The sequence below is a fragment of the Bos grunniens genome, chromosome 2 (assembly GCF_055505025.1).
Source record: "Bos grunniens cultivar Pamir isolate PY7600 chromosome 2, Bosgru_T2T1.0, whole genome shotgun sequence".
Taxonomy (NCBI): Eukaryota; Metazoa; Chordata; class Mammalia; order Artiodactyla; family Bovidae; genus Bos; species Bos grunniens.
In genome coordinates this window covers 7,984,993-8,056,864 of record NC_141166.1, presented here as the reverse complement: position 1 = coordinate 8,056,864, position 71,872 = coordinate 7,984,993, and the positions used below count along the sequence as shown (strand labels likewise).

General features: G+C 45.6%; 1 protein-coding gene, 1 long non-coding RNA gene and 1 other non-coding gene across 3 annotated transcripts; 1 reads left to right on the top strand and 2 right to left on the bottom strand.

Moving 5' to 3' along the window:
- Window positions 1–23,232: 23,232 nt before the first annotated feature.
- On the top strand, window positions 23,233–60,093 carry CNR2 (cannabinoid receptor 2). Its single transcript, XM_086328391.1, has 2 exons — window positions 23,233–23,369; window positions 57,769–60,093. Exon 2 carries the CDS (start codon window positions 57,814–57,816, stop codon window positions 58,897–58,899), a length of 1,086 nt encoding a protein of 361 aa, XP_086184517.1. The 5' UTR covers window positions 23,233–23,369; window positions 57,769–57,813; the 3' UTR covers window positions 58,900–60,093.
- Window positions 44,239–49,557, bottom strand: LOC147377387 (uncharacterized). The gene is made up of 2 exons (XR_015137484.1): window positions 47,891–49,557; window positions 44,239–47,298 (listed from the first exon to the last, which is right to left on the bottom strand). It is a non-coding gene; the product is annotated as an uncharacterized LOC147377387 (long non-coding RNA).
- On the bottom strand, window positions 51,267–51,373 carry LOC147377386 (U6 spliceosomal RNA). The gene has a single exon (XR_015154004.1). It is a non-coding gene; the product is annotated as a U6 spliceosomal RNA (small nuclear RNA).
- Window positions 60,094–71,872: the final 11,779 nt, after the last annotated feature.

The window sequence follows — 71,872 nt, the reverse complement described above, 5'->3', positions numbered from 1 at the left end:
GTCCAACTCTTTGCGACCCCATAAATCGCAGCACGCCAGGCCTCCCTGTCCATCACCAACTCCCGGAGTTCACTCAGACTCACGTCCATCGAGTCAGTGATGCCATCCAGCCATCTCATCCTCTGTCGTCCCCTTCTCCTCCTGCCCCCAATCCCTCCCAGCATCAGGGTCTTTTCCAATGAGTCAACTCTTCGCATGAGGTGGCCAAAGTACTGGAGTTTCAGCTTCAGCATCATTCCCTCCAAAGAAATCCCAGGGCTGATGTCCTTCAGAATGGACTGGTTGGATCTCCTTGCAGTCCAAGGGACTCTCAAGAGTCTTCTCCAACACCACAGTTCAAAAGCATCAATTCTTCGGCGTTCAGCTTTCTTCACAGTCCAACTCTCACATCCATCCATGACCACTGGAAAAACCATATCCTTGACTAGACAGACCTTTGTTAGCAAAGTAATGTGTCTGCTTTTGAATATACTATCTAGGTTGGTCTAGATACTTCCTTCCAAGGAGTAAGGATCTTTTAATTTCATGGCTGCAGTCACCATCTGCAGTGATTAAAATCCCTTACGATTAAAGAGTGGAAGTGACAAATCAATTCAAGGGATTAGATCTGATAGACAGAGTGCCTGAAGAACTACGGGCAGAGGTTCATGACATTATACAGAAGGCTATGATAAAAACCATCCCCAAGAAAAAGAAATGCAGGAAGGCAAAATGGTTTTCTGAGGAAGCCTTACAAATAGCTGAGAAAAGAAGAAAAGCAAAAGGCAAAGGAGAAAAGGAAAGATGTATCCATCTGAATGCAGAGTTCAAAAAATAGCAAGGAGATATAAGAAAGCCTTCCTCAGTGATCAATGCAAAGAAATAGAGGAAAACAATAGATTGGGAAAGACTAGAGATCTCTTCAAGAAAATTAGAGATACCCAGGGAACATTTCATGCAAAGATGGGCACAATAAAGGACAGAAATGATATTGATCTAAAAGAAGCAGAAGATATTAAGAAGAGGTGGCAAGAATATACAGAAGAACTGTACAAAAAAGATCTTAATGACCCAGATAACCACAATGGCATGATCACTCACCTAGAGCCAGACACCCTTGAGTGTGATATCAAGTGGGCCTTGGCAGCATCAACAAATAAAGCTAGTGGAGGTGATGGAATTCCAACTGAGCTATTTCAAATCCTAAAAGATGATGCTGTGAAAGTGTTGCAAATTTGGAAAACTCAGCAGTGGCCATAGGACTGGAAAAGGTCCGTTTTCATTCCAATCCCAAAGAAGGGCAGTGCCAAAGAACGTTCAAATTACTGAACAATTGTGCTCATTTCACGACTGAGCAACTGAACTGAACTGAACTGAGAGTCAAACCTGGCCTGTTCCATCCCAAAACTGTTGTTTTTAGCCATTGTACTTTTTATGCCCACTTGGCTGTTTCAACAGCTCAGATGAATCTGAAATGTTAGTGGTTATAATTTAGAGCTTAAATTCACCACTGGCTAAAGTCTTAGATGACTGTTCGTGAGTAGGAGAATGAGCTCTTTGAGTTGCATTTAGCTCTAGTCAAATGAATCCTATTTTGGGTCAGCGTCAGCTTGTTAGGGAAGTTTGCTACTCACTGTGGAAACGGAATGACAAAGCCACGAACACAAACATGTTGAAGAATCTCCCTTCTTGCTCCACTGGGGACGGTTTAGGGTTTCCAGGCTTCTATAAGAAGAACCTCAGACTGAGGAAAGCTTGTGGACGTGATCTCGGGTGGCTTGGGTTCCCAACCAGAGATGGAGGCTGGGTCGCGGCAGTGGAAGCAGCAGATCCTAGCCCTTAGACCAATGGTCAGTGACAAGGGCCCTGGCCCTTTGGCTTTGCAGAGAACTTCCACAGAGATGGAAAGTAGTGAAGCAAGTAAAGTATTCATCAGGAGGAAAAAGAGTATAGTATGTGTGGATAGACACACGGCCAGGCTTGGGAGAGAGTCCCTGAGTTGCTGAGTCATGCCCTCACGGCAGTTTGAATTACTTTGATGGGGCATTTCTTCCAGGTTTCCTTTGGTCAATCATTATGATTTGCCTGGTTCACAGTCCACATTTGGTGCATCTCAGGATGTGTACACATGTATAGGCCTTTGTGATAGAATCCATCTTGGCTAAGAGATACGCCTTTTCTGCGAACATTTGGTTGGGGGCTCTCTAGCCTTTGGAACGAGAAATACTGGCCTGTGCAGGGTTCAGCCTCCTCCCTTAATTGCCCTGCTATTCTTGTCTTGGAGTTTCTGTCAATAGAGAATGAATCTCCAATTGCTTTGCCCTGGGGGGCCCATCTGCCTCCTGCCTCAAACCTAACTTCCTGGGCAGCTGCCTCATAATATCAAATCTCTCTCGAACTTCCACAGAATTTCTCGGTGAGGTCACACACTAGATAACTTTGAAAAGACAGGTTTCCACAGAACCTCTGGCCTGAGAGGATTCTGCTTTCAAATAACTACCCCCAACTCCCACCTCCCCCCAAGTCAGATTTCTGCTACTTGTGAATGGAAGACTCTCTTTCTTCCCTGAGAAATGTGTCCCTAAGATCCTCTGCTTCTCTTTATTCCCCTTCTTCTGAGACCACATTTGCAAACTCTCAGAAAGAAAAGGATAAGTGGAGTTTTAAAGCCTAGAATAGCAAGTGTGATTTCAAAGTGTTTCAGGAACACTGAGTTGTTTTTTTTTTTTTTAAATGTGTTTTGAAAGGTGTTCTTGTTTTCATTACATTTTAATGAGCAAATATCATTACCTGAGTGCCTCAGCTTATACAAGGCACCCACACCCTCTATGTTTATTCCTGAGCTCCAGTTCAGTTTTTAGAACTGGACTGAATGTTGGGTGGGTGCAGAGATGAATAAGACATGGTTCTTGCCTTTAGGGAGTTTTGACAGCAGGAGTCAGAAACGAGAGCAACTGTGTACACTACACAATGCAGAACATGAAAAAGCGCTCCGAGGGAGCTACAGCTATAAAAAAGTTTCCGCACCTTTGCACACAGCACAGCTTTCACTTACAGAAGCCCTTTCACTGACTTTCACAAGGGCTCCGTGAGTTCCACCCCACCCCACTGGGTCAACACAGTGTTCAGAGCTCAGACTCTGGAGCTCCATGGCCTGGTTTTGAATCTCAGCCCTGTTACTCAGGCAATGCACAAAGCTGGGCAGGTTGCTTAATGTCTTTGAGTCAGGTATCCTTGGTAAAATGGAGATGATTATCGCTATCTCACTGTGGGGTATGAGGGTTAAGGGCAGTGGTGTGTTTAAAGGGCTCAGAGGGGGACTTCCCTGGCAGCCCAGCGGTTAAGACTTGGCCCTTCCAATGTAAGGTCCATGGATTTGATACCTGGTCGGGGTATGCTGTGAAGCGTGACCAAAAATATTAATAATAATAATAAAATAAAGGGCTCAGAGCCCAGGAGGTACAGAATACTTAATAATTTTGCAGTTTTCTTAATAATATTAGCAGTTACAGCATTTCCATTCTATAAGGAAGGAACTAAGGTTTAGCTGACTTGGGCAAACTGACTTACCCAATCACTCAGCTACTGGTCGTGGGACAGGGCTTGAACCCGAAAGTTGTGACTGCAAGCCCCGTGCTCTTCCTGTTGTTCAGCAGCCCGAAAGTTATGGGGATTTAGAACCTGACCTGGGGTCTGGGAAAAGGAGTTGGGGAACGGGGCTGGTGGTCCACTTTCCCTGCTAGAACACAAAGGCATTCACTCACTCAGGCAGTCATCCGCTCACCAAACGTTTGCTGAGCAACACCTATGTGCCGAGCACAGCTGATCCCTATTCACCTAATCAGCGTGTCAACCCTTTAACATGAAAGTGAACGTTACTCACTCATGTCCGACTCTTTGCAACCCCATGCACTATACAGTCCATGGAATTCTCCAGGCCAGAATACTGGAGTGGGGAGCCTTTCGCTTCTCCAGGAGACCTTCCCAGCCCAGGGATCGAACCCAGGTCTCCTGCATTGCAGGCGGATTCTTTACCAGCTGAGCCACCAGGGAACCCTTCAAAGCCAATTATTCCACTTAACAAGTGAGGTAACTAAGACTCAGAATGGTGCAGTGATTTGCCTGGGGTCACACAAATGAATAGAGAAGTAGAGATTTGAACCATGAACTGCCCATCCCAGAGCCTGTGCCCATTGCTTACACCAGGCTCCATTCCCAGCTTCAACACAACCTGGTCACCTCTAGGGCCTTTCCATCCGATCTGCACCTAGGTGAGCCTCCTCGCCCTCCACTCCCCAGGATAGGTCAGCGGCTGGGGAAAGGAAAATGGGAGACACTGGGGCCAGTGGGAAGGTACTCCGAGTCCTGGGCCAGCCAGAGGTTCTGACTGCACAGCACTTGATTGGGATTCCTGCCTTTATTGCCTCACCTGTTCTTGCACAGCAAATAGGGTTTATTTCGGCCAACTCCGGTCGACAGTGGCAGCCTGGAGTGCTGCAGTCCAGAGGATTGTGAGCGGCATCGGGCTCAGCAGAATAAGAACCTGGATCGGTCTCTTTTCTTATGGGAGGATACTAGGAAGTAAGCAGCCTGAGGCCAAAGGTTTTGTTTCGTTCACTGCTGTAACCCCAGCATCTGGAACGGGGCCCAACAGGAATTAGGATCTGGATAAACATTCCCTGAGGGGCTTCCCTGGCAGTCCAGTGGTTCAGATTTTGCGTCCCAGTGCCGTGTGTGAGTTCCATCCCTGGCTGGGCAGCTAAGATTCCACAAATGCCTTATGGTCAAAAACACAAAACAGAAACAGTATTCTAACACATTCCATAAAGGCTTTAAAAATGATCTACACCAGGGCTTCCCATGGTAGCTCCATGGTAAAGAATCTGCCTGCTAATGCAGGAGACATGGATTCAATCCCTGATCCGGGAGGATCTCACATGCAGCTAAGCCCCTGAGCCACAACTACTGAGCCCAGGAGCCACAACTCCTACTGAAGCCCATGAGCCCTAGAGCCCATGGTCCACAGCAAGAGAAGTGGCTGCCATGAGAAGCCTGTACAGCGCAAGTGGAGAGTAGCCCCTACTCGCCACAGCTAGAGAAAAAGTCACCCCGCAACAAAGACCCAGCACAGCCAAACACCATTCCAGGCACAGAGGAGGTTGTTGTTGTTATTCAGTCGCCAGGTCACATCTGACTCTGTGACCCCGTGGACTGCAACACACCAAGCTCCCCTCCCTCACCATCTCCCAAGGTGTGTCCAAGTTCATGTTCCTTGAATCATTGATGCCATCCAACTGTCTCATCCTCTGTCATCTCCTTCTCCTCCTGCCCTCAATCTTTCCCAGCATCAGAGTCTTTTCCATTGAGTCAGCTCTTTGAATCAGGTGGCCAAAGTATTGGAGCTTCAGCTTCAGCATCAGTTCAGTTCAGTTTAGTTGCTCAGTCATGTCCGACTCTTTGCAACCCCATGGACTGCAGCACACCAGGCCTCCCTGTTTCTCACCAACTCCCAGAATTTACTCAAACTCACGTCCATTGAGTCAGTGATGCCATCCAACCATCTCATCCTCTTCGTCCTCTTCGTCCCCTTCTCAGCATCAGTTCTTTTAAAGAGTATTCAGTGTTGATTTCCTTTTTGATGGCCTGTTTTGATCTCCTTGCTGTCCAAGAGACTCTCAAGCGTCTTCTCCGGCACCACAGCTCAAAAGCATCGATTCTTCTGTGCTCTGCCTTCTTTATTGTCTAGTTCTCACATCCATACTTGACTACTGGAAAGACCATAGCCTTGACTATACGGACCTTTGTTGGAAAAGTGATGTCTTTGCTTTTTAACACACTGTCTAGTTTTATAGAAGGGACCAAAATAGACATAGATCCTTGCCTTGTGGAGTTTACATTTTAGGGAAGAGAAACAGACAAATGAAAAACTAAGTCAAATACTCAGTGGATGTCAGATGATGAGTGCTTTGAAGAAACAGATCAAAGGAAGGAGAAAGGAAATCCTGAAATAAAGAGATTTGCCTCCTGGCCTATAAGACCTTTGAAGATTTGAGTCCAGGGCACAAAGGATGGTAGACCTGATCTCAGCCAAATCATAGATTGCCTTCTCCCTCCTTCCTAGAGAAGACTATGCTATATTTTCACACACAATGTCATATGGATATATGATCCTTATTGCTAAGTGTTGTGAGATTTTCTCACAAATGAGAATGTATTTATTGAAAAGTTTGGTTCTATGCCTCGACTCCTTCTAGGTCTAACCAAATCCCTTCTCCTATAGATCTTCCCTGCTATGTCACAGGTCCCACTTCTCAATCTGTTTTAATTTTTTTCTTAGATGGTTATATCTGTCAGTTCAGTTAAGTTCAGTTGCTCAGTTGTGTCTGACTCTTTGCGACCCCGCAGACTGCAGCACGCCAGGCTTCCCTGTCCATCATCAACTCCCTGAGCTTACTCAAACTTGTGTCCTTTAAGTCGGTAATTTCATCCAACCATCTCATCCTCTGTCGTCCCCTTCTCCTCCTGCCTTCGATCTTTCCTAGCATCAGGGTCTTTTCAAATGAGTCAGTTCTTCACATCAGGGGGCCAAAGTATCGAAGTTTCAGCTTCAGCATCAGCATCTGTCCGTTAGCTGGTAGGTATTTATTTGTCTGCTTATGTGTCTAGAACTGTGTACAGTGAGGCTTCAATACTTGAAGGTTGTTTTTATTTTCTTTTCATTTATTCAATGAGCGCTTACTAAGTACCTACAGAAAGTCAGAGCTGGGGGGTCCACCCCATCCTCTAATGTTATAGGAGAAGCACCTAAGGCTCCAACTTGCCCTAGGTCACACAGCCAGGATGAGGCAGGACTAGAACTTGAACCCGATCCAGTCTTGCCTCCACTGTTGCTTCTTCAACCATCCAGGTGTTCCCCACAAACTTTTGCTTGTGGACTGCTTTCCGTATTTTCTCATGTGTCCTGAAAGCTACTGGAAAATTATTTATGACACACGTTAGAGATGGTAAGAGACTTTATTTGTGGTGGGGGGTGGGCATCATGGTAAGTGTAGGGACCACTGCAATGGATTGGTTGTTGTTTTTCTGGCTGCATTAGGTCTTCATTGCTGTGTGTGGGTTTTCTCTAGTTGCAGTGGTTGAGGCTACTCTGGTTGCAGCGTGTGGGCTTCTTCTTGTGGTGGTTTTTCCTGTTGTGGAGCCCGGAGTCCAGGCTCTAGAGCTCGGCTTCAGTGGTTGCGGTGCACGGGCTCAGTTGCCCCAAGGCACGTGGAATCTTCTTGGAACAGGGATAGAACCAGTGTCTCCGGCATTGACAGGCAGATTCTTAACCACTGAACTGCCAGGGAAGTCTTTGCAATGGGTTTTTGCTGCAGGGGAGAGACTGGATGCAACTCTGAATACCGTATGGGTGATAGGGTCCACATGGGGTCTCATTGATAAGATGGCTCGTTATGTCGACCTCAAAAAACAAAGACTAAATCACAGTGATCTGTGAGACTGACCAAATTGCCCAAATGGCATCCTGTTATCTCTCAAAGCTGCGAGACCACCAGACTCCAGACCTCCGGCTACGTGACCATCCCTTCAGAGAATTTTTCATTGGTGGGGTATAAGAAGGACTCCGTCAGAAAGGGAGAATGCTGGCTCTCCTTAAAAGCAGTTACCCTGTTTCCCCTCTAGTAAATTTCCTTTTCTTACCTGACTGTCCGGCTCGCTCTCTTTTTCTCTGCACTCACCTTACAATGAGCAAGAGGGGATTTATCACCAAGGGGTAGGGTGGGTGTGAGTGGATGGAGAATTACTAAGAGGAAACATCAGGAGTAAGGGGGATGGGGGTTCTGGCTAAACTGATCCAACAGGATTCCTGCTGAAGTCCAGTCAGGGTGACCAATTATCACCTGGGGGTGGTGGAGGATGAGAAATCCAATTAGAAATGGAGGGAGATGGGACACAGAGGATGAGGGATTCTAACTAAACCAACCTAGCAGGATTCTTTCTAGAACCAGACAGCAGAGATGAACATGAAAATCCAAAAGTTGAAGCCTAATTGAAAAGTCCCGGGAGCCTGAGCAGAGTTTGGTCAAGGAGAGAATCTTCATTGCTACTCAGCTTCCAATTTAAAACCATGAAGTGTGTGTGTGTGTGCGTGTTAGTTGCTCAGTCCTGTCCGACTGTTTGAAACCCAATGGACGGTAGCCCACCAGGCTCCTCTGTCCGTGGAATTCTCCAGGTATACTGGAGAATTGAAGAATACTGGAGTGGGTAGCCATTTCCTTTTCCAGGGCATCTCCCAACCCAGGGATTAAACCTGCATCTCCTGCATTGCAGGTGGATTCTTTACCATCTGAGCCACCAGAGAATCCCAAAACCGTGAAATAGTCTAGTCAACTTTCTTTTCTTCAAAGGTTCAAGGTAAATGTATCGACAGCTTCTTGAGTCAACCCTGAGTCAGAAGTGTCCAGCCAGTCAGACCCTTCGGCATCTGCCCAGAGTGGAAAATGCCTTTGCTGACCCTAAGGTTGCTTCATCACCAAGCCCAGCCAGTCAGGCGGCAGGAAGCGCTTCCCTCTGACCCACTTCCCTGGACCCCTGCACAGAGGTCCCGGTGCCGCTTCCTGTTTGTTCAAGGAGGGGTTCTTTCTGCTCCTCCCCTGCCTTTGGGCTCATTCTGTCCTCAGCCTTAACTCTCCTCGCCCATCCTCCACTTCTCTGAACGGGGAAGTGAAAAGCGGGTTCTCTCCCCTCCCCACTTCTGCAGGATATTACCCTCACCCCACCCCCTCCAGGCTGCCTTCTCACATCCCCTGTTCCTCGTGTCTTGCTGATCCCTCCATGTCAGCACCTGGACCCTGAATGAGTCTTCTGCCTTTTTGACTCCTCCATAGACCCAAGCACAGTTCTAGACACATAGGCATAACTACTAGCTAATTGCCAGATAAAAATATAACCATTTATGAAAAAAACAAAAGCAGGTTGAGAAGCGGGACTCCTGGCCTAGCAGGGAAGATCTACAGGGGAAAGGATTTGGTTAGACCTGGAAGAAGGTGGTGGTGCTCTGCTCAGCCGCATCTGACTCTTGTGACCCCATGGACTGTAGCCCATCAGGCTCCTCTGTCCATGGGATTTCCCAGCAAAAATACTGGAGCTGGTTGCCATTTCCTTCACCAGGCGATCTTCCTGACCCAGGGATCAAACCTGCGTCTCTTGTGTCTCCTGCATTGGCAGACAGGTTCTTTACCACCAGGCCATCTGGGAAGGAGTCCAGACCAAACAGAAAAGCAGAGGGAGAGGGCATTGCAGGCTGCTATGATAGCATAACCAAAGATGTGGAAGCTGTGGTATGCAGGCAGGTCAGAATTCCAGACCTGGATAGGAGGTTGTCTCACAAGGGTTGTTTTTTGTTGTTGTTGTTTTAAGTTTCATTGGAATATAATTGCTTTACAATGTTGTGTTACTTTTTACTGTACAGCAAATGAATCAGCTATACACACACACACACACACACACACATATATATCCTTTCTTTTTTGGATTTCCTTCCCCTTGAGGTCCCCACAGAGCCCTGAGTAGAGTCCTCTGAGCTATGCAGTCAGTTCTCATTAGTTATCTGTTATATGCATAGTATCAATAGTGTATATATGTCGATCCCAGTCTCCCAGTTCAGCCTGCCTCCCTTTCCCCGCTTGTTGTCCATACATTTGTTCTCTACATCTCTGTCTCCACCTATACCATTTTTTTAGATTCCAAGTGTTTATATGACATTTGTTTTTCTCTTTCTGACTTACTCACTTGGTATGACAGTCTCTAGGTCCATCCACATCTGCAAATGGCCCAATTTTGTTCCTTTTTATGACTGAGTAACATTCCATTGTACACCACATTTTCTTTATCCGCTCCTCTGTTGAGAGGCAAAAGTGCTCCCGTATTCTGGCGATTGTACCTAGTGCTGCAGTGACCACGGGTGCGTGTCTTTTTGAGTTATGGTTTTCTCTAGGTACATGCCCAGTGGTGGGGTTGCTGGGTCGTGTGGTGGTTCTGTTGTCAGTTTTTAAGGAACTTCCATACTGTTCTCCACAGTGGCTGTATCAATTTGCATTCCCACCAACAGTACAAGAGGTTTCCCCTTTCTCCACACCCTCTCCAGCATTTATTGTCTAAGAAGGGTTTGCAGATTTCAGTTTGTGACCTATTCGTGGATGATTTAAAAGTATGTTTTTGGCTACAAATAGCATTTTAAATGGAGAAGGCAATGGCACCCCACTCCAGTACTCTTGCCTGGAAAATCCCATGGACGGAGGAGCCTGGTGGGCTGCAGTCCACGGGGTCGCTAAGAGTCAGACACGACTGAGCGACTTCACTTTCACTTTTCACTTTCATGCATTGGAGAAGGAAATGGCAACCCACTCCAGTGTTCTTGCCTGGAGAATCCCAGGGACGGGGGAGCCTGGTGGGCTGCTGTCTATGGGGTCGCACAGAGTCGGATACGACTGAAGCGACTTAGCAGCAGCAGCACAGCATTTTAAAAGTAAAACAGAGTAGATTCAAAGAGAATAAAGGAGATTATTACTGTTACATGAAATTGATATTGTAATTTTATATACACCATGTAAATATTATTATTTTTTGGATAGTTGGTTATTTAAATAATTAAATTACTATTTAAGTACAGTTTTTCTCTTTTACTAATGCTTGCTACAAAAGCTAATGGAAAACTTGGAATATCTCAAAGACAAATATCAAGTATCAAATTATCCAATAAATGAAGTAATGATGTTTTGACCAGCAAACTCAATCGTGGGAAGGAAATATTAGGGATGGTGGTCACTTGGATCTGTGTATCACAAATTCAGAGAGAAGCACACTCTGCACATTCAACAACCTCACCTGATCTTGGCTTAGCCTCAGCTCCACGCAGCTCATAATTCACACGCTCTTCACCAGAGCAGGGCTCCTGGAAACAAAAGTCCTGAAGAGATGTCTGCCTCTGATTAGATCAGTTTAAGATGATCTTGAATCATTCACTTTATTTCCCTTGGAAAGACCCACAGAACTAAAGCATACTGGGGAGCAGGAGGAAGCTCAGCTGGGTCAATATGGTATTGTGTCCTGAATGCTAATCTTTGTTTGTTTTTAATTAATTTTCATCGCCCGTTGTTGTTGCTCAGCTGCCAAGTTGTGTCTGACTCTGCAACCCCATGGGCTGCAACATGGCAGGCTTCTCTGTCCTTCACTATCTCCTGGAGTTTGCTCACATTCATGTCCATTGAGTGGATGATGCCATCCAACCATTTCACCCTCCACTGCCCTCTTCTCTTTTTGCCTTCAATCTTTCCCAGCACCAGGGTCTTTTCAAAGGAGTCAGCTATTCACATCAGGTGGCCAAAGTACTGGAGCTTCAGCTTCAGCATCAGTCCTTCCAATGAATATTCAGGGTTGGTTTCTTTTAGGATTCACTGGTTTGATCTCCTTGCTGTCTAAGGGACTCTTAAGAGTCTTTTCCAGTACCACAATTTGAAAGCATCAATTCTTCAGCACTCAGCCTTCTTAATGGTCCAACTCTCACATCAGTACATGACTACTGGGAAAAACCACAGCTTTGAGTTTACAGATCTTTGTCGGCAAAGTGATGTCTTTGCTTTTTAATATGCTGTCTAGGTTTGTCATAGTTTTCCTTCCAAGGATCAAGCATCTTTTAATTTCAAGGCTGCAGTCACTGTCTGCAGTGATTTTGGAGCCCGAGAAAATTAAATCTGCTTCCATTTTTTCCCCTTCTATTTGCCATGAAGTGAAGGGACCATATGCCATAATCTTAAGTGTTCTAAATGTTGAGTTTTAAGCCAGCTTTTTTACTCCCCTCTTTCACCCTTATCAAGAGGCTCTTTAGTTCCTCTTCACTTTCTGCCATTAGAATGGTATCATCTGCATATCTGAAGTTGTTGACATTTCTCCCAGCAATCTTGATTCCAGCTTGTGATTCATCCAACCTGGCATTTCACATGATGTCCTCTGCATAGAAGTTAAATAAGCAGGATGACAATGTACGGTCTTGTAGTACTTCTTTCCCAGTTTTGAACCAGTCGGTTATTTCATGTAAGGTTCTAACTGGTGCTTCTTGACCGGCATACAGGTTTGTCAGGAGGCAGGTAAGGGGGTCTGGTATTCCCATCTCTAAGAATTTTTCACAGTTTCTTATGATCCACACAGTCAAAGGCTTTAGCTTTGTCAATGAAGCAGAAGTAGATGTTTTCTGGAATTCTCTTGCTTTCTCTATGATCCAACAAATGTTGGCAATTTGATCTCTGGTTCCTCTGCCTTTTCTAAACCCAACTTGTACATCTGGAAGTTCTCAGTTCATGTACTGTTGAAGCCTACCTTGAAGGATTTTGACCATAACATTACTAGCATGTGAAATGAGCACAATTGTTCAGTAGTTTGAACATGCTTTGGCACTGCTCTTCTTTGGGATTGAAATGAAAACTGACCTTTTCCATTCCTGTGGTCATTGCTGAGTTTCCCAAATTTGCTAGCATATTGAGTGCAGCACTTTAACAGCATCATCTTTTAGCACTAAATAGCTCAGTTGGAATTCCATCACTTTCACTAGCTTTGTTTGTAGTAATAATTCCTAAGGCCCACTTGCCTTCACACTCCAGGGTGTCTGGCTATAGGTGAGTGACCACACTATTATGGTTATCCCAGTCATTAAGACCTCTTTTGTATAGTTCTGTGTATCCTTGCCACCTCTTCTTAATCTCTTCTGCTTCTATTAAATCCTTAATATTTCTGTCCTTTATCGTGCCCGTCCTTACATAAAATGTTCCCTTGATGCCCTCAATTTTCTTGAAGAGATCTCTAGTCTATCCCATTCTGTTGTTTTCCTCTACTTCTTTACATTGTTCACTTAAGAAGACTTTTATTTTTAAAATCTCTTCTTACTATTCTCTGGAACTCTGCTTTAGTTCTTTATATCTTTCTGTTTCTCCCTTGTTTTTGTCTTCTCTCCACCCTTTTTTAGATTTCTTTTCCCATATAGGTCATTACAGAGCATTGACTAGAGTTCCCTGTGCTAAACAGTATGTCCTTATTAGCCATCTATTTTATATATAGCAGTGTGTATACGTTGATTCCAATCTCCCAATGTATCCTTCCACCCTGTCCCCACCTCCCATAAGCATAAGTTTCTTTTTTACATCTGTGACTCTATTTCCGTTCTGTAAATAGATTCATTTATAACCCTTTTTTTAGATCCCACATACAAATGATATCATATGACATTTGTTTTTCTCTGTCTTATTTCACTCAGTATGACAGTCTTTAGGACCATCCATGTTGCTGCAAATGACATTATTTCATTCTTTTTTATGGCTGAGTGAAAATGTTATAAGTGTACTGGGTCATAATGTAAACTGAATTTTTCATGGATTACAGTAAAAAAAAAAAAGTTAGCTAAAGAGCAGCCTGCTCATTTCACAGATGAGGGAACTGAGACTGCAACCCCAGGGACCAGACGCAAATTTCCCAACTCTCGGTGCTCCTTCTCCACAAACCACCCCACACCTGCGCTAAAGCAGCGGGTGGAACTCAGCTCTTAAACACTATGGCTCTCATTCTTTTCACCAGCCTGGGGACACTCCTTACTTATTCATTCAACACATACTTGAGGACTGGGCATTCATGCCAGGTACTGGGATAGTGTGAAGTTTATAATAAGAATGTAGGATTTACTACCCAACGCTGGTTTCTCTTGAGTTAACTTTTACATTTTCTGTTCTGGTTGGGGAAATTGGAGAACAATGATTCTTGTTAAAACAGTGAGGAAGATTTAGCTCAGGAATATTGTGAGAGGAATGTTGCAGCAGAGGAGAGAGATGGGACTCACCTTCAAATACACTAAGTTCCCTACTTACGAACAAGGTGCATTCTGAGAGTATGTTCGTTTAACACAAGCAGCTATATAGTGCTGTACAGTAATAGGTTTATAATACTTAGCACACAAATAGTGCATACATTAAAAAACACACAAAAATAAGGAAAACATTTTTAATCTTACAATACCTTGAAAGATTGAAGCTGAAAGTCCAATACTTTGGCCACCTGATGTGAAGAGCTGTCCTGATGCTGGGAAAGATTGAAGGCAGGAGGAGAAGGGGACGACAGAGGATGAGATGGTTGGATGGCATCACCGACGCGATGGACATGAGTTTGAGTAAACTCTGGGAATTGGTGATGGACTGGGAGGCCTGGCGTGCCATAGTCCCTGGGGTCGCAAAGAGTTGGACTCCACTGAGCAACTCAACTGAACTGATACTTGAAAGGTTCAGTAGCACAGTACCACAGCTGGTATACAGGGACTGGCAGTGAGTGGACAGGGAAGAAAAGTTACTGACTGGATAAGGGAGAGGAGGTAGGAGATGGTAGAGATGAAGGATCGTCAGCAATAGGAGATGGAGGGCAAGCTGCAATTTCACTCACACCTGACGCTGACGGCACCAAATTCTGGTTCCTTGCTGGAAACAGATGTGTGTTTGCATCTTTGAAAGTTCACAGCTTGAAGGTTCATACATAGGGGATTCACTGTACAGCAAAGGCAGCTGGGGATTTAAAGCCAAGGACCAGGGAGGGGGTGCCCATGGATGGAAAGTTACTAGGAAAAGTCTTTGAGGGCAGGGGGATTCTTGCTAAACTGATCTAATGGGATTCTTGCCAAAGGCCGGCCAAGGACTAAGACATCACAGTTGGGCGATGAGGAATTTGATTGGATATCAATGATGGGGATGATTTAGCCTGCTTGTTTGCTAGGACTGGGCTGGGCAGGCCTAAGGCAGGCTAGGGGCCAACATCAAGGCCAAGTTGAAAAGGGGACTCAGAGGAGACCATCTACAGTTTTGTGGGAGAGAGAGTCTTAGTGACAGCATCTGTATCTGCCTTATTTCTCTTGTGTTTGCACTTGTTCCTGATATGTATATATGGCTTTCCATTTTTTGCATACAGTTGGTAGGTGGTATGAGCACAAGGGGAGGGCTTCCCTGGTGGCTCAGACAGTAAATCATCTGCCTACAATGCAGGAGTCCCGTGTTCCATCCTTGTGCCAGGAAGATCCCCTGAAGAAGGGCATGGCAACCCTCTCTGGTATTTTTGCCTGGAGAATTCCATAGACAGAGGAGTCTGGTGGGCTACAGTCCGTGGGGTCACAAAGAGTCAGACACAACTGAGCGACTAACACACACACACACATTAGTGTGAGCGAAAACTGAAGTTCGGGGAAATTCAGTAACTTGATCAAGGTCACACAGCTGTTCAGTGGCAGAATCAGGAACAGGTCCATCTGCTTCCAAGTCCAGAAGCAGTGGACTGCTTAGCCACCCTGCTGCCCCTTGTTTCTCACCGCCAGAACCCAGCTGGAAAATGAAAATCCAGTCGTCTGCTACTGAAGACGCCAGCCACACACAGGTCCTGGTTGGGAGCCCAGATGTCATTTGCCTTTGTTTGCACTGCTGTCTGAGCCCAGTGGTGAGAGACAACCGAGACTATTATTAAACTCTTTCTGGTTCCTGAGCCTGGCCGGCTCACATCTGCCCTCAGGCCCTGTCGACACTGTTATTTATAGAGCCGATTGTTTCTGCTAGAGCTGGGCTGAGAGCCGGTGGAAATACCCTTGTGCTTCACCTGGGCACTGGAGCTCAAAGTCTGGCCCCAAACTCAGGTTCTATTGACCGACTCTCTAATTCATCTCTTCAGCCGCCCTCTATCTCTGTCCCCAAGGCCCCCCAGAGGCACACTGAGCCCCTAACACCTCTGGCCTGGATCTGTGGCGGGTGAGAGAAGAACACAAAAAAGCTAGCAAAACGGACTTCCCTGGTGGTCTGTGCTCTCAGTGCGGGGGCTGAGGTTCGATCCCTGATCGGGGAACTAGATCCCACATGCCACGCAGCTAAAGATCCTACATGCTGCAGCTCAGACCCAGTGCAGCCAAATAAATAAATAAACATAAATATTAAAAAAAAAAAAAAAGGAAAGTCTCCCTGGCTCCCTGCAGTGGGACCAGAAGGGGGCATTTTTGTCTTCTCCCTTATATATATTTTAAATTCCCAAAATGTCTGTGATGATCATTATTACTCTTTTAGGGAGGACTTTCGGGGAGTTGACTGTCTCAAGCAGCCCCTGGCAGTCTATGGCTCACCATTACCGCGCTCTCCTCCCAGGTAACTGATTGATTGACATATTGAATTTCTTTTATCCCCTTTCCTCCCACGCCTCCATCTGCACCAGCCCCCACCCCCCACCCCACCCATGACTACAGGTAACCTCTCTTATGTACCTCTTTATTTATATTCATTTATGGCTGTGCTGGGTCTTCGTTGCTGCGCTTAGGCTTTCTCTAGTTGCCGTGAGCAGGGGCTACTCTTGTGAGGGGAGAGTTTCCCCTTGCGGCGGCTTCTTCTATTGTGGAGCATGGGTTCTAGAGTGCACAGGTCAATAGTTGTGGTGCTGACACATTGCCCATTGGCACGTGGAATATTCCAGAACCAGGGATGCAACCCATGTCCCCTGCATTGGCAGGCGATTCTCAACCACTGGACCTGGGAAGTCCTCTAGGGTACCTCTTTGGTCACCAAGTACCCTTGACTTTAAATGTATCCTTATAAATATGTTGTTGTGTGTGTAGGTGTTTTTTAATTTACAAAAATAGTAGGCATGCCACACATCTTATTCGGCTTCTCTCTTTTTTAAACTTTCACATAGGTGAACCTTGTCTGTGACGTCTGTTCACTTTCATAATCAGAAAAAAAAAAAAGGCCCAATAAATAGCCATGGTGGGGTCTGATGGATTTCAGGGATAACTGTGACTGGATGTGGAGTCACATGCCCCCTTCTTTTGAAATACAAATCCCTCGGAAAAGGGAAGAATAGTTACCCTCGGCGAGGGGATGTGCATGTATTCATCTATGAGAAGTTACCAGCTATCCTCACTGGGACGGGCCAGAGAGGGAGAGGCTGGGACAACACGGAAATGCCAGAACCAGAAGGGTCCTCGGACAGAAGTTGTCAACTGGAGGCGCACAGGATAGATCCTGCCAAAGACATGTTGTTTGTTTAAACATGTTTGATTAAAAAAAAAAATGTAACAATTCCAGATTTGAGGGATCTCTCGAAAAATCCTATGATTTGGCCACCCAGCTGAACTCACTCCTTCAGGGAACAATCAGCAGGACTTCCATGGTGGTCCAGGGGTTAAGAGTCCGCTTGGCAATCCAGGGGACACAGGTTCGATTCCTAGTCCAGGAACCAAGGTCCCACCTGCCTCGGGACATCTAAGCCCATGAGCCACAACTACTGAAACCTGCGTGCCTAGAGCCTGTGCTCTACAACAAGAGAGGCCGCTGCAGCGGGGAGCCCGGGCCCCGTCCAAGAGAGAAGCCCTCGCTCACCGCAACTAGAGAAAGGCAGTATACAGCAAGAAGACCCAGCGCAGCCAAAAGACAAAATCGCCAAAAAAACCCAGCAGAGCCAAGAGCTATAGCCTCCTTTCCGCATGGCAAGGGCTCTCCAGCTGGCCACAGGCCTCCACTCTCTGACCTTACACCCAGTTCTCTGCCTGCCCCCATTGTGTTTTCACTACTTGCCTTGCATCCCATCAAATTCCTAAAGGGGCCATGACCCCCCCAAAGCTTAAGAACTATATTCCAAAGATGCCGACCAGCACTGCCCCTCTTACACCAGTGAAGCCTCACTAGTGGATCACGACACTTCTTTCTCCTGAGCTTAGATTCAGAATCCTTCTCAACATTATGCTCTAGGCAGCAATTACCAAAATACCGGACTTGGCCCTCAAGGTAAAATCTATTTGCCATTCCTGGAAACCCAATCCTCTCATCCTCCGGAGGTGGAGACTTAAGGTCCAGAGACAGGAAGTAACTTCCCCAAGGTCTGCACAGCTTGAGGACAACGTTGCCTAAGGATCCATATTAAGCACCACCCCACCCCACCCCCACCCCTGCACAAAGTCCATCCTAAAGGAGATCAGTCCTGGGTGTTCATTGGAAGGACTGATGCTGAAGCTGAAACTCCAATACTTTGGCCACCTGATGCAAAGAACTGACTCCTTGGAAAAGACCCTGATCCTGGGAAAGATTGAAGGTGGGAGGAGAAGGGGACGACAGAGGATGAGATGGTTGGATGACATCACCGACTCAATGGACATGAGTTTGAACAAGCTTCAGGAGTTGGTGATGGACAGGGAGGCCTGCTGTGCTGCAGTCCATGGGGTCGCAAAGAGTTGGACACGACTGAGCAACTGAACTGACTGACTGACTTCTTCATCCATTCATCTGTCAATGGACATTTAGTTTGCTTCCATATCTTGGCTATTGTAAACAGTGCTGTTATGAACATAGAGGTGCATGTATCTTTTTTAATTAGAGTTTTGTCTGGATATATGCCCAGGAATGGGATTACTGGATCATACGGTCACTCTAAGTTTTCTGAGGAACCTCCGTATTATTTTCCATAGTGGTTGTACCAACTTGCATTCCCACCAAGAGTGTAGGAAGGTTCCCTTTTCCTTATCCTCTCCAGCATTTGTCATTTGTAGACTTTTAAATGATGGCCACTTTGACTGGTGTGAGATGGTACCTCATTGTAGTTTTAATTTGCATTTCCCTAATAATTAATGATGATAAGTACCATTTCATGTGCCTATGGGCTATCTGTACAGTGTGTCTGTACTTTAATAAGCTCTCCTGGAGATGCTGATGAAGATAAATTTTGAGAAACGTTGACTGGAACCAAGTTCCTCATTCCTGGTTGAAGAAACTGAGACCAGAGAAAGTGCTTTGACCAAGCAACATAGATTTGCCCCAAACCAGAATCTAAATCCAGGTGTAGTCCAATTCCAGAGCCTGCATTCAAACCACCCCACTCTGTCAGAGAGTTTTACTTATTTTCAGCTTATACATGCTTATTAAGTGAGCTTATTAAGTGTACAAGAATATCTGTCTCACAGCAGGCTTGCCAACATTGCTATCAAATTTTTGCCCAGTTTAATTAAGTGAGCCACTGTGTCTTAAGCATGCCCTATGCAACCACCTGGGCTTCACAGGTGGCGCTAGTGGTAAAGAATCTGCCTGCCAATGAAGGAAGAGATGCAGGTTTGATCCCTGGGTTGGGAAGATCCCCTGGAGGTCGGCATGGTGACCCACTCCAGTATTCTTGCCTGGAGAATCCCATGGACAGAGGGACATGGCAGGCTACAGTCCATTGGGTCACAGAGAGTCGGACTTGACTGAAGCAACTTAGCACTAAAAGGGTGCTGATAGTAAAAATTTGTAAAGGTACATTAATCCTTTTCCATTTAATAAATGAAGATACTTGTATGTCAGGATTTTCATGGAGAAGGCAATGGCACCCCACTCCAGTACTCTTGCCTGGAAAATCCCATGGATGGAGCAGCCTGGTAGGCTGCAGTCCGTGGGGTCGCTAAGAGTCAGACACGACTGAGCGACTTCACTTTCACTTTTCACTTTCATGCATTGGAGAAGGAAATGGCAACCCACTCCAGTGTTCTTGCCTGGAGAATCCCAGGGACGGGGGAGCCTGGTGGGCTGCTGTCTATGGGGTCGCACAGAGTCGGACACGACTGAAGCGACTTAGTAGCAGCAGCAGCAGCAGCAGGATTTTCAAAGCAGAAAGCAGCAATGTTTGGAGATAGCATGTTATCCCACAGGCTTACCAGCGCATCTTGTCTTCATTTCCCAGGTTAACTCAGGTGTCCTGTGTATTGGGAACTGAGCCATCTAAAGGGGGCAGGCGGCCTAGACATTACCAAGGCTGCTTCTCTGATAGGAAGGAAAGACACCACCACCATCTGGTAGGAAAGACACCACCCAGGGAGGGTGCTGCGCTGTGCTAAGTCACCTCAGTCGTGTCCAACCCTTTGCAACTCCATGGACTGTAGCTCACCAGGCTCGTCTGTCTATGGGATTCTCCAGGCAAGAATACTGGAGGGAAGGTTCCTCTTTCAATCAGGCCCCAAACATGGCAGTGCTCTGGACCCGGCTATGGGCACATGCAACCAGTAGATGGCAGCGTCTCACAGAACAAGGGCTGGTGAAGCCGGCTGTTCACTGGGAATAGAAAACCAACTCTTGGAACCTCCCCGGCAGGTGCACTTTGCCCTCCCTGGGGAAAAGAGAATGGACTTCCTGTGTGGGCCCTCTCAGCTCTGCCCATGGTACCCAGAGGACTCGGAGATCCTGGACTGACTGAGCAGGAAGGGCCCTTACCCATGACACTGTTCGGTGCTGCCCAAGGTGTGGACAAGGACCAACATCCCAAGCATCCCCTGGGACCAAACTCCCCTGGGAGTTTGTCAGGAATTCAGATTCTCAGCCTTCAGCCCAGGATACATAGTCAGAAACTTGGGGTGGGGTGGGCCAGCAGTGTGTTTTAACAAGCCCTTTAGGTGACTCTGAAAATTGTACAAGCACCTATCTTTTTTCATTTAGAATATAGTTGATTAACAATGTTGTGTTAGTTTCAGGTATATAGCAAAGTGATTCCATTACACACATACATATATCTATTCTTTTTCAAATTTTCCCATTTAGGTTATAACAGAGTATTCAGCACAGTAATGAAGAAAAAGAAACAATTTAGAGAAGAGCTCTAAAAATCTGCACAGAAGTCCCCGTGACTATTTTACCAAGTCCTCAGCCAACATGTGTGTTTTAAAACTAGCACTACCATATGATCCAGCAATCCCACTCCTGGGCATATATGCAGAGAAAATCATGGTTCAAAAGGATACATGCACTCCAATGTTCATAGCAGCATTATTTACAATAGCCAAGACATGGAAGCCACCCAAATGTCCATTGACAGAAGGATGGATAGAGAAGATGTGGAATATACATACAAGAGAATATTATTCGGCATTAAAAAGAATGAAATAATGCCACTTGCAGCAACATGGACGGACCTGGGGGTTATCACCCCAAGTGAAGAAAGTCCGACAGAGAAGGACAGACACCGTATGATATCACTTACATGTGGAATCTAGAAAAAAATGGCACCTCTCATTTTAGAAGTGGGGAAATGGAGGCCAGGCAAAGGAAGTAACTTGTTAACAGCCAGGTAGCGGCAGAACCCGGATTCCCAGCATTGTTTCCACCTTAGCCTCAAAACTAGCTCCCTTCTTTTCTTCATTCACTATTCATTTCTCATAGACCTGCCTTCAGCGTGCCTTTCCACTCTCTGGGCTGCAATGGGGAGCCAGGCTTCGGGGGGGAGGGCAACCTCCCCCTTCTTCTTGATGGGGTCTCCTCAAAGCCAGGGGTCCAGGAGTCAGTGTCGTGACAGCATCTCCTGGATCTTTCCTAGCTCATCCCTGGTGTTCCCCAATTCCTATGCAGACAGAAGTCTGACGTAGGCTGCAAGTGGCCCCCACGCCCCAGCTACATCCTGTCTCTTTTTCCTTCTTTCTTAATACCCCAGTATTTCTTCTCATCCTTACTGACAATTACTTGCTCCTAGGACTGCCCCCCCACACACACACAAGGGATAAGTTATCAAATGAAAGGCCTTCCAGAGTGGGGTTTGCTCAGAAGGGACCTGGGCTGGATCTAGAGCCATTTCTCAACTTCAGTGCTATTGACATGTTGAGTATGGATGTGAGAGTTGGACTATAAAGAAAGTGCCGAAAAATTGATGCTTTTGAACTGTGGTGTTGGAGAAGACTCTTGAGAGTCCCTTGGACTGCAAGGAGATCCAACCAGTCCATCCTAAAGGAGATCAGTCCTGAGTGTTCATTGGAAGGACTGATGTTGAAGCTGAAACTCCAGTACATTGACCACCTGATGCAAACAACTGACTCATTTGAAAAGACCCTGATGCTGGGCAAGATTGAGGACAGGAGGAGAAGGGGATGACAGAGGATGAGATGGTTGGATGGCATCACCAACTCAATGGACATGAGTTTGGGTAAACTCCGGGAGTTGGTGATGGACAGGGAGGCCTGGCGTGCTACGGTTCATGGGGTCACAAAGAGCTGGACACAACTGAGTGACTGAACTGAACTGAGGTGGATAATCCATGTCCCAAGCATGGTAGGCTGTGTGTGGCATTCTTGGCCTCCACCCACTAGGTGTCAGTAGGATCCCTGCCAAGTGTGACATCTTCAGATAGTGCCAGATGTCCCCTCTGGGCAGAGTTGCCAGATAAAAGTATAGAATGGCCAGTCACATTTCAATTTCAGATAAGAAACAATAATTTTTCAGCACGTGCAGGTCTCAAATATCACCATCCTATAATTTTGCTCACTGAATCTATTAACTCCACCTCAGGGCCAAAATCTCCCTTCTTGAGAATTACTGGCCAAATCTAACCCTTCAGGCCTGGATTGTGAGGGGCAGTAGGTGAAAAGATCTAATGAGATCATCAAAGGCCATTACCCCAGAAAGGCAAGAACTGTATCATACTCATCTATGTATCCCTAGGGAGAAGTAGACTCTCATTAAATATTCTATCTGAGATAATAGGTATGAGGGACGTTTGAACTCTATCAGGTTCAGGACTGGGCGTTGAGTACACACTCCCTGCCCTCAGGGACCCATGGTCCAGCAGGCATAAACTGAAAATGGTGTTTGATCTGACCCACTTAGCACGTTCAGATTTGACTTTGTGGTCAACACTCTAAAAATGGAAGCCACTACATAAAAGTCACGATTTCTAGTGTCTCTTAAAAGATGTGGTACATCTTCCAAATGCTTGGAACATCTGGCAATTAGATTTGCACTCCCAGGTGGCAAGTCTTGCCTGGAGCTGAGAGATGGGTCCCCGTTTTCCCCACCGTCCCCACCACAGTCCCTCTTGCCCTGTTCCAGCACCCTGCACCCATTTATATCGGTTATCTGCCTGGTGCCTGAAGGCAGTTGGATTTCAAAGCTCTGGTCTGATGGGAAAGAAGTGTTAGCATAGAATGTCCTGTTAGGTGATCTGTGTAAGGCTGGTACTTGATCCCCATTTTACAGATGAAGAAACTAAGGTTTAGGGAGGTTAAGTGAATTGCTTGAGATCATGACAGCAAGGCTGGATTGGAACCCAAATCCCAGGACCCCTGGGCCTATGCCCTGGCCAGAGATCCCCCTGAGAAGCAATTCAACTGCAAGGGCAAGAACACCGTGGCACCGGGAACCCAGAGGGGAAGTGGTGACAGGCACGGAAGACCAGAGCTCCCCACACTCACTCATCTGTGAGAAACCAGATGAGCGAGGAAGCTGGTTTGAGGAGAGCAGCCCCAGGAGCTCTGCCTGGGACACAGGGCCGGACCTGAGACACGCGATCACCAGCACTCAAGGTCCAGCAAGGTCAGGGAGCTCAACCACCAGACAACCGTGAGTAGATTTTGTTGTTGTTTTATTTAGGGCTTCTTCCTCATTCTAGAAAACCTGTGTTCTCACCGTACCCCTTCCCTCCAGGGTGGTAAGAAGCTGGGCGGACCTGCCTGGGGCCAGGGGATTGATGTTTCTGAGGACTCCTGCAGTTTTTCAGGACTAGCCCCTGGAAGGCTCATGGCCTGTGTGGTCCTCACCCTCTCAGCTAGGACAAGAATCAGCTCTCAGCTCTGTGTCCACCAGGGTCAGGACGCACAGTGGTGCTCGCAGCCTCAGAGAGCCTCGCTGTGTGCCAGGGACCGCTCTAAGGACCTTTCGTGGTTTAATTTTATTTAATCCTCACAGCGGTCTCCCACAGGTGCTGTTGTCATTCCCCACTTTACAGACGGGGCTCAGTGACTCACCCGAAGTCACATGGGCATTCAATGAGAGCGCTGGGCTTGAACTTGGGCATTCTGGCTCCCCGCACACTTCAGCCACTAGGCTCTCCTGCCTTACAAGGTGCAGGCTTAAATAGGAGATCATGGGCCAGGGGAAAAAAAAAAACCAAAAGACTAGGGCCAGAAGAGATCTTGGAAATCATCTGGTGAGTCCTGGCCTCCATTGTACAGATGGGGAAACTGACAGAGAGACCCAGCTTGCCCAGTGGGCATCTCAGGAGTGTAGTGTGGTCTGGTCCACTCTAGACCCAGGAGGCCAGAGATCCACTTCGCTGGAGGGTCCACTCAGCAAACAGTAGGGCTAACAGTGTACCCCGGAGTCAATGCCTGAGTATGAACCCCAGCATTGCCTCTACTAACCCTGCTGCTGCTGCTGCTGCTAGGTCACTTCAGTTGTGTGGCCTCAGACAAATCATGCCACTTCTCCCCCACTCAGCTTCCTTTTCTGAGAAATTCAGACCCGAGACCATCACTCACAGGCTCGTGGGAGGGTTGATGAGATGATGCCAGCACTGCCGTGGGCACGTGTGCTGGGCTCAGGGAGTGGCTGAGGTGAAGATTCTGACCTTCACCGAATCCACCCTGGCCCTGGACTAGAGATGAGGACGAGTGAGGCTGTGGGGCTGCTTTCCCCTAGAATGGGTAGCATGTGGACACCTTCAGGGCATGAAGACCAGGACTGAGGTGGAGGAGGGGCTGCGGAGGAACTGGGAGAGACCCCGGGAGGTGGCACCCCAACAACACTGGCCCCAGGTCTGTAACTACCTTCTGGCTCGCCTAGAGATGGTCCCTGACCTGCCCTGAGCCCAAGCATCCGTTTCTATCAGTGACGCACGTCCTTTACCCTTTGGTAGGTTAAGGTCAGATTAAGGTGGGAAAGGGGCTTCCCTGGTGGCTCAGATGGTAAACAATCTGCCCTCAGTGCAGAAGACCCAGGTTCGACCCCTGGGTCAGGAAGATCCCCTGAGGAAGGGAATGGCAACCCACTCCAGCCTTCTTGCCTAGAAAGTTCCATGGACAGAGGAGTCAGACGTGACTGAGCACAGCACACACACAAGGTGGAAAATGACAGCCCGGTTCAGCTGAGCGAAGCCCTCGGGGCCAGTCTTTTCTCTTCCCTCCTCATCTTGTTGCGTCTCTTCACCTTTCTCCCTGATCTCAGATGTGCATAAAATGTTCTTTTATACATTCTTACTAAAGCGCATTCAATAGGACTCCAAGCCCCCATCCTACTGAGCAAGTCAGAAAGTGGATCTCAGTGTGAACTGAGCTATCCCCTCCCCTACTCCTCACTCTTAGGGTCACTTACAGAGCACAGTGAGAGAAGCCATCCGGGCTCCTCTTATGATGAATGCCCCCTTGTCCAAAGGGGTTTGATCCCCTGAAGTCCAGCCCTCCTCCCTTCCCCTGTATGCCTGGAGCCCAGATTCTCTGCCAAGGCTGGAGTGCCCTGTGTCTTGGGTTCACCCTCCAGGGTATGCCACCCGGCAACTTCCCCCAGAGGTCCTGCTATCTCCCCAAGGCACTTGTAGGCCCCCAGCACTCACAGAACTCGTGACCTCGGGTGCTTTCCCTGCGTGGGGCCATCGCCTCTCTCCCTGGCCTTCGATTACAGGTGCAGGCTCCTCTCTCTCCACCCATGGGACACCAGCTTAACCTTCTCACTGAGCTTAGGTATTTTTTTAACAAAGGACAGGAAGAAGGGCTGTCTTCAAACAGCTTCTGCTTTCTGCCCCTGCCCCTGCTAAAAGTCCCTGAGCTGGGAGACACCAAGGGCACTCTTTGAAGGGACACAGGCTGCCTTACCTTATAGAGAAGGAAAACCAAGCCTCAAGAGCAATGGGGAGTCACTCAGGCTCACATGGCCAAGGAGAAGAAGAGCCAGGGTCCAGTCCTGCGCTGTGGGCTCCAAAGCTTGTGCTGTCGATCACTGAACCTTGTGGAGGACCCAAGTCTCCCCGATTAGTCAGACGACCTTGGCTGAGTCACATCTCCTTTGCAAACCTCAATCTCTTCAACTCTAAAAATGAAGCTATGGTAGGATTACCTACCCATCTCAAAGGAGTGCTTGTGCGTTTTCTGAAGTCACCTGATGCGAAGAGCCAACTCATTGGAAAAGACCCTGATGCTGGGAAAGATTGAGGGCAGGAGAGGAAGGGGATGACAGAGGATGAGATGGTTGGATGGCATCACCGATTCAACAGACATGAGTCTGAGTAAACTCCAGGAGTTGGTGAAAGACAGGGAAGCCTGGTGTGCTGCAGTCCATAGGGTCACAAAGAGTCAGACAGGACTGAGCGACTGAACAACAACAGCAACATTTACTGAGCATTCTAGTACAACATGCTGGAGCTCTGCTAGACCTGTAGCCTTACCTTTTTCAATTCTCGCAGCAGCCTGTGGGGGAAATGCTACTGCTACCCACATTTGAGAGGTGAGAAACTGAAATTCACCCAGGCATAAAGCCTTGCCCAAGTTCACACGGCTGGTCACGTGGCAAAGCAAAGCCCTAAACCCAGGTCTATCCGAATCCAGAACTGTGGTTCATTGTGACGAGAATCAGACAGGAGAACAGACGTGGTAAGTGCCTCCTAAGCACTAAGGTGCAAGGCGGGCCCAGGGTCAGCCCTCCTCCAGCAGAAAAGGACAAGACCTTTATTCCGTTTTCCCATCATATTCTGGAGAGGTAGGGTCTGCAGGGTGTCCTGCCCCGCCCCCGCCCCCCCCCCCCGCCCTCAGGCAGCGAAGGCCCCCAAAGGAAAGAAAATGGCAGACCAGGGCAGATAGATGGGGTGGGTCAGGCGGGGAGAAGCCTCCCCAGCGTCATCACACCCAGCATGGGAGAGAAAACTGTGAGTATTACATTCAAGCGGGTGACCGCATGGGTAGGTCGGGCATCCTGTGGGTTTTCCTGCTTCTCTTCTCCTCCCCCACCTGCTGATGCCCCCAGAGAGGAGGCCCCGGATCCGCTCACCCAGCGAGTCAGAGGCAGCCTCTCCCACCAAAGTCCCCCCGCCTTCCTCTCCTGGGGGGTTGGGGCCACCCCAAAGTTCCTCTTTGAGAATCACAGCTGCGTTCAGTGTTACCTCTGTCAGAACGCAACGAGTCCATCCTTTATGGGTCTCCAGGGATCTGTCTGGATCCTGGGGAATCTGAAGAAGCCAAAAGCAGGGACTGGGGCTCCGTGGACTGTCTCTGAGTCGTTGTATACAACACCCACTGCGCAGGTGAGGCTGCCAAGGCTCAGACGCAGCAGGTAAATGGCAGAGACAAGAGTCAAGCCCAGATCTGTCTTTCCACTGTTTTCCACCAGCTCATCCCAACAAGGAAGAAGCTATTCCAGAAGGTTCACATTATTAGAACATTTCCATTAAAAAAAAAATTAGTGAATAATTGTTTTGCCATTTAAAAGACATTTTTCTCAGTGTGAGAACTTCTTAAGGTAAATGGAAGAATTGGGAATTCCAGTGGTTAGGACTCAGCACTCTCACTGCCAGGCACCTGGGTTTGATCCCTGGTTGGGGAACTAAGATCCCACAAGCCACATGGCACAGCCAAAAAAAATTTTTTTAATAAAATAAATGGAAGAATCAAAAGCAATAGTTAGTGGTGATCAAATAAATGATACTCTCATGACTTCCAACCAGGCGGTTCATCTTTTGACCACTGGCGTGGCTTTGGCTAATACACGGTTTTACACTGATCTTCATCTTATGTTGTTTAATTCATACCTCTAATGAACCAATGATTAAAGAAAGGAATCAGGGACTTCCCTGGTGGTCCAGTGCTGAAGAATCCACCTTGTAGTGCAGGGGACCTGGGGTTTGATCCCTAGTCGGTAAGCCAGCTTGCCACAGCTAGAGGGTCAGTGCACCTCAACAAAGACCCTGTGTACTGCAACTAAGACCCAATGCAGCCAAATAAATAAGTACATTAAAAACAAACAAACAAACAAACAAACAAAGGACGCAAAGGGAACTCTGAGGCTGAATAAACAAGGAAGTAGAAGAAGGAAGATAATGACCTCACAGATTTGCCTCCAGATTTATCATTTGTATTTATCTGATCAAATTCCTTACATGGCTTACCAGGAAAATTCTGTTACGAAATGTCAAAGATGGTTAAAAAGAAAAAATAACATGTAGTTTTTATTTTCCTGTGTTGCACAGAAAAGTGATCTATACCTGCAAGGCATATGCAGAGAGGTGCTTATACATACGGACCTGAGAGCTATTTTATCTTACCATACAACAAGCATAACATTCTTTTTAAAAGCTACAATTCAGCTTTTTAAGCAATCAGATGCAAGAATGCAAAACCTCAACTCACATAAATGATCCCTCGAGGCTTTTGGGATCTCAGTTCTCGGACTAGGGGTTGAACTGGGGCCCCTGGCAGTAAGAGCGCCAAGTCATAACCACTGGACCACCAAGGAATTCCCCATGTCAGTCTATTTTAAAGTCCATTTGGTGCCTCCATAAAACATCATTTTAAAATTTGTTCAGCCAGCATGCATTTTCTTCCGTCATGAATTTAAAGTAAATCAAGCACATGTGTCACTGTAAACCATGGAGAAGTAAACTTTGTTTTTACATATTAGGCATATAAGTTAAATAAATGTTAAGGAAATTTCAGAAATAAGACACATTACAAATAGTACATTTGACTTAAAACACTTCCTTTTTCATGGACCATAGAAAATTATGACACAGTCCATATAATTCTCATTGGGGTTTGTAAAATTATATATTACTGTGAAATAGTTCCTGAGTCAGAAAAGCTGAAAGATGGTGTAATCCAATCACCTCATTCTGTTTTATTTCTCTCTTTGAAATTTTGGATATGATCCTTAAGTAACCTGGCAGAGAAAATGCACACAAGAACGATAAACATTAATGGCTAATACTGAACTTCCCTGGTGGTCCAGTGGTTAGGAATCTGCCTGCCAGCGCAGGGGACATGGGTTCGATCCCTGGTCTGAGAAGATGCCACACACCGCAGGACGACTAAGCCCGTGCGCCACAACCACTGAGCCTGCACGCTGGAGCCTGTGCTCCGCAGCAAGAGAAGCCGCCGCAGCAAGAAGCCTTCCCACCGAAACTAGAGAAAGTCCGAATGCAGCAGTGAAGACCCAGCACAGCCAAAACAAAAGCTACCGTTTACGAGGATTTCTTAAGCGCCAGCCAGGCAACTTGCTATACATTTTGTATGTATACCACCACCCTGTTCAGTCTTCACCAGCAGCCCTGGGGGGAGATAATTTCATTATCCCCATCTTACAGATAAGGACACTGAGGCTCAGGATAGTGAGGTAATTTGCCCAGGAGACCACAGATTTCACAAAAGGCAGAATCAGAACTCACATCTGTGACTCAGGGCTGTCTCTTAAACCTCTATCTGAAGTGAAGTGAAATCGCTCAGTCGTGTCCGACTCTTTGCAACCCCACGGACTGTAGCCCACCAGGCTCCTCCGTCCATGGGATTCTCCAGGCAAGAATACTGGAGTGGGTTGCCATTTCCTTCTCCAGGGGAACCTTCCCGACCCAGGGATCGAACCCAGGTCTCCCGCATTGCAGGCAGACGCTTTAACCTCTGAGCCACTAGGGAAGCTTTTGAGTGGATTCTTACCTGCTTATCACCTCTCTTCACAGAAGCAGGAGATAGAAATTCAGGTTAACACTCAAGTTACTGAAGGAATCAGTCTTGTTGGATCCGATCCCAGATCCCAGGCCAGAAATGCTAACGTGCTTTCCTCTTCACGGCCACAGAGGCCAGAAGCCAGACAGATTCCCCAAAGCACATGAACACACGGTATCGTAGAGGGCTATCTTGGAGCGCCCGTAAGGGTTAACTCCCAGATCGCTGGCCTCTCCTCATCTCTCCGTGGCTTTGAGTACCCACACTGAGTTTAATTTATCACCAGCCCCTGTCCAGCCGCCCTGGTGACACTCTAGCCACTCTGTCACCACTCACAGATCTTGGTGGCCTGAAGTCCTACGGACAACAGAGCCTCTTTGCTGGTGCCAGTTCCCTTAATTATAGGATGGAAGTCGTACCAGTTCCCTCACTGGCTTGTCCTGTAGAATGTATGTGTTAAGTGTAAAGTGTGTAGCTTGGGGTCTGGCCCACAGTATACAGTAAGCACTCACTCAGTGTTACTTTCTATCTTTGTCATGATCACTGGTATGTTTCAAGGGCTGAGCCTCCAGGGCTCTCCGCATCATCACCCCACCACTGCTGCCTCTGATCCAGGACCAGCCTCCCCTCCCGGGCTGCTGCAACCCTAGAAACAATCAGAATCAAGATTAGGGAGGGACCCCACCCTTTGGGATCTGAGCAAGCCAGAAAGAGGCAGAACAGCCTGCAAAGAAACCACAGGGGGATTCAGAATACTTACCACACGTGGTTAACCTTTTCCCACTCTCTGCTGTGCAGAGAAGCCACTGTAAAAACCCCTCAGCTTATTTTAATGGCCTTTCTGCACCCCGGGGTTACAACACCTTGCTTGTCCTACAGAGAATACTTCACAGGTGGAAGGGGTAACCACCCTCTTCCAGGTGTAATTAACAGTTTTAAAATGCTCCCGGAGAAGGCAATGGCACCCCACTCCAGTACTCTTGCCTGGAAAATCCCATGGACGAAGGAGCCTGGTGGGCTGCAGTCCATGGGGTCGCAAAGAGTCAGGCACAACTGAGCGACTTCACTTTCACTTTTCACTTTCATGCATTGGAGGAGGAAATGGCAACTCACTCCAGTGTTCTTGCCTGGAGAGTCCCAGGGACGGGGGAGCCTGGTGGGCTGCCGTCTCTGGGGTCGCAGAGTCGGACACGACTGAAGCGACTTAGCAGCAGCAGCAGCAGCAACAATGCTCCCAAACCCATCCACTCACCTCACCAGGCTTCCCAGTGACTCCTGACCAAGCTTTCACCAGCAGCAAGTACCCCCAAGGGTAAGGGGAGCCATAGACTCTTACCAGGCATTTACACTGTAATGATTGGTGGTGGTGGTTTAGTCTCTAGGTCGTGTCTGACTCTTTGCAACCCCATGGACTATAGCCCACCAGGCTCCTCTGTCCGTGGGATTCTCCAGGAAAGAAAACTGGAGTGGGTTGCCATTCCTTTCTCCAGGGGATCTTCCCAACCCAGGGATTGAACCTGGGTTTGATTGAACCTGAGTCTCCTGCAGTGCGAGTGGATTCCTTACCACCTGAGCCACCAGGGAAGCCCTAATGATTGAATTCCTAAAATTTTCTGTAGCGGGTTTTCTTTGAAAGAGAACAATAGAACTTTAGTCCTACTATAAAGATGAGGATAGAGACTTTCCTGGTGGTCCAGTGGTTAAGAATCTGCCTGTCATTGCAGGGGACACGGGTTCAATCCCTGGTCAGGGAAGATTCCACACGCCTTGGGGCAACTAAGCCTGTGCACCACAACTGTTGAGCCTATGCACAACCAGAGAGAGCCCGTGTACTGCGGTGAAGACCCAACGCAGCCACAGATAAATGAATAAATGAATATAAAGACAAAAAGCACAGAATCAAAGTGATGCCCTGAATCACAGAGGTGCTCCCTGTAGGCCAGAACTAAGACACGTTTCAGACAGCCTGCCAAGGCGCCCTTCTTGAGTCTCCTGGGATCTGCTAAAGCAGGAAACAGGGAAGGCTATGTACTTACAGTATTTGAAGAACCGCCCCCCTCCCCTCCAAGGATGGAGGTCCCCAGGAGAAAGGTACAAGACCCCACTGAGCATGAGGCTGATGGACCTCGACCTGGGTTCCAGGTGGGCTCTGCTCTCTGTATGACCTCAGGCGAGTCACTTCATCTCCGTGTGCTTCTGTCTCCTTGTCTGTGAATGAGAGACAGGAGAATAGAACCACCCTGCCCACCTTATGGTGCGGAGTGACTGAGTTTACACGCAAAGCCCAGTGCTCCGTCCACCGCCGTTAAGGTACAGTCCCTCAACCCTGTGATTCCACTCTGCCAGGTACGTGCCAGGCAGGCAGGTCAGGTTCTGAAAGCTTTTACCCAAGTCTTTTTGCCACAGATCCTTAGCGAGGCACTTTTGAAATGTTAAGCCAGCCATGCCCTTCTTGCTGATATATCATCCATTTTTTCCCCCTTAAAAGGATCGGTTGTATCGATGCGGGACATTTTTTTTTTTTTTTTAGCTTTTTCCTTATTTATTTATTTTTGGCTGTGCTGGGTCTTCATTGCTGTGCTCAGCTTCATTTCTCTAGTTGTGGTGTGTGGGCTTCTCTTTGCAGTGGCTTCCTTCGTTGCATGGCGGATCAAGGGCTCTAGGTACACGGGCTCAGTAGTAGCAGCTCACAGACTTCATTGCTGACAACTTAAAAATGATATTTAATCGACCTGTTACATGTGAAAGAGATAATGTGTTTTTCATGCCAATAATTTTGGGGGGCATATCTACCCCCCTTGTGGGATCCTCCCACATGTGGGATCTTTCCGGACCAGGGATGGAACCCACGTCCCCTGCATTGGAAGGTGGTTTCTTAGCCACTGGATCCTCAGGGAAGTCCCTGCTCCGAGCATCTTGAAGAAGGGAACCCTCCTTGGGGATTTTCACAAGTGTCAGAGAACTCCTTCAACCAATTCATCTGACAAATTCTCCTTGAGCAGCTTCCACAAGCCGGGGAGTTCTAGGCCCCCAAGACACAGCAGGAAGCAAACTAGACGATGAGCCCCAGCTCTTTTGGAGCTGACTTTTGAGTGCCCTGGCCCTAACGGTGGTGTGAGAGGCTTTGGTTAGAGGAAGCAGTCCAAGGAGGGAAGGTAGAAAAGGACACCAGGGAAGAGACTGTTACCTGGAGTGTGAGAAAGACCTCTGCCTCTCTCCAGACAAGCCGGCCTGGTCTTCATGGACGGGGTTCCAGCGCCAAGTGGAACATAGCATCCTGGCTTTGAGTTTTGACTCTACCACTTACAAGCCGTCTGACCTTGGGCAAATTCCTCCAGCTGAACCTCACTTTCCTGATCTCTGCTGCTGCTGCTGCTAAGTCACTACAGTCATGTCCGACTCTGTGCGACCCCATAGAGGGCAGCCCACCAGGCTCCGCCGTCCCTGGGATTCTCCAGGCAAGAACACTGGAGTGGGTTGCCATTTCCTTCTCCAGTGCATGAAAGTGAAAAGTGAAAGTGAAGTCGCTAAGTCGTGCCTGACTCTTAGCGACCCCATGGACTGCCGCCCACCAGGCTCCTTTGTCCATGGGATTTTCCAGGCAAGAGTACTGGAGTGGGGTGCCATTGCCTTCTCCTCCTGATCTCTAAGACAGTGAAAATAAGAACCTATCCGCAAGAGGAGTTGGCAGGATAAAGGAGAGAGGGCGTGTAGGTAAAAGGCCTCCACATAGTGCCTGCCACAAAGGAAGCTCCAGGGGACAGCAACAAACCCCCTTTCCTCATACACTTTAACCACAATGATATATCACAACAGACTGAATGCAGAAGCAGAGATGAGAGTCCAGCTGCTAGATAGCAAAGAGATCTGCCCCCCAAAATTATTGGCATTAAAAACATATTATCTCTTTCACACAGAACAGGTTGATTAAATATCATTTTTAAGTTGTCAGCTTTAGTTTCTAACCAGTCACTGTTTGAAAGACCTGTATCAAGGAAAGCCCTTGAGGATCTGGGCAACTTTCAAGATGGTAAAGGGGTGTTGAGCCCACAGAGTTTGAGAACTGTTGCTCGAGTCTTTCTCACTTGAGCTCTTTTGCAACCTGACAGATCCCCTCACCCACTCCCCGCCTCCACCCTGCCCTGCCCCAGCCCACAAGGTTAATTGCACAACTCACAAATTGAAAGGACCAAATGAGAAGGCTTTTGAGATCTTACCTGGTGCAGATGGACATTCTGAAAAGGGGACTGTTTTGCCTGAGGTGGCTACAGAACAGTTCTACTCAAAATCTGGACTGGAATCCAGATTCCTGTCTCATTAGCCCAGAGCTCGCCCCATAATTGCAGGCTGATGGGTGCTGGCTGCTGCTGCTTCTTTTTTTAAAAAAATATTTATTTGGCTGCGCAGGGTCTTCGTTGTGGCATACAAGATCTTCGATCTTCATTGCAGCGTGGAGTCTTAACCACTGGGCCACCAGGGAAGTCCCTATGCTGACTTCTCTGCCCCAGCCTGGTTAATAACCCACCAGGCTCCCAGGAACATTCTCAGCTTCCTGTTCACTCAGTTCCAAAAATTCTGAATGGAAATAGGATCTTCTCCCTCTGTTCTCTTAACGTCGTCCCCCCTCTGGTTCCTGTCTCCCAGGAACCAGGCCTCTGTACCCATACAGCCCAAGGGCATAGCAGACAAGGCAACTTGAGAAAGAGAGGAGAACGTTACAATACGTATACACCTTATAGGTGTATGTAAAGCCTGCCATCGGTGGCAGGCGAACTCTGGGCCAGGCATTGTATTAAGCATGATGTTTCCCAGCTAGTTCTCTTGCTTCACTGTCACTGAAGAAATATATTCTATATGTTATTCCCATTTTACAGGTGAGGAAACTGAGGGAAAGAAGTGAATGAAGTAAGTGACTTTATCTGAGGGCACAGAGCTAATAGTCGGCTGAGTCAGGGCTGGATCTCAGCCTGTCTGGCAGATCTGTTGGGGTGAAGAGATGAGACCGGGACTTCACCAGGCTGATGGGGACAGGACTAAAATCTAGGCCAGAGAATGCTAGCATTGGAGGCATGACGGAGTGAAACTGGTCAGAAGAGGAAAAAGACAAAAAGAAAAGAGATGTGATTTGCCCCTGGGATTAAAGGCAAAAGACTGCCAGTGTCTGGTGTCGCCTGGGCAGAGTCATGCACCAGATCCTGTCCCTTTATCAACTTGACTTTGTCAGAACATGAAGGCTTAAGTCCTGGCTTGGCCTGCCACTTGCTATAAACTGGGGGCAAAGGCCTTGCCCTTTCTGAACCCATTTGCTCGAGGAATGCCACCTGCCTCATATAATGGCTATGAGCCCTCCCCTGCTGTGCAAACTGTCAAATAAAATATACTCTGAATGTGGGCCTGATGGGTCCATTCTTTGAAAGGGAAGTTGCTGGAGTGTAAGGTAGTTGAAGGTGGGAGGAGAAGGGGACGACAGAGAATGAGACGGTTGGATGGCATCACTGACTCAATGGACATGAGTTTGAGCAAGCTCCGGGAGTTGGTGATGGACAGGGAGGCCTGGCGTGCTGCAGTCTATAGGGTCGCAAAGAGTCGGACACGATCTGAACTGAACTGAAGGTAGTTGAAAGAAGATATTGAAAAGACTCAACAAAATTGTCCTGTGGGTAGATTTCAGATTAGTTAATTTACTGAGTACTGGTTTGGAAGCTGTAAAGAATGTAAACAATAATATAGGACCCTGGGTCTTCAGAGGAATGAATAAAAGCACAGATTTCTGTACCCCCAGCCAGCCTCTTAGCATCCCTGGACCCCAATTTCTTTATCTATAAAATTCGGAAAATAAGATCAGGTTTAAATGAGATGTCAAAGAGAGGGCAGTAGTACAATACAAAGGCCCATCACTACTATCCTTCGATCTTCTTTTCATACGGCAGTTCAGGGGCCACACAGAGTTAGTGACTTCTCCGCAGAACTAACCAGTCCGAAAGCCAGCTTCGGTAGCTCAGATGGTAACGAAAATGCCTGCAATGCAGGAGACCTGAGTTCAATTCCTGGGTCGGGAAGATCCCCTGGAGAAGGGCAAGGCAATCCAGTCCAGTATTCTTGTCTGGAGAATTCCATGGACAGAGGAGCCTGGTGGGCTACACTCCATAGGTTGCAAAGACTCGGACACAACTGAGCAACTAACACGTCCACTTTCAGTGCCAGGTTCAAACCCTGAGTACCTGCTTCCTAACTTGGAATCCTTTTCTTTCTACTACATCATACTCACAACTCTACCTTTCAGTTAGGCAGCCAAGCTATTGCTCGTTTTAAATAATTATCTCATGTGGACGTCAAGCATGCAGATATTACAGGGGAAACATTATTGCAACTCAGCAATAAACTTGTGAACAGTTTTTAAAAAAGCATGCAGGTATTAATTTCCCCAGTTTCAGATGAAGAAACTGAGGCCCAGAGAGTTTGAGTAACTTGCCTTAAGGTCACACAGCCCATCAGTGGCAGAGCTGGGATTTGAATCCTACAATGATTCATTCCAAAGTCTTGACGTTTAACCTTCACTACAGTGGAAAGAGGCCTCAGGCTTCATGTAGCTCAGTTCCTCCTGGGAGGAGAGGCTGGAGATGATGCAGATGGATGAGGAAGGAAGATCGAGGGAGAATGAGTGTCCAGACAGCAGGAAGTAACTCCGCGGACCTCTGGGTGGGGATGTTGAATGGTGTATAGATAGCGGACTTGGGAGAGAAGCCTTCAGCCCCACAAGGGAGACTCATAGGGACTGGGTTTCTTCCACAAGCAATAGGCATTTAGAAAGGAATTATCGAGGAGACCTCAATAATCTTTCGCCCCAATTCTGTAAATTACAAATTATTTCCTAAAAGGACTGGAGGTGGCCTGTGTTATGAGTTAGAGCAGTGGAAATAGAAGCAAAGCACCAGAAACCCCTAAAAGGACCAAGAAGTAAATGAGGAACCAATCTTGAATGACCCAGCACTGCTGGCCTGCATTGCATTCAACTCGGAGCTTCCTGGCCGCTGAGGGGAAAGGAAAGATGAGAATCTGAAGAAACCCGCTTTTTTTCTAATAGACGTTCATTCATTCATTCAATAAGTTAACTTTAGGATACATAAGAGCCTACTTTTTACCAGGGCCCTGTGCTCAAGGGCTGGAAATCCAGGAGGAATATACTGGAGAAATCAGCTTGGAAAATAACCCCTTTGCAGCTCTTTGTATCTCTCCTCTTTAAAAAAAAAAAAAGTATATATATATATATATATTTATTTACTTACTTACTTACTTACTTACTTTTGGCTGCACTGGGTCTTCATTGCTCTGACGGGCTTTCTCTATTTGCGGCGTGTGGGGGCTGCTCTCTAATTCCAGTGCAGGGGTTGCTCGTTGCAGTGGCCTCTCTTGCTGCAGAGCGCAGGCTCACGCGGGCAAGGCTTTAGTAGCTGCAGCACTCAGGCCTCGGTAGTTGTGGCTTAGTTGTCCCAGGCCATGTGGAATCTTCCCGGACCAGGGATTGAACCCAGGTCCCCTGCATTGGCAGGCAGATTTTTAGACCTAGGGGAGTCCTAGGGCAGTTTCTATGCTCTGACTCCCATCAACAACCTTCTCCTCTGATTCATATTGTTGGAGAAATTGTAAGTTCCTTCCTCCACATGCCGTCCCACCTCCACGGCCAAATCCATTTTAGGAATGACTATCCTGGTGGTCTGTTTATAAGGTTAAAGAGCCTGGACATTTACCAACCTTCTAGTTAACTTTCTGCTTTTGACCTGTTGCTTGTGGTTCCCGCCTCTTTCCGGAAGTCTGGATCTGCGGGCCAGAAGCACTATGGTGAGAAGCTGAGAGTGAGGCTTAGGGCACAGGAAGACTGGGAGCGATGGGCAATATCTGCTGTGGCTTTGGAACGTGGAGCAGTGGCTTGGGGGCCATCGAACTGCCTTGCTTATGTGGGCTGAGTTCCAGCTCCATAGGGCTGCTTTGCTTAGCTCAGGCCCTTCATGAGAAGATCTCCACCAAGAATCTACTGCAAACTCTTTTTGGTGTAAGGGGGAATAGAATACAAAGATGCTGCTGCTCCCTGACCCAGATTCTATTCTCAAAATTAGAAACTCACAGTCCAGGAAGCAATACAAGGAATAGGTACAAATAATGGAAGGTAGGCGGTGATCCCTGCAGTAGGACTCAATAAGTTTCATCCATGTGGAGCAGTAAGAAGAAACCAGAGAAAGCTTCCTGGAGGAGGAGACTTTTGATATAGGGCCTGATAAAATAAATAAGATTTGGGCAAAGGAATATAGCCCACAGTCCAAAACTCCAGAAAAACTTGTGGCAATTGCAACCAAGTGCTATCAAGCACAGAGGGAAACTAGGAGAAGAAAGGGGTAAGGACGGCCTCATGACACTCTTCCTATGATTGGGTATAGCGCCAAGAGCCCAGCCAGCTGGGAAGCAAGTGGAGAGCCTAACTCTGATCTATTAGTAATGGATTATTTATGCAGCTCAAATAAGGTTGGTTTTGGGGCTTTTTTTTTCCAAAAAAAAAAAAAAGTGTCCCCTAAGGATGAATGAAAAACTTTATTTTCTCTTTTAAATTTTATTTATTTATTTATTTTTGGCTGCACTTCGTTGCTGCTCGTGGGCTTTTTCTAGTTGCAGCGAGCAGGGGCTACTCTTTGTCGCAGGGCTCAGGGTTCTCATTGTGGTGACTTCTCTTTTTGCGGAGCATGGGCTCTAGAGCGTGGGCTCAGTAGTTGTGGCTCACGGGCTTAGCTGCCCCACAACATGTGGGATCTTCCTGGACTGGGGATTGAACCCGTGTCCCCTGCATTGGCAGGCAGATTCTTAGCCACTGAACCATCAGGGAAGTCCTGAAGAACTTTCTAGATGCCTAAGTTCTCAGACAAAAGTGGAACAAGCCCAGAATCCTGTAAGAATTCTATAAACTAACTGTATTATTTCCTGCCTTTCATTGGACACATACTGTAAGCCACCGTACATTTTGTAAATTTCTATTATTTGATTGCACGATGGTGTGACATGGGTAGTGTTTCTCCTGGTTTACAAGTGAATGAAGCAGAGGCTCAGGAAGGTGAAGTAACTTGCCCAGCATCACACAGCCCACAAGGTACAGAGCAGGAATTGAATCCAGGGCTGGCTGAATCCAGAGAGGTCTGGTTGCCAAGCCTGTGTGATACTGGGATCCAACATGGTGAGTTTCCCAGAGGAGACCGAAGAAGTGACCCAGCAATCTACTTGCTTTGAAGATGAGAAAAGACCCAGATAGGAGAAAGGACCTGCCCAAAGTCACTCAGTAGCAGAACAGGGACTGGAACCCAGGCCTCCCCATTCCCAGTCAGAGATAAAAAATTATGGTTCCTGGACTTCCCCAGTGGGCCAGTGGTTAAGTCTCTGCCTCCCAACGCAGGGAGTGTGGGTTCAATCCTTGGTCAAGGAACCAAGGTCCCACATGCCGTGGAGTATGGTCTGACACTAAAAAAAAAAAAAAGATTGCTGCCAGTCTACAATCTCAGCTTCTCACTGCAGGGGTGGCAGCCACCATCAAAAGGCCAGGGCCGGCTCACTCACCTGTGACCCCAGTGCCTTTGGGCTTTCAGCACAGCAGTACAGAGGAGCTAGCTGGGACTGTGATGCTCTTTCACTTCACACTTTCAGTTCAGGTCAGAAAAAACCCCAGGTGATTCTTTTCTGAGCAGCTTCCTGGCTCTCAAGGCTTTTTTCCCAGACACTCGGCAGGAGTCAGAACTCCAGGTCCTGCACACCCACTGCAGAGTGGACGTGCTCTCTGGGGAAAGAGAGTCATGTAGTTTGGGGGCTTTGGCATTTTTCTTTGGTGGGAAAAGCACTTGGTTGGTTGTTTCTCTCCCTCCCACCGAATTTTTTTCCCCTTTATTATTTTTAATAGAAGGATAATTACAATATTATGTTGGTTTCTGCCATACATCAGGTGGTTTCTCTTTTAATATTACATGTGTACAAAGTCAGGTCACAAAATGGTTTTGAAAACCAAAACCTAATATTTGGAACTCCATTGACACAACTGATTAAAAAAAGAAGAAGAAGAAGAAGAACCCTTTCCTCCCCCTAACAAACACACAGACGTGAAGCCTCTGCTAACTTTGAAAGGACTGGTACCCCATCATAGCCTCCCCATGGACATGGTTAAAAAGCCATGGGAGGGGTAGGGGTGGGGGAGCGGCGGTCAGCCAGTTTGGTTTTCCCAAGGAGAACGGGACAGGTTTTGTCATTGTCATTTCACAAATGAGAAGAGGGGCTCAGGAAGTTGAAGGGACTTGCCCAAAGTCACATGACCAGCCATGGCAGAGGTGGAACTGGAACAGTGGCCGGCGCAGCAAAGCACCGAGTGTCTCTCTCTGTTTGGGGCTTTCAGACCAGTCTTCGCCCTGGAGGAAGGCTTGTCTAGAAGCCAGAAGCTCTGACTCCAAAAGAGATTTCTATCTGCTCAGAGGGAAGGCAGACAGGGAACTGGGTTTCCTGTGGCTCTGTGCATCCTGTTGTCGGATGTTTTCTTGTTGGGTCCTCCATCTAGAAGTCTGCATTTCCTGCCCTTACTTAATTTGGACAATAACCATAGGTTGGTGGTCACGCCAAGCCTGAGTGAGGCACCGATGCTGGCCACCACCATCCGAGCATCCCCCTTCTAGGCTGGACTCTGCGTGGGGTAAGCCATTCTTTAATGGGGGCGAGGGGGATGTTTTCTAAGGGAAATAGGGGAAGAGAGTTGGAGGGAAATGGGACTGGAGCTGCAGGGGCGCAGGGAGGAAGCACCCAGCAGTGGCAGAACAGGGGTGTGGGAGCTGATAAAGGCTTACACGTGTCTTCACTCATTCAACCCAGGGCTGAGAACTCGGCTGGCACCATTTCCGGTCTCACTCAGGGGTGGCCTTTGCAACATTCAGCAAAGGGTGTCAGTCTCAGGGAAGCACTCCTCTCCAGCTTTTCCAGGTAGGGTCACTTCTACGGGCACAGCATGAGGGTTTTGATTGTGGCTTGGGGGATGCAGATATGCAGTCTAGATCCCATTTTGGTGCTGCCTTGTCTGACTTAGAAAACTATATCCCCAACCTTAGTTTCCTTGATGGTAAAACGATAGCGGTGTATTAAATGAGAGATTTTCTATCTGTTCCTTGGAGCCTGAGGGCTCCAAAGAGGAATCCGGGCTGCCTGGAAGAGCAGACATAGGTAACATGAATTCGGCTTTTATCTGACTTATGAATACAGGTTTCTTTGAGGGTAAAAAGCATTCTGCTCTCTAAAAAATTAAAAAAAAAAATAAACCAAACCCAAACACTGGATTATAAGAGCTGCCACTCATTAAGCTCTTACAATGCACCAGGCACATTATTCTTAACAAGTTCACCAAGCAGGTTGAATTATCCCATTTGAAGATAATAATAATAAGCACTTCCATATGTTTTATTAATTTACTTAAATCCTCACAAAAACCCATTTTACAGATGAGAAATGGGAAAACGGAGGCATTAGGACCTTGAATAAGATCACCGGGCTAGGATTAGAACCTACCCAACGTGATCCCCTTTCCCTTCACACTCTTACTGTTGTAGGAAAGGGGACTCCTTCCAGGGCCTGAAACTGGGCTCTTGTCTAACACTCGGAAATGAATTGTCTGAGGAGACACATGTGCTGACAAAGCAAGAGATTTTATGGGGAAAGGGCACCCAGGAGGAGACCAGGAGGGTAAGGGAACCCAGGAGAACTGCTCTGCCTCGTGGCTCACAGTCTCAGATTTTATGGTAATGGGATTAGTTTCCAGGTGGTCTTTGGCCAATCATTCTAATTCAGAGTCTTTCCTGGTGGCACACGCATTGCTCAGCCAAGACGGATGCTAGCGAGAGGGATTCTGGGAAGTGTATGGACACACGGTGTCTCCTTTCGACCTTTCCCGAACTCTTCCTGTTGGTGGTGGCTTATTAGCTCCATATTCCTTATCAGGATCTCCTGTCATAAAACAATTCATGCAAATGGTCACTGTGGTGCCTACCCAGGGTGCGCGGTTTCAGTCAGTGTGCTTCCCCTAATATTACTTGGGATCTGCTGCATTGGAGACAGCCGCTTTCCACCCAAATGGGTTGCATTCATTAAGAAGTTTTTGAAAAAAAAAAAGAAGTTTTTGAGCATCGACCATGTAGCAGGCATTGTGCAAGGCACCGAAGACCCAGAAATAATGAAGGCTCAGTCTCTGACCTTGACAAACTGTGTGTCCTCCTTCAAGTAACATCTCTGAGCCTCCATTATCTGTACAATAACAATAACCACAGTTCTTCTATCAGAGGTTGTATGGATTACATTAGATGGTAGCTGAGAAAAAATATTTTGTAGAAGTTAAATTGCATAACATGTTGGTTGGTGCAGTTATTAACATGGCTGCAGAAAAGACTAATCAGAGCAGGTTATAATATACACAGAGTAAGTCTGGGAAAGTGGTGTCTGACTGTGGTTCGAGGAAGACTGCACAAGATAAAAGATGAGTCCAGAAGGAAGATGAACCGGGAAAGGAACCTCTGGGGCAAAGGTGGGTAGAAAGCAGAACTAGGACTTCCCTGAAGGGCCAGAGATTAAGACTCCAAAGCATGGGGTGTGGGTTTGGAGCAGAACTATTTGAGGAATGGTTAGGCAAACAGTTGAGTCCAACTGGGGCTGCCAGTGGCGGCTGCAATTGAATACTTCTGACTCTGCTGTCACCAGAAGTACAGCACGCTGGGGCAGGCTAGCACTGTCCCATGAGCCACTTGTCATTTTAAATGTTCTAGTAGTCACAGGAAAAACTAAGTAAATAAAAAGAAACAGGCAAAGTAAATGTTTTTATTTAGCCCAATTTATCATCTCGGGTAATTAGTATTAAAAAATTACTAATGAGCTATGTTTCTGTCTTTCTTCCATACGGTCTTTGAAATCTGGTGTGTATTTTACACTCAAAGCACATCTCCATTCAGATTAACCACACTTAGGGTACCGGTGTAGACAGAGCTGGACTTGTACCACAGTTCTGACTCTTGGCCATCCCATGGACTGCAGTACGCCAGGCTTCCCTGTCCATCACCATCTCCTGGAGTCTGCTCAAACTCATGTTCATTGAGTCTGTGAACCCCAATTCTCACGCTTAAATAACTAGGTCATCCTGAGCAGGTTCTAAGTTAGGAACAGCTCAATAAAGTATAGAGATCTCTTCTATACTTCTTCTACTTCTAAGTATTTTTAAAAAAGATTTATTTACTAGCCTGCAGTGGGTCTTAGTTTCAGCACACAGGATCTTTCATTGCAGCACAGGTTTAGTTGCCCCTCAGCAGGAATCGAACCTGCGTCCCCTGCATTGCAAGGCAGATTCTTAAGCACTGGGTCACAAGCTAAGTCCCCTATTTTATGTATTAATTCACTAAATCTTTATAATGAGGTTACCAACATTATTTGCATTTTATAAATAAGGAAATTGAGTCCAGGTTGCCCAAAGAGTTTATCATTCCTAAGTCTTCTTCCTCTACAAAGTGAGCATAAGCACACCTACCCTGGAGGTTATTGTGAGCGAAGATATGAAAATGCGGTTAAGGTCTTCCCACTCAGACACACCAGGAAACCACTGCTCAGAAAGCCACAGACATCTCTCGTCCCACCTCCCACCTCCTGAGAACCTCTAACAGGACCAGACGTAGGGTCTCACTTGGGGAACAAAATTTAAATGAGTGCCAGAAAACTATAATAAATCCTGTTTTGAATATTAAGTAAAATATTTAAACTTTATAAAATACTATTGTGTTTCAATGTAGCTATTTTTCCACTTTTCAATAGTAACTACTTTTTAGTGTTTTACTATTTAATGTTTCGAGACCGAAAAACAGCCAGTAAAGAATACACAAGACATCCACAGAGAGGAACAGTTTTTTCGCTTTGCCTCAGGCAAGGTATTGATTTCTAATCTAGTGTGGAAAAAATCTGCCCTCCCTCCTACTTCTCTAGTTCCTCTGCCATTATCTTCCAGCTCCCTTTATCTGCTTTATAAGACTTCTACATTCTCCTAAGGGATTGGACTTCTGGCTCCACGTTGTGTTGGTAAGATTTACCCCTGTTGATGAGTTTAGTTCTAGTTCATTTTTTACTGCTTTATGTAGTTCTTTGTAGGCATGTACTATAACTTATCTATGCATTTTCCAGTTGGACTTTTGTGGTTGGTGGTGGTTTTTTGCTATTTCAAAAATGCTGAAACTAACATCCTTGAACATTTTCAGGCGCGGAACTGGTGCATTCCAGGGCAGTGGCTGTCTTTAGCTTCATTAGATTTGGGGAAACTGCTCACCAGTGTTTGTGCCAACTCACACCCCCATCACAGCACTGAACATTTGCCCTCCACACCTCTCCAATACGCAGGGTGTCAGGTTCATTTTTTGGCTGATCTGGTGGTAGTGAAACTTGCCTTTCTGTGGATGCTATTGAGGTTAAACATCTTTTCAAAGGATAATTGACTGTTTTCTTTCATGCCTGATATTTTTCTTATTTGGAGGCTCTCTTCTTTATCTTGAGGAATCTTACCTGAGGTCTGTCTGTTTTATGATGTTCTCAAAGAACTAGTTTCGGTCTTGGTCAGAGCATCTTATTTTCAGTTGTTTTACCATGTCATCAGTTTCTGCTCTTATTATTTTTGCCTTCCGCCTTCTCTGTATTTTTGCTGTTGTTCTTTGTCTAATTTCATGAGTTGGATGTTTAGCTTGTCGACTAAAAAAAAGATGTACAACTTGAGAGTTGCAAGTTAAGTTTTATTTGTGGGGAAATGAGGATTGCAGCCCAGGAGGCAGCATCTCAGATAGCTCTGAGAATCTGCTCCAAAGCAGCAGTGGGGGAAAGTCAATATATAAGGTTTCGGTGAAGGGGCAGCTGAATACCGTGATGTACTCATTCTACAAAAGGTTTTTTGTTAATCATGAGGATCTGCTGTCACTGTGAGGGAATTTAGTGCTTCTCTAGGTATGAGGAGATGCAAGGATGGAGATCATAAAACCCATTCCTGAAAACATCCAACTATCTGAAGACCTGTCCCACCCGATTCCCTGGAGCACAGAGTGCCTCATTCCACCCTGAACTCCCTTAGGGGGTGTTGAAGGTCAACTGCAGCAGCACGAAGTTCAGTCTCCGTAGAGGAGGATAACCAATGCCTTTGCTGTTCACTCGTTGGCAATGCCTTTGGTAAGTGCCAATTTGTAGTTCACCCCTTGTGGTCATAAATCCGACCATACTTTGGGGCCCATTTCATCAGCATTTTGTCTTGCATTGCTGGTGTCGACTAAAAAAAGATGTACAGCTTGAGAGTTGTGAGTTAAGTTTTACTGAGGGCAAAATGAGGACTGCAGCCCGGGAGGCAGCATCTCAGACAGCTCTGAGAGACTGCTCCAAAGCAGCAGTGGGGAGAAGTCAATATACAAGGTTTTGGTGAAGGGGGAGCTCAATACCATGAAGCACTCAATTTAGGTTGAGTGCTAACAAAGGTTTTTTGTTAGTCATGAGGATCTGATGTCACCATAAAGGGATTTAGTGCTTCTCTAGATATGAGGAGATACAAGGATTGATAAAATTAAGACCTGTCCCACCAGATTCCCTGGAGCAGAGTGCCTCATTCCACCCTGAACTCCCTCAGGGGTTGGTGAAGGTCAATAGCTATAGCAGCAGGGGGTTCAATCTCCATAGAAGCAGGTGGAAAATGCCTTTGTTGTCCATTCATTGGCAGTGCTCTTGGTAAGTGACAATTTGTAGTTGACCTGGCCCCCTTGTGGTCATCAATCTGACCAAACTTTGGGGGGCATTTCATGACCATTTTGTCCCGGGTTGCTAGGAAGGCTTGTTCCCAGTTCTGAAGGTGTTTGTTGATAAGACACTCAATGTGCTGTTACTGGATTAAATCTTAATAGTCAAAGATCCCTGGACACCTTTCTTCTAGTTATGGTCCAGGAAACTATTTCCTCTCATTGCATCTTTTCATACCTAGAGTTACACTATCACCATCATTGATCATACATCGAACTATACATTTAATCAACTGCTTCAAGTCTAGTCATCATTTTCATTGGAAGCTCAGTCATACACTTGGTAATACAAGAAATAATAATCTTGTGAAACAAGCAAAATATAAATGGTATAGTTAAAAACATTAGTGGAATTAAAAGTAAATATTTTAGCCATGAGCCTCCCACACCAAACCAGTTTCTTTTTTTTTTTAAGACCGTCAAGACTACGGAATGGGTCTTTTAAAGCAGAAGTCTGATTTTTCATTTGGGTCATCAAATGTGTTACATTAAAAGATTTATCAGGTATGAAAATACAGCATTCACTTTGAATTATAGCACAGACATCTCCCTGAGATGCTGTAAGACCTTGAAGTTGTGTAGCGCTTCCTTTCTCATCATAGAGATCTCAGAATTCAATAGGCCCAATTACTATCATTTAAAGCTTATGCAAGTTGTTAAGGCTTAGATATGATCAATTACACCCTCCAACCCCATTGAAGGCACACACACACACACACACACAAGCTGCTGAATGGTCATACTAGTAGAATACAGATCTTTGACCCACTGGGATCATAGCAATGATAGACTGGTTGGGGTCACTTCTGATTTGTTAACAAGTATGACCTTAAATTCATAGGAATCCCAGGCTACACCTTCATATCCATCCCTGTAGATGTCAAGGCCATAAATTAGTGCCACAAGTCCACTGAGTTCCATACCAATCACTCTCTTTAAGGGTAATAACAGGCATAGTTCATAAAGTACCCAGCCTTGTCTCATAATTACCAGGTTGATCATTTTTAGTATGATTTAACCTTTCCCAACATAGAGGAGCCTTGAAACTTAAATGACCATAGCCTGGTGTTAACCATGTACATCCTCCCCATAACTGTGGGAGTTTTCCTTTTAATGGATGAGAAATTAACTTTTTATTGAGACTTAGCTCATCACTCGATTGAGTTTAAATGACCCTAAGAGAAAACTTAAATCTATGGCCAGCATCAGAGCAGGTATTACTAATTGGCCAGGTGAGAGGATCCCATCTAGTAATATAATGAATAGATAGAACAGGACTGAACACTCATCTAAAATAATTTCCTAGGGGTATCCAATCAGAGTCCTAGAGAACAGAAATCCACCAAGGTAACCCAGAAGTACTAGGCACAGGTAACTGGCCACAAACCAACAATTGGATTGAGTTTTAAACTAGCATAGAATCACGTCCATGATAGAAAACATTTGATTGATAGGCATAAGTCCAAGGAATCAAGAAAACATTATAAATGATCACACAAGTCAAATCAGCATCTTGGGCAAGCTTTCTGCTTCTGACGTCATCTTCTTCTCGTCCTAGGGTAGTGTAGTTTCCTCTGTTTGAGCATCGTTTTAAGGTGAGTTTGAGGTCAGCAGGCCTCTCTATAGACCAGTCCAGCTCAGGGGCCTTTGGAAGTGGGAGTTAACCTGAGTCAATTTCCCTTCGATTTCATTGGGCATGAGCTAGTTAAGAGTACCATGGAGTTGAAAGGTCCTTCCATCCATGTTGGAGAGAGTTCCTTAAATTATATCTTCTTTCAGTCTTGGTTGCAGGTTATGTGTGAGGCATCTGATCTTCATCCAAAGACAGATTACTGAGATAAACTTCAAAAACAACCCTAGAGTGTCCTTCAATAATTCAATTAAATTTTATATTAATATACCCTAACAGCAAAGACCTATCCAGGAAATGAGTCTTAGTAGATACAGACCTCCATTAACAAACTGGGATTTAACATTCATTGAAACATCTCTTTCTCCCTAAAGAAAGAAAGAAAGAAAATGAAGTCGCTCAGTCATGTCCGACTCTCTGTGATCCCATGGACTCTAGCCCCCCAGGCTCCTCTGTTCATGGAATTTTTCAGGCAAGAGTACTGGAGTGGGTTGCCATTTCCTTCTCCAGGGGATCTTCCCAACCCAGGGATCGAACCTGGGTCTCCCGCGTTGCAGGCGGATGCTTTACCATCTGAGCCACCATGGAAGCCCCTTCTCCCTAAAATCACCGTCATTTTTACCAAATATAACCTAATTAAGACCTGTTTGTAATATAGGTCTGGTCTCAATAAACTTGGCATGATTTATATAACCAAAATTGATCATAGACTTTTTTGCTTTGCTGAGACTTTTATAGTCTCGGACTTAACTTTTAAAATAAAATCTTTCAGGGCTAGGAAAGTCATGCCAAAGGCTTATCACAGATTTTTAAAATAAAATCTTTCAGGGCTAGGAAAGTCATGCCAAAGACTTATCACAGATTTTGCCTAACAGATCTAAATAAATTCCTCCCTTCTCAAGGTCTCCAAAATTCCTTGAGATTTCTGTACCTGTTATTGAGATAACCTTCCTAACTTACCTGATAAAGTTACTGGAAACTAAGAGATTCCAATCTCTGGAGGGTTCAGAAAGAGAGAAAAGATAAATGTTTCAATTTGTTTATAAAATATAATTTTACCAAACTACTGCCATAATTAGAGGGAAAGGTTTTTTTTTTCCTTACACCTGGGAAACACAGATTCAAATCAGTAGTTTTTCAGATAGAAACCATAAAAGTTATAAGCATATTCACCAGTTCATTCAGTCCTTTTGTTAACCTTTGTGAAGTCATCAGGTTTTCTATTAGAATCCTTACTCAGTTCAGAAACTGGTATTTATTCAAAAGTTCTTTTTATAAATCTTCTTGAAGAGACAGAACTTGGTTAATGCTATGACAATATTGAGATAGTAACTAGAATTATGCCTGATAACATTTTACCCAAACATATCAGAATTTTAGGAACTCCATACAGTTTCTGTAAGTGTAAGTGAAGTCGCTCAGTCGTGTCCAACTCTTTGCGACCCCATGAACTGTAGCCTACCAGGCTCCTCTGTCCATGTGATTTTCCAGGCAACAGTACTGGAGTGGATTGCCATTTCCTTCTCCAGCGGATCTTCCTGACCCAGGGATCAAACCCGGGCCTCACGCATTGTAGACAGATGCTTTACCATCTGAGCCACCAGGGAAGTCCTATCATACAGTTTCTAGGATATCTATATTAGTAACATTTACCATACAATATAACCCGAGACTTATTACTCACTTGACAATATTCTCCATGTAATTCTGTATACAAAATGAGCCAAATTAGTGTAATATCTCTCTTTGGGGTGTTTCAGGGGCCCTCTGAAGAATCCAGAAGTTAGCTAGACATCTTCATTAGAAGGATTTAGGAAGTTTTGTCAACAAATATCAAAAAGATTTAGAACTCAGTCAGATAGGATTATATGTCATTGTGAAACAATAGCTATTCACTTAGTCAAAGTAACAATAAAAGATTTTAGAACAGATCATTTAAGAGATAAAGAAAAACTTAGTCCTGACTATGTACAAAGCTCTTTCTTCATGGTTCGCGTTTCACAAACCTCATCGCTTTCTGTACCCATGACTGTGGTCTTCCATCCTAAAAAGCCACCTGTGAGGCAGGTTTACTTCCTTTTCCCTTCACAAAATGCAGTTCCATTCCTCATACCTTCTTTACCGAAAACACACTTCCTACTTCCCTTAAGCAACCAAGAACTGACTTTTATTTTAGCATTTTATAGATTGGTAAGCATAAATACCAGTGATAATTTCTAAACCCTTTGCTTTCTTAGAATATTTTAGGATGACCCCAAATACCATTCATTTTTAATCCCAGAAATCTTTAGTTTCTCTGTAAAAGGAAATTAGTGTTCAGTAGTAAATGTTTCAAAATCTTATTTTATTTGGAAATGACTTAGCTATTCAATACACTTCCAACACTTAATTTAGCACAACCCTTAGAAGTTCAAGTTACCCCAATCTGGAGAGACTATTTTAGGCAGATATTCCTAAAGAATAATTATTCTTAATATTTTTTAGAAGTTTCTTCACTCGAGGTAATTTCCTTGCTGACAAACTTGTAACAGATATAATAATAGTTAACCTATATTAAACCTAGGTACAATGAAGATATTCTGCTTAATTTCCAAACTCAGTTATGAATACTAGTTGTAAAAAAAAAAGGGGAGGAGGTTAGAGTAAGATTTTAAAAAGCTTTGTTCCCTTTATTATTTTTTTTTTTTTTCCTTTTGGTTTCAGGAATTAGAGATGGTCTAGAGTGATCCAGAGAGATCTGGTCTAAAGGTATGAAAGAAAGTGAAGTCGCTCAGTCGTGTCTGACTCTTTGTGACCCCATGGACTGTAGCCTACTAGGCTCCTCCCTCGATGGGATTCTCCAGGCAAGAGTATTGAGTGGGTTGCCGTTTCCTTCTCCAGGGGATCTTCCCGACCCAGGGATCGAACCCGGGTCTCCCGCATTCCAGGCGGAATTATTTCCTAAGGGCAAGAATTCTTAAAAAGATAATTTTTTTCTTCAAGCTTTCTCTGGAGTCTAAAGAATATTGTGACCACATTGTCAAAAATAATATTTTTTATGATAAAATTATGATCTGTGATCATAGTTTTATCGCCAGAATTTAGACCAGATAGTGCTCAACTCGGTCCTTATATCAAGGGCAGATTGGTCCCAGCAGTGATTGTCCCTCTAGGGAAGTGAGGGTCTTAGTTTGATCAGACCCCCAGGCTGTTAATTACAGAAGGAAGTCCTAGACATAAGGGAACTTTAGTCCATTTTCCTATCCTATTGTCAATAAAGATCTAATATTTTAGGCCGTTTCTCTTGTCATAGCTATAGATTGACCAGTCAAAAAAAAAAAATCTGTTTTTCCAAGGGGTTACCAGGTGGAGTGTGGAAACTTAGAATGAGCAATTCCCATATTAGCTCGAGTAGTATGTACCAGATGTCTGCACACTCAAACCAAACCAAACCAGAACTTCACCAGCCAGGAGTCACACTCTGAAACAAAAGGCAAAGAGATACCCAGAAATCAAAAGCCAAATGATGTAAATGCCAAACGTGACTTCCCAGTTCCACTAGACCTGAGACCTGGCAGAGTCAGTGCTAGCAGCCTTTTTTAGTTCTGATACAGTTTCAAGCAATTTCTTGTTGGTTTCCTGTGAAGAAGTTACTCTATCATTTCCTCTTTTAGAAGCTTCTAGATACCAGTCAGAGTAAGCACAGCCGGCCTTTTCTGATTGTGCATGCAAAACTATCAATTTTGAAATATCAAAAGAACCCCAATTTGGCCATTTTAGGTTGAGATCTCTTTTAGTGTAATTTCTTCAATTAACCAGGTACTTGCGAGTATGAGCTCCATAGGTATTATACATGAATCCGGCTGGAGTGTTTGTCAGATGCTGGCTTTCTGACACTCCTTGATTTCCATTTTTGAGAGATTCCGTTTCCCATTTTAAGCTGAATTTGTCAGGGATAAAAATCACTAGTGAACTTGTGTAGTGGGCCCATCTGCTGCTTGTGAGCTTAATTCCTCTAGGAGTCATCCCAGAGTCATTTCAGCTCCTCTTGGGTTTCTCAGATTCTGCCTCCAGCAATCTAAGACCACCATGGCTGCTCAGGTGGCTGAACGGCCAATTCTTATGTGTGACCCCCAGATGAAAAAGTATTTTAATTAACTAGTGGGTTTCCCTATGGGACCACTGCACAGTATGAGGACTAGGCTTCCACCACTCCCGTAAATTCCTCAGTCACTTGAGAAAACCGAAACCAACCGGGAGGAGTCTTGCCCCTTTTCTTTGGAGCAAAGCTCTTATATATTCTCCTCACTTTTATACTGACAAATTCTTTTTTTTTAAATTAATTTATTTATTTATTAAAAATATGGAACGCTTCACGAATTTGCGTGTCATCCTTGCCCAGGGGCCATGCTAATCTTCTCTGTATCGTTCCAATTTTAGTATATGTGCTGCCGAAGCGAGCACTATACTGACAAATTCTATAATGGCAGTCGAATTGAGGAAAAAGTGTCAGATCAGCCTCTTACCGCTTAGCTAAGACCATTCGGTCCCCTACAACGGAGCAACCTCAGCATCTTTAAGCTGAGCCTCGGGTATTCCTTAATTTTTTTCCTCAGTTGAGTCCCCCTACCCAGTACCTTTTCACTGGGTGGGTAATTTCCCTGGCATCTTCCAGCCAGCCCCCCACCCAGTATCTTTTGCCTGGGTGGGGATTTCTCAGTATCTTTCAACCAAGCCCCACTCAGTGTCTAGACCATGAGTGGGTATGCCCCGGATGTTTCACCTGGGCCCCTCGCCAGTATCTTTCCTACTGGGAGGGGGCAGGAACCTCCTCCACCGCCAAATAAAACTCAGAATCTCAACCAATACAGCAGATTCGAGAACTAGGAGCTGCTAAGTCGCTTCAGTCGTGTCCGACTCTGTGAGACCCCATAGACGGCAGCCCACCAGGCTCCTCCGTCCCTGGGATTCTCCAGGCAAGAATACTGGAGTGGGTTGCCATTTCCTTCTCCAGAGAACTAGGAGAGATTTACCCAAATTCATCTGCACTCCCCAAGAATGGGCACAAGGGGCCGCTGCTGGTACCAAAGCTCCAGTTCCTCGTGGAGTCCAGTTGAAGGAAGGAAGTTCACTCTGGGTCCCTTCGTGGTCCCAATAACTGTTGACTAAAAAAGATGTACAACTTGAGTGGCGAGTTAAGTTTTATTTGGGACAAAACGAGGACTGCAGCCCGGGAGGCAGCATCTCAGATAGCTCTGAGAGACTTCTCCAAAGCGGCCTTCGCGGAAAGTCAATATATAAGGTTCTGGAGAAGGCAGAGTTCGATACCACAAAGCACTCATTTTACAAAGGTTTTTTGTTAGTTATGAGGATCTGATGTCAACATGAAGGGATTTAGGGCTTCTGTACATATGAGGAGATGCAAGGATTGAGATCATAAAATCCGTTCCTAAAAACATCCAACTATCTAAAGACCTGTCCCACCAGATTCCCTGGAGCACAGGGTGCCTCACTCCACCCTAAACTCCCTCAGGGGTTGTTGAAGGTCAACAGCTATAGCAGCAGGGTTCAATCTCCTGTAGAGGCAGATGGCAAATGCCTTTGTTGTTCATTCATTGGCAATGCTCTTGGTAAGTGCCAATTTTTAGTTGCCAGGATGATGCCTGATTTTTTTTTTTAAGTTTATTGGGCCATTTTAAAAGTCTTTATTGAATTTGTTACAATGTTGCTTCTATTGTTTATGTCTGGCCTTTTGGCCCATGAAGCTTGTGGGATCTTAGCTTCCCAACAAGGGATCGAACCTGCACCCCTTCATTGGAAGGTGAAGTCTTAACCATTGAACCACCAGTGAAGTCCTGATGCCTGATTTTTAAAAGTCTAAATTAGATCATTTCCGTTTGTTATTGTTCAGTCACTCAGTTGTGTCCACCTCTTTGTGACCCCATGGACTGCAGCACTCCAGGCTTCTCTGTCATTTGCCATCCCCTGAAGCTTGCTCAAATTCATGTCCATTGAGTCAGTGATGCCATCCAACCATCTCGTCCTCTGTCGTCCCCTTCTCCTCCTGCCTTCAGTCTTTCCCAGCATCAGGATCTTTTCCAATGAGTTGGCTCTTTGCATCAGGTGGCCAAAGTATTAGAGCTTCAGCTTCAGTTCCAATCCTTCAGAATTGATTTCCTTTAGGATTGACTGGTTGGATCTCCTTGCAGTCCAACGGACTCTCCAGAGTCTTCTCCAGCACCACAGTTCAATACTGTTACTCACTTCCTAAATAAAGCTGCAGCTCTATTCCTCTCTCTCGGCTTATGTTACTGTCATTCACAATTTTACTTGCACTCTGTTTTTATCCCCTCCAAATCAGTCTCAGTCACTATTCAGTTCAGTTCGGTTCAGTTGCTCAGCGGTGTCCGACTCTTTGTGACCCCATGAATCGCAGCACGCCAGGCCTCCCTGTCCATCACCAACTCCTGGAGTTCACTCAAACTCATGTCCATCGAGTCAGTGATGCCATCCAGCCATCTCATCCTCTGTCGTCCCCTCCTCCTCCTGCCCCCAATCCCTCCCAGCATCAGAGTCTTTTCCAATGAGTCAACTCTTCACATGAGGTGGCCAAAGTACTGGACTTTCAGCTTTAGCATCATTCCTTCCAAAGAAATCCCAGGGCTGATCTCCTTCAGAATGGACTGGTTGGATCTCCTTGCAGTCCAAGGGACTCTCAAGAGTCTTTTCCAACACCACAGTTCAAAAGCATCAATTCTTCAGCGCTCAGCCTTCTTCACAGTCCAACTCTCACATCCATACATGACCACAGGAAAAACTATAGCCTTGACTAGATGGACCTTTGTTGGCAAAGTAATGTCCCTGCTTTTGAATATGCTATCTAGGTTGGACATAACTTTCCTTCCAAGGAGTAAGCGTCTTTTAATTTCATGGCTGCAATCACCATCTGCAGTGATTTTGGAGCCCCAAAAAATAAAGTCTGACACTGTTTCCACTGTTTCCCCATCTATTTCCCATGAAGTGGTGGGACTGGATGCCATGATCTTCGTTTTCTGAATGTTGAGCTTTAAGCCAACTTTTTCACTCTCCACTTTCACTTTCATCAAGAGGCTTTTTAGTTCCTCTTCACTTTCTGCCATAAGGGTGGTGTCATCTGCATATCTGAGGTTATTGATATTTCTCCCAGCAATCTTGATACCAGCTTGTGCTTCTTCTATTATTGCTTTATACAGACATGTTTTTATTTACTCATACATTTATTCACTTATTTGTTCACAATTCCTTCTTGCCTTTCTATCCTTCCCTCTATGGAGAATTCCTTCTTCTGATGGCACCTCCTTTAGATTTTCTTCAGTGAAGGTCTGTTAGTGAATAATTCTATTTGTATTATTTTGAGTGACAGCTAGCTTTTTGCCATCTATCTTCTGGCTATTATTATTGCTCTTGGCCAATCTGCTTTTAAATTTCATTGTGATTCCTTTGCAGGTATTGTGTTTTTTTAATCTCTGATTGTTTTTAATTTTTTCTCTTTGTCTTTGGCATTCTGAAGTTTTATTACAATATATGTGAATGCGGAATTCATTGTTTTAAAAATTCTGCTCAACACATGATTATATGTAAAATGGATAAACAAGGTCCTACTGTGTAGCACAGGGAACTATATTCAATCTCCTGTAATACCTTACAATGGAAAAGAAACTGAAAAGGTATGTATATATAAATATAATATTATTTTTATAAAACACTATTGACTTTTATTTATTTATTTCCTGGAGAAGAGCATGGCAACCCAGTCCAGAATTCTTGCCTGGAGAATTCCAGAGAATTCCAGGAGAATTCCTCCTGACAGAGGAACCTGGCAGGCTACCGTCCAGGGATCACAAAGAATCAGGACAGGACTGAGCAACTAGCACTTTTTTTTTCTTTTTTCATTGTATAGCATAGGTAGCTATATTCAATATCCTATAATAACCTATAATGGAAAAGAATCTGGAAAAAAAAATATATATATATATATACTGAACCATGTTGTTGTACACCTGGGACTAACACAACATTGTAAATCAACTACAGTTAATTTAAAAAAAAAAAACCTGCTTGAAGTTCACTGTGATTTCTGAATCAGAGGAATCACATCCAGGAGAATTCTGGGCACTTCTCCACTAGCATCTCTTTGAATATGACCTCCCCAATGCCCACCACCAATTTCTATTCTTCTCTTCTGAAATTCCAGTTGGATATATTTTAAACCTTTTCTGTTGATCCTTCCTGTCTCTTAACCGTTCTTCCGTATTTCCCATCTATCTCCTGGTGCAGCCTTTTGAGAAGTTTCCTCAGATCCACTTTCCAGATCAGAGCTTTTGGCTGGCTAGTCTCTTCTGCTCTTTCACCTCCTCTTAAGGCTTTCCGTTTTCAGTGACTTCATTTTTCACTTCCAGAAATTCTACTTGATTCTTCTTCAAATCTGCCTCGCCTCTCACTAAGTAATCATGGTTTTGATTCCTCATTGTTTAATCATATTAAACGTATTCAGATTTCCCTGGCAGTCCAGTGGTTAAGATTCCGTGCTTCCAGTGCAGGAGGCATGGGTTCAACCCCTGAACTAAGAACTAAGATTTCGTGCTGCAAGAAAAAGAAAAAGCCTATATACATATTCTATAACATAAACCCAAGAATTATATGAAGTTCTTGGAAGTCTAATTCTACCGTATGACATTTCTGCTAACTCTTCTTCACGTTTACTTGTGCATTTTGTAATTCTGCATCATGAGCTCAAATTCCCTGGGCCTTTATATGTGGAAATCTTGTGTGACCTGGATAAGAGAGTATATCCCTCTAGAGAAATTCGAAGTTTGCTTTCTAATAATGTCCCTTACAATATTCGGGTGCCCTGCTTGTTTTTCTCAATACTTAGGACATACTTATACTAAAGATGATTCATTATCTGACATTCAAATTTATCGGGACTCCTATATTTTATCTAGCATTTCTACTGCTGTGAAACCCAAGTCTTGTCTAACCATCCCTAAAAAGTTGTTAAACCTTCAGCATCTTACTTACCAAAACTGGCAAACAAAATAAAACACAAATGCAAAAAACCCTCCACCTTATCACTCTGCATTCCATTTTTTTCTTGGTTTTGATTGCCTTTCAGTTTTTTAAATATAACTTTATTTATTTATTTTTGGCTCTTCTGGGCCTTCATTGCTCTGCAGGCTTTTCTCTAGTTGTGGAGAACGGGGCTACTCTCTAGCTGCAGTGCATGGGCTTTTCATTGTGGCGGCTTCTCTTGTTGCTGAGCATGGGCTCTAGGGCGTGCAGGCTTCAGCAGTCGTAACTCTCAGGCTCTAGAGCACAGGCTCTAGTTGTGGCCTGTGGGCTTAGCTGCTCCCCAGCATGTGGGATCTTCCCAGACCAGGGACTGAATCTGCGTCTCCGGCATTGGCAGGCGGGTTCTTTACCACTGAGCCACCAGGGAAGCCCTCCTTTCAGTTTCTGACCCTTCAGTTCAGTTCAGTTCAGTCGCTCAGTCGTGTCTGACTGACCCCAGTCAGAGCGACCCCATGTCCATACTTTCAAAATGAGCGACCCCATGTCCATACTTTCAAAATGAAGCCTTTAGTGTAGTTTTTTGCTTAAACCCAAAAAGCTTGCAAGTCACTTTTATTTCTTATTTTACTTTATTGAGGTACAATTCACATGTGACATAATACTATTTCCAGGTGTATAACATGATGATTTCATATTTGTACGTATTGGGAAATGATCACCGTAATAAGTCATTGAAAAGTGAAAGTGAAGTCGCTCAGTCGTGTCCGACTCCTTGAGACCCCATGGACTGTAGCCCACCAGGCTCCTCCATCCATGGAATTTTCTAGGCAAGAGTACTGCAGTGGGTTGCCATTTCCTTATTATTACACAGTTGCAGTTTTTTTCTTATGATGAGGAATTTCACGATCTATTCTCTTAGCAACTTTCAAATATAGTATTAGTAGCTATCCCCAAGACTTTTTTTATAATTGAAAGCTTGTACTTTTGACTACCTTCAGGCATTTCATCCACACCACCCTCCCACCAATCCCTGCTTCTGGCAACCACCAAGCTAGTGTCTGTATCTTTGAATTAATTTGGGGGTTTTTTTAGTTCCACATATATATGAGATCATATAGTTTGCAGGCCACCTTGGCTTCTTGATGTACTTTCCTGGTGGCTCAGATGGTAAAGCATCTGCCTGCAGTGCAGCAGATCTGGGTTTGATCCCTGGGTGGGGAAGATCCCCTGGAGAAGGCAATGGCAACCTTGCCTGGAATACTCTTGCCTGGAAAATCCCATGGACAGGGGTCAGTCCACGGGGTCGCAAAAAGTCAGACACGACTGAACGACTTCACTTTTTTCACTTTTTCAGCTTCTTGAATTCCCACATGCCTCTCCTAAGGCAACCAGCACAGACCTAGTACATCCTCACTAGGATGGAGAAAGGGTAAAATAGAGGGAAAGTGACAAAGTGAAGGTGTGAGCTACAAAGTCGTGTCCAACTCTTTGCCACCCCGTGGACTGTAGCCCACCAGGCGCCTCTGTCCATGGGATTCTCCAGGCAAGAATACTGGAGTGAGTTGCCTTGCTCTTCTCCGGGGGATCTTCCCCACCCAGGGAGGGAACCTAGGTCTCCTGCATCGCAGGCAGGTTCTTTATGGTCTGAGACACTAGGGACGCCGCAGAGAGCAACAAATATGATCCATCCGCTCCGGTGAAGAGTTTGGCTACAGTTAGAGTCGGACACGACTGAAGCGACTTGGCAGTGATTGTGTGAGGTCATTGCACTGATTGAAAAAGACTCATCTCTTCTTGTTGTGCTACAGCAAAGACTTCTTGGCAAGCCCAGCAGAAGCCCAGGGACCCACCCCATGGAGATATGCTTGAAGATAGAGGCAGCCAATGGCTCCAGCAATGGCTTGAATTTCAACCCCATGAAGGAGTACATGATCCTGAGCGGTCCCCAGAAGATCGCGATCGCGGTACTGTGCACCCTCCTGGGCCTGCTGAGTGCCCTGGAGAACTTGGTTGTTCTCTACCTCATCGGGTCCTCACACCGGCTCCGCAAGAAGCCCTCCTACCTGTTCATTGGCAGCTTGGCTGGGGCCGACTTTCTGGCCAGTGTGGTCTTTGCCTCCAGCTTTGTACATTTCCACGTCTTCGATGGCGTGGATTCCAAAGCTGTCTTCCTGCTGAAGATCGGCAGCGTGACTCTGACCTTCACAGCCTCCCTAGGCAGCCTGCTGCTGACTGCCATCGACCGCTACCTCTGTCTGCGCTACCCGCCAACCTACAAAGCTCTACTCACCCGCAGGAGGGCACTGGTGACCCTGGGCATCATGTGGGTGCTCGCCGCATTGGTGTCCTACCTGCCCCTCATGGGATGGACCTGCTGCCCCAGGCCCTGCTCTGAGCTTTTCCCCCTGATCCCCAATGACTATCTGCTGGGCTGGCTCCTGTTTATCGCCGCCCTCTTCGCCGGCATCATCTACACCTACGCGCATGTCCTTTGGAAGGCCCATCAGCACGTAGCCAGCTTGGCTGAGCACCGGGACAGACACCTGTCTGGAATAGCCCGGATGCGACTGGATGTGCGGTTGGCTAAGACCCTGGGGATGCTCCTGGCTGTGCTCTTCATATTCTGGTTCCCGGTACTGGCCCTCATGGTCTACAGCCTGGGTGCCAGGCTAAGCGACCAGGTCAAGAAGGTCTTTGCCTTCTGCTCCTTGCTCTGCCTTGTCAACTCCATGGTCAACCCCATTATCTATGCCCTGCGGAGCGGGGAGATCCGGTCCTCTGCTCATCACTGCCTGGCCCACTGGAAGAAGTGCGTGAGGGGCCTTGGGCCAGAAGGAAAAGGAGAGATCCCCAGGTCCTCAGTCACTGAGACAGAGGCTGATGTGAAAACCACCCCCGGGCTAGATTCCAGAGAGCTATCCTGGCCTGATGAGCTCTGATCACTGATGTGATCACTTTCACATTATGAAATCAGCCAAGTCAGAAGTCATTTCACTCCCCGGAGGAGGAAGAGTGGCCTTGGTCCTCTCATCTGACTTGAACCAGCCCCAGAGGCCTGGACACTCAGCCCTTTCCACTGAGTGTTGGTACTGACCCCTGGAAGGTAGCCTGGTCATGCCTGTCTGCATGACCTGATCACAGTCTGTTGGGTAGTCAGGCCCTGTGAGGGGCGGCAAGGTGGGCAGGAGGCAGGCGGCTTGGGACAGGCTCAGTGCAGGTCAGAACAATCTTCCCAATAAAACAGATTAGTGCCTGAATTCTCCAGAGACCCCAGGAGCCAGGTGGAGCTTTCACGCTCAGCAATGAGGGACCTGGAGGAGATCTGGGAAGAATGAATCATTCTCCTGGGATCTCAGGATATCAGATGGGATGGCTGGACAGCCCTTCTTCCTGTTTAACTGTTAGGGGCCTCCTTGGTTCTAGAGCTATGAAAGGCCCTACCTGAAGGTCACCCTTCCCACAGAGGGCCAAGAACTAAAATTCGATGAGGATCAAGGATGTCGATCCCCCTCTTGCAAAGGTAACTGACAAGTCTCCAGTTCAGAGCATCTTATTATTAGGGCAGTGGCCCTCTCTGACACCCTGATAATCCCCATCCACAATCACAGTGTCTCCTAGGGACATGGGGAATACAGAGGAGGCTGGGATCACTTGGCATGCAGAATCTTCAGAGAATTCTGTTGGTCTTGCTAAGTCCTTTTTGGTGGTACCACTGGAAGCCGGCAGTGTGCCAGTCTAATCCAACTCCAAGAAAAAGGAAGATATACACAAAGGTTTTATAAATCCCCGAATTGTTCCCAGCCATCCCTCAATTCAGCCCCTTTGTCTCCTCTTCCACCTGAACCCTATAATAAATAATAAACAGAGCAAGTGGGAGGAAGGGGAAATTCCCTTACCATGTGCCAAGCATAGGGCTCATGTCCCACAGTCCATCAGCTCCAGCAAGGATTCAGCCCCATGCTTTTGAAGATCCCAGGATACCCATGTTTTACATTATCAGGGAGGCTGGATTCCTACCAAAGGGGCTTAAAGCAGTAGGCAGGAGAAATTGTTGATGGTGAGGAGGATGCATAAGAATTCTGATGCAATTATTTGGGACTACAGATGGAATAAAAGGAAATGTATTGATTAAACGTGTCTTCATTTAATATTTACAAGACCAGGTGTTTGCCATTCATTCATTCATCCAATCATCTCACCAATACACACTAGGCTCTGTGCTAGATCCTGGATGTCCAGCCATAAATGAGACTCTGCCCCTGTCTAATGGGGCTCACATTCTACATTCTGCTGGGAATAGACCCAATGAAGAAAGAAAGTTGATGGTGGTACAAAGAAAGAAATCATCAAGGTCGTGGAAGAGAGATTATTTGAGGCAACTTTAGTAGAGTAGACCTACTATGTGCTTTGGTCATGAGTTGACTGGCATTTATTGAGATGTTACTGTGTGCCAGGCACTGGGCTAAGTGCTTTTATGTATTTTAAATTATTTGGCTGTGGTGCGTCTTAGTTGAGACACACAGGATCTTCCAGCTCCACTGTGGCACTGGGGATCCCTTAGTTGCGGCATGTGGAATCTAATTCCCTGACCAGGGACTGAATCCCGGACCCCTGCGTTGGGTGTGCAGAATCTTAGCCACTGGACCGCTAGGGAAGTTCCTGGGCTAAGTGTTTTTAAATGGGGAATCTCAGTCTCACAATAATCTGATGAAGAGAGTTTGGTGGCCGCAATTTACCGATGAGGACAATGTCTAAAAGGCAAAAATCACTTGACTGAGATCACACTACTGATATGTACCCAAAGCTGGGGTTTTCAACTCAGTTCTGTTTGACTGCTAAGCCTACCCTCTTTACCACTAACTTCTTGGCCCAGTTCAGTCAAATTCTGCTTGATTTGGATAGTAATAATAAACAAGCCTACAGATAATAATCAGACTTCAATAATAATAAGTCTAATAGTGACAAATATGTATAAAGTATAAGTGGTAATATGACTTAATAAATCTAATAATAATATTAAATTTTCATAACAGCAAATTCGGAGAAGGCAATGGCATCCCACTCCAGTACTCTTGCCTGGAAAATCCCATGGACGCAGGAGCCTGGTAGGCTGCAGTCCATGGAGTCACTAAGAGTCAGACACGACTGAGCCACTTCACTTTCACTCTTCACTTTCATGCATTGGAGAAGGAAATGGGAACGCACTCCAGTGTTCTTGCCTTGAGAATCCCAGGGACAGGGGAGCCTGGTGGGCTGCTGTCTATGGGGTCGCACAGAGTCGGACACAACTGAAGCGACTTAGCAGCAACAGCAAATTGCTGCAACCTTATCATTATGTCTCAACATACTTCATTTTGTGCCCTATATTAACTTCCTGCAGCAACTTTCCACAAACCGAGTGGCTTATAACAATAGAAATTTATTCTTTCACAGTTCTGGACTCTAGAAACTAATCAAGCGTCAACAGGGCCATGCTGTCTCCAAAGTTTCACGGGAAGGATGCTGTTGTTTAGTCGCTAAGTTGTGTCCAACTCTTTTGCCATCCCCATGGACTGTAGCCCGCCAGGCTCCTCTGTCCATGGGATTTCCCAGACAAGAATACTGGAGTGGGTTGCCATTTCCTTTTCCGGGGGATCTTCCTGACCCAGGGTTCAAACCTGCGTCTCTTGTATTGGCAGGCGGGTTCTTTAGCCCTGAGCCACCTGGGACGCTCCCAGTAGGTGGACACTTCCTCGCTTTTTCCAACTTCCGGCAGCTCCTGGTGTCCCTTGGCTTGTGGCAGCATAACTCCTACCTCTGCCTCTATCTTCACATGGCCTTTCCCCATTCTTTATTTCTGGGTGTCTTTTTTTTTTTTTCATTTGCAGTATAGCTGATTTCCAATGTTATTACTACATTAGTTTCAGGTATAAAACAATGAGTCAACATTTTTCTAGACAAAAAAAAATTCCATTAATTTATTATAAATATTGGCTATATTCCCTGTGTTGTACAATATATCCTTGTAGCTTATTTATTTTATACATGGTAGTTTGTACCTTTTAACCCCAACTCCTCTTGTCCCTCCCTGCTTCTGTCTCCCCACCAGTAATTACTAGTTTGTTCTCTATGACTGTGAGTCTGTTTTTGTTTTGTTATGTTCATTTTTGTTTGTTTGTTTTTTTAGATTCCACACATAAGTAAGAACATATGCACTATTCATGTTTCTCTGTCTGGCTTATTCCCTTAGCATAATAGCCTCCAGGTCTATTCATGTTGTTGCACCTGCCAGGAATTTATTCTTTTTCATGACTTGGTGGTGTTCCATTCCACAGCCTCTTTATCCATTCATCTGTTGATGGGCATTTAGGTTGCTTCCAGTTACTGTAAATAATGCTGCTATGAACATTGGGGCTCATGTATTTTTTTGGATTAGCGGAGAGGAATTGCTGAATCATGTGAGAGCTCTATTTTAGTTTTTTGAGGAATCTCTATTCTATTTTCCACAGTGGTTGCACAAATTTATGTTACTACCATCAGTATGTGGTCCACTGGAGAAGGGAATGGCAAACCACTTCAGTATTCTTGCCTTGAGAACCCCATGAACAGTATGAAAAGGCAAAATGATAGGATACTGAAAGAGGAACTCCCCAGGTCAGTAGGTGCCCAATATGCTACTGGAGATCAGTGGAGAAATAACTCCAGAAAGAATGAAGGGATGGAGCCAAAGCAAAAACAATACCCAGTTGTGGATGTGACTGGTGATAGAAGTGAGGTCTGACGCTGTAAAGAGCAATATTGCGTAGGAACCTGGAATGTCAGGTCCATGAATCAAGGCAAATTGGAAGTGGTCAAACAGGAGATGACAAGAGTGAACGTCGACATTCTAGGAATCAGCGAACTAAAATGGACTGGAATGGGTGAATTTAACTCAGATGACCATTATATCTACTACTGTGGGCAGGAATCCCTCAGAAGAAATGGAGTAGCCATCATGGTCAACAAAAGAGTTCGAAATGCAGTACTTGGATGCAATCTCAAAAACGACAGAATGATCTCTGTTCATTTCCAAGGCAACCCATTCAATATCACAGTAATCCAAGTCTATGCCCCAACCAGTAATGCTGAAGAAGCTGAAGTTGAATGGTTCTATGAAGACCTTCAAGACCTTTTAGAACTCACACCCAAAAAAAGATATCCTTTTCATTATAGGGGACTGGAATGCAAAAGTAGGAAGTCAAGAAACACCTGGAGTACTCACACACTAATAAAGTAATGCTCAAAATTCTCCAAGCCAGGCTTCAGCAATATGTGAACCATGAACTTCCAGATGTTCAAGCTGGTTTTAGAAAAGGCAGAGGAACCAGAGACCAAATTGCCAACATCCGCTGGATCATGGAAAAAGCAAGAGAGTTCCAGAAAAACATCTATTTCTGCTTTATTGACTATGCCAAAGCCCTTGACAGTGTGGATCACAATAAACTGTGGAAAATTCTGAAAGAGATAGGAATACCAGACCACCTGACCTGCCTCTTGAGAAATTTGTACACAGGTCAGGAAGCAACAGTTAGAACTGGACATGGAACAACAGACTGGTTCCAAATAGGAAAAGAAGTACGTCAAAGCTGTATATTGTCACCCTGCTTATTTAACTTATATGCAGAGTACATCATGAGAAACGCTGGGCTGGAAGAAGCACAAGCTGGAATCAAGATTGCCGGGAGAAATATCAATAACCTCAGATATGCAGATGACACCACTCTTATGGCAGAAAGTGAAGAGGAACTAAAAAGCCTCTTGATGAAAGTGAAAGAGGAGAGTGAAAAATCGGCTTAAAGCTCAACATTCAGAAAACGAAGATCATGGCATCTGGTCCCATCACTTCATGGGAAATAGATGGGGAAACAATGTCAGACTTTATTTTGGGGGGTTCCAAAATCACTACAGATGATGACTGCAGCCATGAAATTAAAAGATGCTTACTCCTTGGAAGAAAAGTTATGACCAACCTAGATAGCGTATTGAAAAGCAGAGACATTATTTTGCCAACAAAGGTCCGTCTAGTCAAGGCTATGGTTTTTCCAGTGGTCATGTATGGATGTGAGAGTTGGACTGTGAAGAAAGTGAGAGTCATTTCCTAGGCAGGTTGATAAGGGGTCTGCTGCTGCTGCTAAGTCGCTTCAGTCGTGTCCGACTCTGCGCGACCCCATAGACAGCAGCCCACCAGGCTCCCCCGTCCCTGGGATTCTCCAGGCAAGAGCACTGGAGGGGGCTGCCATTTCCTTCTCCAATACATGAGAGTGAAAAGTGAAAGTGAAGTCGCTCAGTTGTGTCCGACTCCCAGCGACCCCATGGACTGCAGCCTACCAGGCTCCTCCATCCATGGGATTTTCCAGGCAAGAGTACTGGAGTGGGGTGCCATTGCCTTCTCTGGGATAAGAAGTCTAGGGGTCCCCAAGGAGAGAGGGGTCTGGAATTCTCAAGGAGAAAGAAGGACAAACTTTTTTTCCTTCTCTACATTCCTTAGGATTATATAACAATAATGTATCCTGCCTGAGGACAGTCTCTGGATTAAGGACAGTCTCTGGATTAAACCTTCTGGCTAATTCTGTTATCCTAAAATGTAAATTATGGGAGTAGACCTGGTCTTTACAAGGATTATATAACAATAATGTATCCTGCCTGAGGACAGTCACTGGATTAAGCCTTCTGGCTAATTCTGTTATCTTAAAATGTAAATTATGGGAGTAGGTCTGGTGAGGTCTTTACAACCTCCAGACATTCTTTGGATTCATTGGAGAGTATATAACTTCATTGCTAACACTAGCAAGTGGGTACTCTTTCTGCCCCCTTCTGATGCCTATGTCAGAAGCTTTCTCTATCTCATTTATACTTTAATAAAACTTTGTTACACAAAAGCTCTGAGAAATCAAGCCTCGTCTCTGGCCCCGGATTGAATTCTTCTCCTCCGGGGGCCAGGAATCCCGGTGTCTTCATGTGATTCAACAACAACCTTTCATCTTGAGGGCTCGTCCAGGATCCTTCAGGACAAGGTAAGGATGCTTGGAGCTCTAGTTCTTTGTTCTCTTAGTGAACACGTTTTCTGCCATGCTTTAGTAACTCTATAGTGTGCTTGTGTGGATGAATGAAGCAAGTAAGGAGCCCTGCTCTGCGGTTCCACGGTGATCTCATACGGTTTATGGCAGAAACCTGTAGGGGGTTTATACCAACCAGCCAATGCCAAGAGGCACCCAATGTCTCCTTCGGGAACCGACCAGAAATGGGCAAAGTGTGTGGACCAAACTCTCCTTTCTTGGTCAAATTTTCGGTCTCTTTGACCATTTCATAACTCCTTGGGAATTAGAAGTACTAACCTAATCTATCGGATCATAGACTTTCAATGGATGTGTGATCTATACTGTTACTGTGTACTGTGGCTTAGGTCCCAAACTTGGAATGGTAGTCAAGAAAGCGCCTAGCCTCGCTAGGAATCGAAAGTTCAGAAGCTAGATGGAGCTCTAGCTCCAAGAACATCTCTGAGGTTAAAGGTTAATCAGATTGGGACTGCAATGGGTTTTTTCCTTTGGTAATGCTGGCTCTTAGTGGATCGGAGGAGGCTCTTATACTGGTGTGGTGATGCTTGGAAAGAACATCTCAGTTTTATGTTTGTGTCGGTCTTATTGTGGTTAGGAAATACTCAGGGTAGTGCACAGGCACTCAGGTGACAAATGTTTTCCCCAGTGGTCTTAGCTTGGGAGGCATTCCGGAAGGTTACTCTGATTCACCCCAGGTGGCTTCAGAGGCAAGCAAGGTTAAGGGTGAAGAGCTGGACGTCAAGTAGGGATGCTATCAGGTCTACCCCTGGTACATCCCCACCCCATCTCGGTGGTAGAACCAGGAGGGACGAGTACGGCGCCTGCGTCGGTAAGGGACAGACTAAGTCCGACCAGGAAGGAAAAGCTTTTGGTGTAAAGTCTGTCTACACCCCCATCTAGAGCAGGGAGGGACGCCTCCGGTAGAAAAATGGTGCTGGTCGCTTTTTTTCTTTTTTATAGATGGGAGCTAACAATTCCAGCCTCACTCCTTTGAACTGCATCCTGAAAAACTGGGATAGATGTGACCCTCAGGGCTTAAAGAAGACACACCTGGTCGTCCTATGTGATACTGCATGGCCATGGTATCCATTGGAGGACGGCGAATGGTGGCCAGTTGGAGGGTATGATACTGTTCTACAATTAGACCGGTTCTGTAAGGAACAAGGGAAATGGTTAGAAGTGTTGCCCTTTTTCTCTCTGCGAAATATGCCAGACTTGTGTCCTAAGGGTATAGATTTGGGCGTGAAACCTTCAGCTCCCTCCTGTCCTCCTACTTTGCCCCCGTACCTGGGGCTCCAAGCTGAGAAAACTGAAAGCCAGAGAACCCCCCTCAGAAGGGTTGCCTTGGTCTCAGTGGAAATCCAAACTGAGATTCAAACTGCCCACATGGAGGTCCAAGCAACTCCTATCTCAGTACACCTCAGACTACTCTGGTTTCAGTAGAAACTCAGACCATTGAAGTAAGAGATGAGATGAAGGACAGGAGACAAAGAGAAGAAGAAAAACTGGTTTCTCAAATCTATCCCTGGGATCATATGTGCAAAGCAGCCAGAGAGACTGAGAAACAGCCACACAAGCTGTTGCCTCTTTATGAAACACCCACCGGGAGAAACAATCAGTCTGTGAGAGTTAATAAGCCTTTTTCTTATCAAGAAATACAAAGAATCAAGGAGGATCTTGGAGACTATTTAGAGGACCCAGAAAAATATATTAGAGCTTTTAAAGGTGTTACTCTGCTTTATGACCTCACTTGGAAGGATGTGATGTGATGTGGGGACAAACGCTGACTCCCGAGTCAAAGACTCGAGTTTTGGGAAAAGCGGTTACTTATGGAGATGAGTGGCTTGGTAATGAATCAGTAGGGAAGAGGGAGAACGAGATAGGGGCCCTCCCCACTGGGAATCAGGCGGTCCCAACTATAGAACCAGACTGGGACTACAACACAGCTAAAGGAAGATGGGATCAGTCATTTTGTTAGATGTATTCTTGAGGGACTTAGGCAGGCGCGTTCTAAGCCTTTAAACTATGGCAAATTAGCAGACATAGAACAGGAGAAGGAAGCTCCTGGTAAACTCCTAGACAGACTAAGAGAAGGCCTTCGCAGATTCACTGAGATTGATCCTGAAAGTGAAGAGGGAAAAGTGATCTTAAAGGATAGATTTCTCACTCAGTTGGCTCCAGATATCCGCCATAAGCTATTAAAATGGGAATAAGGACCAAATCAGTCTTTAGATACTCTGTTACAACTGGCTCAGTCTATTATGGTAGGGAATATGAGGAAAAGAAAGAAAGGCAAAAAAAGATGAAGGAAAAGGCGGAAGCCTTTGCCATGGCTATGAAAAACGTTCTTAAACATCCTGAGAAAAATGCCCAGAGGGACCCAGGTGAAAAGGGATGGGCTTGCTACTATTGTGGAAAGGAGGGGCACCTCAAGCGGGATTGCCCTCAGGCATCTAAGCTGCCCCTGGCTCCATGTCCGGTCTGCAAAGGACCACACTGGAAGAGAGACTGCCCCCAGAGGCGTAGGTCTCCGGGGTCAGACTCTCAAGACAATCAGGACTGAAGGTGCCCGGGGGTCCCCACACAAGCTCCCGTCCTAATTACGCCTGAGGAACCCCGGGTATTAATAATTGTGGGGGGCCAACCCATCGATTTCCTTTTAGATACTGGGGCAACTTATTCAGTGCTTACTGAAGCCCCTGGCCCACTTTCTTCCCGAATTGCTTCCATAATAGGACTGTCTGGACGAGCCAAAAGGTATTATTTCAGTTATTCTTTATCTTGCAACTGGGATTCTGTGCTGTTTTTACACGAGTTTCTGATCGTGCCAGAATTTCCCTCACCCCTTTTGGGAAGGGATATACTGAGCAAGGTCCATGCCTCTGTTTTCATGAATATGGAGCCCTCCCTTTCTCTCCCTTTAGTTGAACAAAATGTAAATCCTAGGGTATGAGCTGATGGAAAATCTGTGGGCCGAGCACAAAATGCTATTCCTGTAGTTGTTAAGCTCAAAGACCCGCACGTATTCCCACATAAGAAGCAGTATCCACTGAAACCTGAGGTTAAGGAAGGGTTAAAACTCATCATCGAAATTTTAAAGGAGCAGGGACTACTAATTCCCTGTAACAGTCCTTGCAACACTCCTATTTGGGGTATAAAGAAATCAAATGGTAAATGGAGACTAGTTCAAGATTTACGAATAATAACTGAGGCTGTAGTTCCTTTACACTCCGTGGTGCCTAATCCTTATACTCTATTGTCTGAAATTCCTGAACGAGCCAAATATTTTTCAATAGTCGATTTGAAAGATGCCTTCTATTCGGTGCCTTTGGCAGAAGAAAGTCAATTTCTATTTGCCTTTGAAGACCCTACGCAGGAAGCTTCTCAGTTAACCTGGACAGTTTTGCCTCAGGGATTTCGTGACAGTCCTCACTTATTTGGACAGTTTGTCACGGGATCTACAAAACTTTAATAGCTCTGAAGCGGTGGTGTTACAATATGTAGATGATATTTTGCTCTGTGCTGAGACAGAGGAAGCTTGTTCGCGAGCCTCAGAAGATTTCTTAAACTTTCTGGCAGGCTGTGGTTACAAGGCATCAAGAGAAAAGGCTCAGCTGTGTCAACAATCGGTTAGATATCTGGGCCTAATCATATCAGAAGGAACTCGGGCCATAGGCCCTGAGAGAATTAAACCTATACTAAATCATCCCCTACCTATGACTTTAAGACAATTGAGAGGATTTTTGGGAATCACAGGTTACTGTCTCATTTGGATTCCGGGTTATGGGGAACTTGCCCAGCCTTTATATAAACTTATAGCTGAAACTCAGCAGGCCCAAACCGACAAACTGGTTTGGTCTCCAGAAACTCAAAAGGCTTTAAGATTCCTCAGACTGCTCTCCTGCAAGCTCCAGCTCTGAGCTTGCCCACAGGGTCAGAATTTAATTTGTTTGTCACTGAAAGAAAAGGTGTGGCAATGGGAGTTTTGACACAACCCCGAGGACCTCACCAGCAACCTATTGCTTATCTAAGCAGAGAATTAGATGTAATTTCACGTGGGTGGCCCCACTGCCTAAGAGTAATTGGGGCAGCGGCTTTATTAGCATCTGAAGCTTTAAAAATAATTAATAGACGAAAACTTACTTTACTGACTTCTCATGTGAGTGGAATCTTAAATTCTAAAGTTACTATTTGGATGACAGACAGTAGGCTTCTTAAATATCAGTCATTGTTAGAAGGACCAGTAACTAAGCTTAAAGTTTGTGGAAATTTAAATCCTGCCACTTTCCGTCCTGAGAAGGAAAATGAAACACCTGGTCATGATTGTTCTCAATTCCTAACTTTAAACTATGCAGCTCAGGAGGATCTAAAGGATACCCCATTAGACAATCTTGACATGGAAATATTTACAGATGGCAGTTCTTTTGTTTGGGATGGAAAGTGTAAAGCAGGTTACGCCGTGGTGACTGCTGAACAGGTTTTGGAAGCAAAATCTCTTCCCCAGGGAACCAGTGCTCAGTTAGTGGAGCTTGTGGCTCTGACCTGAGCTCTAGAGTTAAGCAAAAGGCAGCAGATGGGCCTGATAATCTATGTGAGTACTTCTGCTGACTCCAAAAATCCTGAGTCTGCGGTTTGATCCTCAAGACAGTGCCTTCCTATTCTGGGCTCACTCCTACGCTGCATTCCACAATCGGTCTAAATGCTGGGTCTGTGGAGCACTCCCCTCTTCATCAGTGGAAGGCTTCCGGAGGTGGACATCTCCACTTCAAGGAAAAGACTTTCTCAAAGTCTGTGAATACCTTCGACAACAATCACATGCTGTGCCTCTTCTTCATCTGAACCCTAACCCTAACCCTAAAATGGACTGGTGCAACACGTTGCACTTTAACTATGGACATAATGTGACTTTTAATTTCGATTTTAACTTGTTTTAATGACTATGTTGCCTGCATCTGTAACTGTATAACTGGACTTGTTTCTAGCCGCATGAATGCTTTTAAGTTACAAATGGTTGCTCAAATTCCTGCTACTGTTGCAGCTTCCTCCAACTACTATTTGGGGCCCCTGGATCAGATATCCTCAATATGAGGATTAGGAGAATATGTTGCCTCACCAATTTAGGGACAACGCCCCTTGTCGGCTCGGAAGCAGTTATGGAACGAGAATGACGCCCCTTTCCCTAGGCAACATAATTCTCCTAAAAGAAAAGGGGGGAATGAGAGAGTCATTTCCTAGGCAGGTTGATAAGGAGTCTAGGGGTCTCCGAGGAGAGGGGTCTGGAATTCTCAAGGAGAAAGAAAGACAAACTTTTTTTCCTTCTCTACATTCCTTAGGATTATATAACAATGTATCCTGCCTGAGGACAGTCTCTGGGTTAAACCTTCTGGCTAATTCTGTTATCCTAAAATGTAAATTATGGGAGTAGACCTGGTCTTTACAGGGATTATATAACAATAATGTATCCTGCCTGAGGACAGTCACTGGATTAAGCCCTCTGGCTAATTCTGTTATCTTAAAATGTAAATTATGGGAGTAGGTCTGGTGAGGTCTTTACAACCTCTAGACATTCTTTGGATTCATTGGAGAGTATATAACTTCATTGCTAACACTAGCAAGTGGGTACTCTTTCTGCCCCCTTCTGATGCCTATGTCAGAAGCTTTCTCTATCTCCTTTATACTTTAATAAAACTTTAATTTTTAATAAAAAATTCTTCTCCTCCGGGGGCCAAGAATCCTGGTGTCTTCGTGTGATTCAACAACAACCTTTCAAAAGCTAAGTGCCAAAGAATTGATGCTTTTGAACTGTGGTGTTGGAGAAGACTCTTGAGAGTCCCTTGGACTGCAAGGAGATCCAACCAGTCCATTCTGAAGGAGATCAGCCCTGGGATTTCTTTGGAAGGAATGATGCTAAAGCTGAAACTCCAGTACTTTGACCACCTCATTCGAAGAGTTAACATTGGAAAAGACTCTGATGCTGGGAGGAATTGGGGGCAGGAGGAGAAGGGGATGACAGAGGATGAGATGGCTGGATGGCATCACTGACTTGATGGACGTGAGTCTGAGCAAACTCCGGGAGTTGGTGATGGGACAGGTGCTGGGGTCCAGCCCTGGTGGATCCAGGGAATTCTAAGTAGGGAGGGTGTCGATCAGGAAACAATAGCTTATTTAAATGTTAATTAAAGATATGAAGAGTGGTTAAATAAGGATAGCTCAGCGAAGAAATTCAGTGAAGAAAAAAAGAGGCTGAATAACTTGGTTTACATGGAAAGCTAATAAAATTCCAAGACAAGGAATTTGCGTCACCTACATAGGCTGCAGGCATCCTCCCATTCTCCCGAAGGAGAGGAGACACTAAGGCGTCCCCAGTCAGATCTTAGAAGCCCAGACATAATTAGTAGGCTTGACGAGCCTCCAGATGGGAATTCAGCCAGAAGGTGAGAGAAAGAATGACATGGGGAGACCAAGCTTCGGTGAAAAAGGCCCGCACTTTATTTTCCAAACTAGTTTTTAATACCTTAAGTTGTGCATAAAGGATAATGGGGGAAGGTCAGTAGTCCTTGATCCTTACCGAAGCCAGGCTTTCAAACATATCATATGCAAAAGTTTAGGTGATTTACATCATCTTCTGGCCAGGGGGCCTGTTAACATTTTATGACCCTTTCTTCAGAAAACTTGTTTTTCTCTAAAGGTGATTATTCTAAAGTCAGGCACCACCCTCTGAAAGCATTAGATAAAGTTGCATTCCTATAGGGCAAAGGTGTGGTGGGCTATAACAAGAAAAGAATTAACTCAAGGGTCCAAGGTCACAAACATTAAAGCTACTACTTACATTCCTATA

What these genes read in the sequence shown, in the direction of transcription:
- CNR2 (XM_086328391.1), top strand. Translation starts at nt 57,814, where the DNA reads ATGGAGATATGCTTGAAGATAGAGGCAGCCAATGGCTCCAGCAATGGC.